The 72089-nt window shown below is 41.1% G+C and overlaps 1 protein-coding gene across 1 annotated transcript; it reads left to right on the forward strand.

Annotated features, from left to right (window-relative positions):
* The first annotated feature begins 4505 nt into the window (after positions 1-4505).
* LOC139016745 (zinc finger protein 217-like) lies at positions 4506-55737 on the forward strand. The gene is given in 6 exon segments (XM_070424970.1): positions 4506-4535; positions 10132-10197; positions 11031-11201; positions 52192-52349; positions 52609-55606; positions 55609-55737. Coding segments are annotated over 6 exon segments (3552 nt in total).
* The last annotated feature ends 16352 nt before the right edge of the window (positions 55738-72089 follow it).

Genomic DNA, 72089 nt, shown 5'->3' on the forward strand with positions numbered 1-72089 from the left:
TGAAACCACTCCTGCACAATACGAGCACCATGGCATGGCTCATTGTCTGTGAAGCTCCTTATTTACCCTTCTATTTTGAATGATAGCCTTGCTGGATAGAGTATTCTTGGATTCAGTCCTTTGCTTTGCATTACTTTATAAATTTCCTTCCATTCTTTTCTGGCCCAATGTGTTTCTGTTGAGAAATCATTGGTAATCTAATGGGAGATCCCTTGTATGTAACTTTCTGTTTCTCTCTTGCAGCCTTTAAGATTCTCTCTTTGTCTCTCTTTGTCCTGAACATTTGCCATCGTAATTATGATGTGTTTTGGTGTGGGCCTTTTCGGGTTCATCTTGTTCGGGACTTTCTGTGCTTGTGTGACTTTTTTCTTCCCCACCTCATGGAAGTTTTCTGACATTATTTCTTCAAATAGGTTTTCTAATCCTTGTTCCTCCTCCTGTTGCTCTGGTACCCCTATTATTCATATGTGGGATATAAAACTGGAACTTGTGAACACAAACAGTGGTGCTTGCCAGAGGGAAAGGGTTTGGGGAAGATGGGGGTCCTAATATAAGGTGACAGGAGAAGATTTGACTTGAGGTGGTAGACACATGGTGCAATATATAGATCTTGTAACATAGAAACCCACACCTGAAACCTATATGTTTATGTTAACGAATGTCACTCCAATCAATTTAATATAAAATATGAAAAAAAACCCTCAGCAAGAGAAAAAAGTAGTTAGTTACATACAAGGAGCTCCCACAACTGCCAGCCGATTTTTCACCAGAAACTTCAGGCCAGAAAGGATTGGCACAATATATTCAAAGTGATGAAATGCAAAAACATACAAACAAGATTACCCAGCAAAGCTATCATTTAAAATTGGTTGAGAGTTAATTTCCAGACAAGAAAAAGCTGAAGGAGTTCATCACCACCAAACCAATATTACAAGAAATATTCAAGAGACTTCTTTAAGAAGAAAAAGAAAACATATGCATAAGAAAATATGGAAAAGAATAAATTCTCACTGACACAAGCAAGCACATAATGAAAACAAAGGATCAACCCACACTAAAATTAGTACAAAAGTTAAAAGACAAAAGTAAAATGTAAAATGACAACAGTTAATTAAGGGACACACACACACACACACACACACACACACAAGAAGTTGAAAAATGACAAAAACATAAATGTAGAGAGTAAAATGGTAGTGATGTAGTTATAGAATGTGTTCAAACTTAAGCTACCATCAACTTAAAATAGGCTACTATAAATATAGCCTGGTATATATGAAACACATGGTATCCACAAACCAAAAATCTACAAAGAATATGCAAAAAATAAAAAGAAAGGAATCCAAACACAAAACTACAGATAGTCATCAATACACAAGAGAAGAGAGCAAGAGAATAAGAAAGAAGCAGAGAACTACCAAAACAATAAAAAACAATTCATGAAATGGCAATAACTATATACCTTTCAATAATTACTTTAAATTTAATGGATTAGCCCTAACCGGTTTGGCTCAGTGGATAGAGCATCGGCCTGCGGACTGAAGGGTTCCAGGTTCTATTCCTGTCAAGGGCATGTACCTTGGTTGCAGGCACATCCCCAGTAGGGGGTGTGCAGGAGGCAGCTGGGGGCCAGCAGAAGGGGCTGGGTGGGGGCGCTAAGGATGGACCGAGATCCACCCCTGTGCCCACCACAGCCTCGTAGCCCACAGTTCCTTTCAAGGTGCACAAATTCATGCCCTGGGCCCCTAGTAGTCAATAATAATGTAATAACTATGGATGGTGTCAGGTGGGTACAAGTCTTAACAGGGGAATCTCTTTGTAAGTTATATATTAGTAAATGTCTAATCACTATGCTATATACCTGAGACTAATATAATATTGAATGTCAACTGCAATTAAAAAAATAAAAGTTTTAAAAAGGCTATTTTATATTAATACAAAATCTGGACACTTTCTATATTTACTTGGATGGTAAAATGATTGAAGTATTATAGGACATCTATAAACTGGAATATGATACAGGATATACAAAACTATAAATAGTGCTTCTCTGAGGTGGGGCTACAGAGAATAGAGAAGGATCCTGCCATGCTGGATCTGCTCTTTCACTTCTGTGATGCAGAATCCTGAGAATAGAGAGTGTGCCTGAGGTAATCACAGGAGTTATTACTGTGTTCTTTGTGGTATTTAAGAAATGAAGGTTAAGAGCTTGAGTTGTCTTGAAATTGCTTTTTGCTCAACTCTCTTTTATTGGGATAACTTTTTTCAACTGCACTATGTGTGTACATTTATCAGAGTTACATGAAATTCAAGTTGCTGACAGGAAATGAGAAAAAAACGGAGATGCACATCCTTATTGTAAATATAAGACATTTTAGGCCCAAGGCTTTCAGAGATTTGATCAAATTTAAGAGCAGAGTTGGGAGTAGAAACCAAACTCTTGTACCCTTCCTCACCACCATTATCATTGTCCACTGCAAGCTCTGTGGAGAATTAGCCAAACCCTGAAATTTAGAGATTCTGTATCTTACAAAGGACTGTAACTTTCAAATTAACATAATATATTTTTATTGTTAAGATATAAAAGTAAAAGTAAAGCATTTATCTATCTCCTTATCAATTTAAACACAACAGAAGGTGATCATATTGTCTAGAAGGTGAGCATATCAAAAATTAGAAAGTTAGTATTTAGATCAATTGATCAGAAAATACTGTTTGCATAGGAAACTAAACATTAAAAAACTAAAAATAAAAAATGGAAAAATATAGTTCATGCACTACCCAGAAATATTGTTTAAATATTTTGCTTATGGCCACAGATCTTCAACTTTTAGATTCTTAAAAGTTTTGAGGAAACCAGCCCCGGCTGGGTAGCTCAGTTGGTTAGAGCACTATCATAATATAGCAAGGTTTCATGTTCAATCCCCCATCAGGGCAAGAATCAACCAATGAATGCAAAAATAAGTGGAAAAACAAGTTGATGTTTCTCTCTCTGTGTCTCTCTTCTTCTTCCTCTCTCTAAAATATTAATAAGAAAAAAAGTTTTGAGGACACCAAACAGCTTCTGTTTATGTGGGTAATATTCAATAGGTTTTACCATAAAATAAATGAAAAGGATGTATCTTTTTATTTTTTGGTATTTATATTTTTTTATTTTTGTGTGTGTTTTTATCTTTAAAAGTTTTATTTTTCAATTAGAGTTGACAGTATTATGTTATATTTGCTTCAGGTGTACAACATAGTGGTTAGACAGTTATATAATTTACAAAGTGATCCTCCTGGTAATTTAAGTACCCATTTGGCACCATACAGTTATTACAATATTATTGACTATATTCTCAATGTGGTACTTCATATCTTCTTGACTATTTTGTAACTACCAATTGGTACTTCTTAATAAAACCAGGTACATTTTATTATGAGTTTAGTTAAAAATAATAATTTTACTTCATGTATACAATATTAACATTTTCTATGAAAAAAATCTGCATTGAGAAATTTAGTGAGAATAGCTAAATTCAATGAGATTTTTTTGTAATTCTTTTTTTTATGGCTATCTAAATAAAAAACATTCTCATATATGCTTCTGCATTGAAACTGTTGCAATAAATTGCACTGTTTGAATCAAATGAAGAAAATTCAGCTTTTCACAGCTTTGTAATTAAAAAAGAGTATTTTGTTAAACTTTTCAGAAGATAATTGTGAATATTCTTCTTTGACACTGCACTAAAACTAGACAAGTGACAGTTTCTTAAAGAAATTAGATAATAGTTGCAATGTGTCACCTGAAAAAATGTCAATGAAATTTTCAGAGTCTGCCACATTGAAATACACTAGTTTATTTTATATTTCAATTGGGTCTTTTACCTATATATAATTTTGTGACATCCTATGCTGGTCATTTGGAAAATGTTGATTCACTGAGTTATATAGAACTTCCAAACGCTGATACTCCTCATTGCATGAGAGATTTGAAAAAATCACATCATCAGTGACAATTCGTGATGAGAAATCTCTTCAGAAAAAAAATTAAATATTGGGAAACTGTCAAGTTTACAGTAGTAAATGCAAACTTTCCAAAATTCTAATTTTTACTTGAAATGTATCATTGGCAACAGATACTGTCAGATGTTTTCCTTACAGTGAAAGCTTCATTTTGGGTATTTTTGATAAAATACTTGCCAATATCCACATCTCAATAACCATACTCAGTCTGACAGTTGTTCTTGTAAGTAAAAATGTTCCATAAAAAGGTAGCTAGTTAGGCTCACAAGTCACGTTGTTTGATATTCACATGGTACCTCAGTATACAGCGAAAGTTCCTTATGTGAATTTCCCATTTCATCACACATAATATTAAAAAGCCATGTATTCAAAGTATCATTTTATAAAGTTAATCATTTAACTTAATAAGGATTTAATTAAGTTGATGATAGTTACCACTTCATCAAGGTTCTTCTTCAGTGAAACTGTCTTTTGTTTGTGTGATTTCCTGGGAGCCCACGATGGTAAAGAACACGGTGGTTATTGGTATGGTATGGCGCCACTACCTTGATCTGCGCTAATGCGCCGGCAGTTTTACTCATCATCAGTACTTTGGCACCATCAGTGCAAATGTCAGCACAGTGAAAAAGGCCAAAAAAAGAAAATTAGTATTATTATAGAAATAGTTTTGACCTTGCCTTTGAAACCCTGAACGATTCTCAAGAAGGGATCCCAGGCTGCAATTTGAGAATCACAGGTTTATGGTAATAGTGAGTGCTGAAGGTGAGAAAGTGATAAGAAGTCCTATTTTAATAAAATGGTGGTAAGAGAAAGGTCATTACTCAAATGCAAAAGCTGGAATTAACCAAAGTCTACATTTGCTCAATGGTGTTTAACTCAGAGCCGTACAAAAGTTCCCTTTACATTTGAAACCATATACTTTACAACATGATATTTTACTTCTTTTGAAATTGTTTTCATATACTTTAACTTTTGATAAGTCAAGATTCCTTCACATGCAATTATTACTGCAGCGTGTGCACACATGTTGGCGTCATCACTAATAACTGTTGGCGTCATCAGCGTTCCTGCATCGACCATCACCTCATTCTCCTGTGACGATGAAGCAAATAGTCCCCCCATTAGAGATCAGTGTGAAGTCTGAAGTAAGTGGTACCCCCATCAATATCAAGCCTGAATCTCATCATTGCCCCACATTCTTAGTTATTTCTCTCTTACTGTAATTGTCTTCTTCTTGCAGCATCAATCTTCCTACACGCGGACATTCCCACCAACATATAAACATTCTTTTCTATCTTCTAGCTTAAAAAACAACAACAATAATAATATAAAAAACCCTCTACCTTCTCATTATTTTCTCAGCAAATCAAATTCCTCATTCTCGAGACTCTATTCGATGCTCTCTAATGTGGTACTCATCCTGGCATGCTACTGAAACCACTCTTGTCAAGGACATCAGAGGCTTCCATGCTGCCAGAGCCAATGCACACCTTCCTGTCTTCATTCTTCTTGAGCTCTAAGAATCACTCAACATACGAAACAACATCTTCTTCGTGTTTCCTTTCTGGAACTTATCAGCCTTACTCTCTAGTGGCTTTACTCCTCATTCACGGGGGGAGGGGGAGAGGTGGGGGGGAGGGGGCAGGGGCGGCTTTCCAATCAACCTCTAAATATGGGTTCTTTGAGGCCTGGTACATTTTTTCTCTCTGTCCTCTCTCCTTAGATGATCTACTTCAACTCCTTGCTGATAACCACTATATTTATATTTATATCCCAGTTTTTCCCTCTGACTACCATTCTCATCTTTTTCTTAATCCTCAGCCAAGAATATTTCTTCACTGATCTTTAGCGATAGAGGAAAGATGAGATAGAGAGAGAGAGAGAGAGAGAGAGAGAAACATCAATGTGGGAGAGAATCATCGATCGGTTGCCTCCCACACATGCCCTGACAGAAGATGGAACCTGCAACCTAAGTATGTGCCCTGACCTGACCAGAATTGAAACCATGACCGTCCGGTGAACGGGATGATGCTCCAACCAACTGAGCCCCTGTGCCAGGGCCGCTATTCTCATGGTCTCAAAAGCCTTCATGACATCACTATTTGAACCTGAGTGACTTTTAGGTGTCTCAAAATAGTATGTCCAAAATGTGATTTTTTATTTCTTCACCCCCAAACCCATGCCCTCCTCCCACCTTCTTCATTCCAAGTGAATGACAACCTTTTCTACATGTTGTTCCAACCAGACATGTAGGCATCATCCTACATTCTTCACGTCCCTTAGGTCCAGACCTTCAATATTTTTACATTTTGCACATTCAGTTACTATCTAGTTAAGAATGTCAAGTTTTGTACTACATGTGCCCTGTGGTATAAACCATCTTTACATATTCTTTGTATGTTTATTTACTAGGCCCTTGGGACTGTGAGAGTTTAAAAATGCAGACTTTAGATCATAATTCACAGAACTAGTGCTGCAGATACAAGTCTTGCTTTACAAAGGGACCACCTTCCAGAGCTCTGCTTCCTAAAACGAACTGATTGTGCTATTACACTTATTTTTATAAGAAACAAAATGGAATGATGTGATGCTTTTTCAATATTCTGGTGATTTTTAAAATTTCTTACATACACAAGTGAGAATATTAGAAAATAATGTTACATAGTAATCTTCATAGTCAATGCTTCAAAACTCCTACTTATCTCAGACAAACCACTTTTATAACAAATTGCTACACTCTCTATTAAGCATAGTGAAAGCTGTGAAACATCGGGTAACCTTCTAGAACTAATAAATGATACCATTTGTGCCTCTTCTCTCTTGCACTGCACTGCCCTTGGTCTTTAAACAATTGACACTCTTTATTCTTCTCACAATAGCTAATGTTCCCCTCTAAAGTTTTGTTTCAACATTGATATTCCCACAGTTTGTCTTAGAGTACAAAGCTGCAGATGATATAAATAACCTCACATGGATTTTTTGGATCAATCTCAAAAAAAAAAAAATCTTCCAAAACTTTTAAAGTGCTGACTTCTTTTATTTGGTCTTCAGATGCTAATAGATGAATCATAAATTTATTAAAAAATACTTTTTTAGCCCTAGCTTGTTTGGCTCAGAGGACAGAGCATCAGCCTGCAGACTGAAGGGTCCCAGGTTCGATTCCGGTCAAGGGCACATGCCTGGGTTGTGGGCTCAATCCCCAGTGTAGGGCATGCAGGAGGCAGCCGATCAATGATTCTCTCAATCATTGATGCTTCTATCTTGCTCTCAGTTTCCCTTTCTCCCTAAATCAATAAAAATATATTTTAAAAAATACTTTTTTAGCTTTCATATATAATCATTGATAGTAAAATAAGTTAAGTTATATTCACAGTGAGTATAGAAAACAAGAGAGGGCTAAATATAGGTTGGCATATCTCTGTTTCTGGGTATATTAATCATTGTTGGTACATACTTTCTTCTAACAATGTTTTTTACTCTCTGAGTCTGAACTGCTTATTCAGTCTTCCACCGCAAAGCCAAAGATAATTTACTCTTGCTACTTCTAAACAAATAAACATTTAAAATTTTGGTGAAGCCATAAGAATACTGATTAAAAAATTCCCTCTGTGAATCAGAAGCAGTTTTTAAAAAAATACAACTACCATTATAATTAGAGGATACAAATAATATCTTATAATGATGATTAACAGATGTGTGACTTCATATGGCATCTGTATCAAATAAAATACCTTCTTTATTTTTCAAAATGTGATTTTAAAAGCCTACAAAGTACATTGGAAAACGATGACAATAAGACTACTGTAGCTAGATACTTTGGAATTGCTTGGTTGAACTTCATGGGAATCTTGAATCATAATCATTAATTAAACAATTTTCCCCTAATATTTGTAGTATGCCAGATGAGTAAAAAAAAAAAAATTAGCTCATCTAAATTGATTTCAAAAGCAGCTATCAGTCAAAACCAAGTAGCCTAATCAGCTCAGAGGTTTGTTTTCTATCATTCCAGGTCAGTCACAATAGAAAACTCGGTAACTGCGTATGCATAGACTTTTAATTACACAGTACATTCTTACCTATAGACAGAAAACAAGCTAAAGGGATGTTTCAGGATGCATATCATGTGGCCCAATAGTGAGACAAGTCTTAAACACCCATACACCAAATTATGGAATTTCTATTATGCTTTGGTGTGTTTATGTGTGGAGGACAGATTGGGCAGATGGTCAGCTAGTAATTCAGCGAAAATTACTGTCTAAGTAGCTGGACACTGAGGAAAAAAATGTGGATGAAAATTATGGTCAGTCACCCTGGTGCAATCCACCAGCCAGATCTCATCAGCTCATTTAGATATATAGGCCCCTAAAGCAAAGCTTCCGCAAGCAATATGGTATTTTATTTATCTTGAAACACGAAGGTCTCTCACTGCTCTATGAGGGAAACTCCTCACACGCTGATGAAAAGGCGCCGGACTCAGCATGCCCAGTGTTCCCAGGCAGAGAGGCCGCCAAAAGCAATATAAAATAGAATCCCTCCTTGCTTCTTTTTATCTCCCTTTTGTGTCGTCTATTTGACTTTGCTATCGGCGTGGCTTACAATGTTCTGAGTGCAGTGAACAATAATTCTGTGAATCTGTGCTCAGTATCTAAAGGGAGCGCCAAACCAACAAATATAAAGGCTATGTCCCCCCTCTCCTGTTGTAATTGTCTGGGAGATATGCGTAGACTGTGTAGAATGACTGTAAGAAGGGATGTGTGTAAAGAAACATCCCGGTCCAGTGCTCTGCACTTGGCTATTTGCCTACGGCAATGGACAGCCCAGAGAACAAGGGGGAGGAAGCCTAAAATGCATCAATCCCAGAAATCTCTTGTAAGTAGTAACCAAGGGCAGAAGAGCAGGCAGCCAGCTGATAAACACGCGGGCTGCCTTGCAAGTGTAGGGTCTAATTCTCTTCACGCATCTCTAGCGAGAAACCAAACAATTTTTTATTCACAAGCTTCTGGTGGCAGAGCCTGTTGAAAACTTATTATTTTCAAATAGGATTACATTCTGTTAATATGAGAACATGCATATTACCATATCTGGTAAAAATCAAAAGTTCCAATTTGCTCACTACATGTAAATCCAATTCAAAATATTTCCATAACATATATCTGCTGGGTGTTACACTGTTTGTGTGTCACTCTGCAATGGATTAACTGCATGACAGGCGAGGCTCAGTTTTTCTCCACTTGGTGTTTTTAAACAGTTTATGTTTGTTATCATATCAAAGACAGGCTTGCCGTTTTCAAAAGGAGGGAGAGAACACAGCGCCCAAGGCTTCTCCAGCATTACATTTCTTATTCCATTTTATCTTTCATGGTTTTGACTAATGTCAGTAACAGCTACTGGTAATAAACTGCTTGGTACAGCCTGCTGCTGCCTGGAAGCCCCGCTTTGATACATTGTCAGCCAATCGGAAGCATTTCCTGATTACATTTCCAAATTGCTTGTTTATTGATCGAGAGTTAATAAAGCAAAAGACAACTTCAGGAGTTAAATTAAATGAAAGTTTCCTTTGATGTTTAAATTATCCAATTAACCAACATGTAGTGAAATGTAAGCATTTGGAAGTTTTATCTGAAAGGGAAAAAAATATGTATGAGATAAATGGATCTTTGCATAGACATGGTGGCTAACTGCTAATGAAAAATAAGTGCAACTTAGCATACTGTGATTCCATTTATTTCTCAGGCAAAGGAAATGATGTTGCTATTCAATCCACCCCACCTCCCAAAACTGGACAAGAAAAAACTATTCTAGGAAGTGCATCACTTTGTTCACAATAATTTCTTAAAATTGTAACCATCTATAATCATAAAAGCATAATATGCTAATTAGACTGGATGTCCTTCTGGACGAACTTCCGGATGAAGCCGGGGCTGTGAGGGAAGTCCGGGTCCCAGGTGCCAGAGGGAAGCCGGGGCTGGCAGCTGGGGGAAGGAGGGCCTACTCTTGCACAAATTTCGTGCATCCGGCCTCTAGTTTTATTAAGTAAATGAAGTGTATGTAACTTTATGGATTTATTAAAGTTCTAATAGTTGAAGGTGGTAATACAATTTACGTGATCTCTTTGGAATATTACAGTGTAGCTCTTTGGATGACATATATGGTCAGCTCAACTGTGTAAAAGAAATCGGCTTCTTTGAAATTGTGAGTAGCTTTTGACATCCACTTCCCAAGGAGAAAGCAACCTCTTGTAGGCATAAGGGGGGGATCAAACATTTCTGTCCATGATGGAAATAAAGAAATATTCAAATGGCTTGCCAGTGTCAGTACTCACTTCAGCATATGCAATCTAGAATATTTGGTTAGAGAGACAAAATAGGGTTTCCTGGCATTTTGGAGAAATTCATAGAAAGACAGATTTTATTTCCAATGATTGTGCTGTAGCATTAAGTGAAAAGAGAAGTAAATAAATTGTATAAATAGTACTAGAGGCCTGCTGCCCCTCCGCATGGTCTGTGGTGATCGGGCTGAAACCGATAGTCCAATGACTCCTGCTGCTCCTGCCGCTCCCGCTCATCCTGGCCCTGCTGCAACTGCCACGGGCTCAAACCCAGTCAGTCCCGATCAGGAGAGGCTCACACCACCGTGGGCCGGGCGTCTGCTGCCTGTTGGTCAGCTGAACGGCGCTCCTACTGTGGGAGCACACTGACCACCAGGGGGCAGCTCCTGCATTGAGTGTCTGCCCCTGGGTGGTCAGTGTGTGTCAGAGTGACTGGTCGACTGGTCATTTGGTCATTAGGTCGCTTAGGATTTTATATCTATAGACTAGGGGCCCAATGCATGGCTCCGTGCACCTTGAAAGGAACTGTGGGCCGCGAGGCTGCAGGGAGCACAGGGGTGGGTCTTGGCCCATCCTCCAAACCCCTGCTGGGCCCTTCCCACTGAGGCCTCCAGTACCCTGTCTGCCAGCAGCTCCACTCCCACCGCCGCCGCTCCTATGTGCTGACGGTGCCGGCCCCGCTTGCACCCACTGACAGCGCAAGCATTTGGGGCTGGTGCCAGCAGCGGATGAGAGCGGGGCCAACACTGTCAGCAGGTGCGAGCAGCGGGAAGTGGAGAAGCCCTCAGGAGAGATCGGGACCAGCAGCAGCCACTCACACCTGCTGATAGTGCCAAGAAATCAGGACCGGCGCCTGCTCCAGCAGCAGGTGCGAGGGGGCCCATCGCCAACAGCAGGTGCAAGTGGTGGCTGCCAGCACCAATCGCCCCTCAGGAGCAGGGGGAGGTAGAGAAGCCCTGAGGGGCAATTGGGGCTGGCAGCCGCCTCTCACAGCTGCTGATGGCACTGAGCAATTGGGGCCAGCACCCGGCACTGGCAGCAGGTGTGAGCGGGGCCAGCGCCAGCAGTGGGTGTAAGTGCCAGTCGGGACCATGGCACGCGGGAGCAAAGAATTTTTAGTAACTACCAGAGGCTCGCCCTGATGACAGCGCCCACGCCCCACCTTGGTCTGGTGCCCCCACTTGCCTGCTCCACCATCCTGCTGCAGCAGAAGTCCACCATGTTCCACGTGCCCCCTGGTGGTCAGTGCACATCATAGCAACTGGTTGTTCCGTTGTTCCACTGTTCAGTCTATTTGAATATTAGGGTTTTATATATATACACTAGAGGCCCGGTGCACAAAATTCGTGCACTGGGGGTTGGGGTTCCCTCAGCCCAACCTGCCCTTCTCACAGTCCGGCAGCAGAGGCTCAGAGCAGGCATCCTGTGTGTGTGTGTGTGTGTGTGTGTGTGTATGTATGTGTCCGATGGGGACCTGTTCCCAGCCGCATTGGAGGCTCAGAGCAGGCGGTGTGTGTGTGTGAGTGTGTGTGTCTGCTGGGGGCCTGCCACCAGCCACACCATGGAGGCTTGGAGCAGGCGCCCCTCTGTGTTGATCTCTCAGGCTCCTGGCCTCTACTGCGTGTTTTTCTCTTCCTTGAGCTGTGGCCAGGGTGGGGTGCTGCCTGCAGGCTGTGCTTTCCGGCTCATGGATCGCCTGATCACTGCAGAGACCGGGGGCAGGCCCTGCTGGGTGCTGCCTGTGGGGAACTTTCCTGCTCTGGGATCACCATGGCGATCCCAGCAGCAGGTTTACCTGGGGGCCCGCTGCCCTCCGCACTTACCTGCTCTGGGATTGCCATGGGGTCCCGGCTGGCAGCGGGGCTTAGGCGGCACACGGGGGTCCCGGCTGGGGCAGGGCTTAGGTGATGCGATCATGCCACCTGCCGCACCCTGCCCAGATGGCATCTGGTGCTGGCCAGCCCTGCCTGCAGTATGCAAATTAGCCGCCATCTTGGATGGCAGTTAATTTGCATATGGCGTTGATTAGCCAATGGAAAGTGTAGCGGAGGTACGGTTAATTACCCTTTTTGTCTTTTATTAGATAGGATGATAAAAAGAAGGAAGGAGGAGGATGAAAAAGAAAGCTTAGTAAAAAGTGTGCCAGAAAATATAATAAAATATTAACAGAGGCTACTTTGGAGAAACACTAAAAGCATTTTTTTTCTATTTACTTTCTTCATTTCCTAAATTTTAAAATAATAAACATGCATTACACTTACACTGGGAAAGAAGACATTAATTTAAAATGAAAGTTTAAGAGGAGATCGAAGATGGCGGCATAAGTAAACACCGGAGATTGCCGCCATAAACAACCACTTCAAAAATACAACTAAAAGTCGGAACGGACATCAACCAGAACCACAGGAAGGCTGGCTGAGGAGAGACTCTTCAACTAGAAGCAAAAACAACAGCATTCCGACGCTCAGAGGAGGCGTAGTGTGGAAAATTTAAAGGTACGGTGGTGCGGTGGTGAGGTGGCGCGTGCGCAAAACGGGCTGGCGGCTGAGGGCGCGGTTGTCGTTTTCAATCAGGAGTGAGTCTCAGACTCTGGGCTACAGATCCGGGCGAGTCTCTAGGGACCCAGACTCAAACGGGAGAAGCGGGACTGTCTGGCTACGGCCCCTCCGAGGTTTGCAGCGGTTGCTGGGACAGAGAGGCAGAACCCCTGGGGACGGACTGAGAGCGGCCATAGCGGCTCCCTCCCCCCGCCCTGTTGATCCCGCCCGCCCAAGCCCTGCGCAGAGCCATTTGCCAGTCGCCTCAGGCAAAGGCTGGATTAGCGCCTCCCCAGAAGACAGACGTTTTCCCACACAGCTGATTCCTACAGCCAGTCGGCCTGGTGGTCAAATCCCTCTAGTGTTAACTACAACAATTAAGGCTTGGCTAGAACAAGACTGCGCACAGAGACCACAAGGGGGTGCACCAAGAAAGCATAAAAGATGCGGAGACAAAAAAACATGACAGAAATGGAGGATATGGAGCTAAGAATCGCAATTTTGAGGGCTTGCCATAAATTTGTGCAGAGCCTCACGAAAACTAATGAGACCCTCGATGCTACGATAAAGAAATTAGAAAGTAAGCATACACGGACTGAAATAAAGAATATTATACCCAATAGCAGACCAGAGGAGCTCAAGAATCAAACCAAAGATCCGACAAAAAACACCCAATTGGAAAAGCAAAATGAAAAAAGAATCCGAAAGTGTGAAGATAGTGTAAGGAGCCTCTGGGACAGCTTTAAGCGGTCTAATATCAGAATTATTGGAGTGCCAGAAGATGAGAGACAGCAAGATATTGAAAACCTATTTCAAGAAATAATGGCAGAAAACTTCCCCCACCTGGAGAAAGAAATGGACTTACAGGTTCAAGAAGCGCAGAGAACCCCAAACAAAAGGAATCCAAAGAGGACCACACCAAGACACATCATCATTAAAATGCCAAGAGCAAAAGACAAAGAGAAAATCTTAAAAGCAGCAAGAGAAAGAGGCTCAATTACCTACAAGGGAATACCCATACGACTGTCAGCTGATTTCTCAACAGAAATTTTGCAGGCCAGAAGGGAATGGCAAGAAATATTCAAAGTGCTGAATACCAAGAACCTACAACCAAGATTACTTTATCCAGCAAAGCTATCATTCAGAATTGAAGGTCAGATAAAGAGCTTCACAGATAAGGAAAAGCTAAAGGAGTTCATCACCGCCAAACCAGTATTATATGAAATGCTGAAAGGTATCCTTTAAGAAGAGGAAGAAGAAGAAAAAGGTAAAGATACAAATTATGAACAACAAATATGCATCTATCAACAAATGAATCTAAGAATCAAGTGAATAAATAACCTGATGTACAGAATGAACTGGTGATTATAATAGAATCAGGGACATAGAAAGGGAATAGAATGACTATTCTTGGGGGGGAAAGGGGTGTGGGAGATGCGGGAAGTGACTGGACAAAAATCATGCACCTATGGATGAACACAGTGGGTGGGGAGTGAGGGTGGAGGGTGGGGTGGGAGCTGGAAGGAGGGGAGTTATGGGGGGAAAAAAGAGGAACAAATGTAATAATCTGAACAATAAAGATTTAAAAAATAAATAAATAAATAAATAAATAAAAAAAAAAAATAAAATGAAAGTTTAAAAAATAGCTGTTTCTTTGACAATAAAATTATGAAAAGTTTATTCTGGGATTAGAGATGGTGGGAAGCCTCACATACATTACTGGATTTCTGAAATTACAAGCCAAATATTTGACCTTCTACTCTTATTTTCCCCCCCTTCAAAGCTCTCCAAAGACAATTATTCAGCCTCTGTTAGGTTTCTAGATCTGGTAATTAGTTTCAAAGAGACCGTGATTCAGGTGTCAGCCGTTAGCTGGTTTCTCTCCTCCAGCGGGTCTTTTCCCACCAGTAGGCAGGCTTCTCTCTTCAAGGTGCACGCTCCTCATGCCCGCCTGCTTTACACCCTGCCGAGGTCTCTGACAACAAGTCCTGCCTTCCTGCATGCAGCCCACCACTCAGCGGCATCCCAGGTGCCGACTGGCCCCTCTGCTCCAGCAGCCAGGCTTCTTTGAGGTCTTCTCATCACATGAACTGACTTCCGCCAAGTCCGCACCTTCAGCACTTCACTCAAGAATGTCTCCCTCAGGGACGCCCGCCCTGACTTTCTGTCCACATCGGGGTCCATTGTCATCTGCTGTCATCGAGCCTTTTGCTTCCTTAGCAGGGACACTATGTGACTCACATATCTGCTTAACACAATGCCTGGTACAAAGAAAGCACTAAATAAATATGTGTTAAAGGAGTAAATGCAAAATAAACAAGAGAACAGATTAACTATTTGTTAACCAGTCACCCTATATTCCTCTAGATAGTTTTTTTTATTTGATTTTGGGAGAGAGAAGGAGAGAGAGATTTGTTGTTCCACTTATTTACACATTCACTGGTTGATTCTTGTCTGTGCCCTGACAGAACGTGGCACATCGGAACAACGCTCTACCCAACTGAGCTACCCAGCCAGGGATAGGTGATTTTCTTAAATATCTAGGCTAATTCACATAAAAGTCTCATTCAGTTTTTATTCATTCATTCATCCAGTATTTTCTTGAGCATTTACTGTGCACATTTAAGCACTGCCAGAGATGAAAGCTTGAATTTGATGGACTTTGTTCTGAGTTCACAGTGTTAGTCAGCATTTCTCTTTGTAGAGGTTGGCTGCTCCTTGATCAAAGCATGAATAGACACTTGAAAGTGGAACTGTGCTTACAGTTCAATAATTATATCTATATTACTATGCACCAGTTTCAGGCCAAGTCCACGAGTTATTCCTTATTTTTCTCTAGCCCTCAATCCCACCTCCCCTCTTCCCCCTCAGAAAACCTTTAGCAAACCCTGGCCACTTACCTCCAGCATGTATTTGAATCCATCTTATCTCCTCTGCTTTCCTGCAACCACTGGGTCTAAGCAACTGCCCTCTCTGTGTCCCTCCTCGTCTCCCCGCTTCCGTTTTGCTCTCCTATGTTCTCTTTGCCACAAAAGAGCCTTAGTGATCTCTCTACAATATGATTATCCCGAAGGCATTGGCCTCTTTATTGTCTACATAGCTCCCCCTTGCTCTTGCAATCAAATGCAGACTCTTTCCCTGAGCTACAGTGCCCTATCTTACTCACCTTGCCGAAAGCCATGGCTAAATGTCACCCTACTTCTTGATCATTACTGCCAGCCACAGACCAAGTTTGCCCCTGCACCAGGGCCCTGCCTTCACTAGTCCGCTTGCTCTAAACGCTTCCAAGATCCTATCATGGGTGGCTGCTTCTTTTCATTCAGGTGAGAACTCACAGGCCAGCTCTTCAGGAAGCTGCTGGGGAACCACCTTCCAGCCGCTCACCAGTGCATTACCCTTTTGTATTTCCTTCAGAGCACTCAGCACTGTCTGCAAACATCCAGTTTATTTGTTGTTGTTGTTATTTTTACTTTTTAAATTATGCTCCCCCCACTCTCCTACCGCCACTGGAAGGTAAGCCTCATGGGGATAAGACCTGGGCAGCCTGGTTGCTGGTGTGACTCAGCGCCTAAGCAGTGCCTGGTAATGTCACTAGACAGGTGCCTGCCGAGAGCGCGTCTGCCTCGGGCCGGGCTGGAGTGTGTGCGCTCTTCAATTCCTGCAGGAAAGATTTCACAGCTCAAGCCCAGATGGACTGGAGAGTACGTTTATCAAAGCTGGGGACAGAGAAACAAAGGAAGGCCCTAGGGTGGAAGAAACAACGGGGGAGAGCCCAGGCGGTGCTGTGCTGAGGCTCTAGAAACGTTACAGCAAAGAAGTGAGCCAGGGCCGGGCTGCTGTGAGCTCCTGGGAAGTCAGAAAGACAGGGGCCTTGGAGACAGGATCAGGTGTGAGCCTGGGTTGAGCTGCCGCTGCTGCCCACTGCACCCCTTTGCAAGTCTCTTGGGGACCCTTAGAGTTTAGGAAGAAATAAAAAATATCTTGCCCAGGGAGGGGAATGGGTGTACGCTAGTCTAGAGCGAGCCCACATTTAATCTTTGTTCTGAGGGCTTTGTGTCTATCTCCCCATTCCCCCTTTTTTTTTCTGCGGGTGAGAATCTTAGGGGTGGGTTTCAGTAGGATATTCATCAGCTTTCCAGGTGTGTTTTTAATGTGCTGATTCATCCAAATGAACGTATAGGCGAGTTTTGGATGATTCTTTGGTCTGTTTTACTGTTCTCTTAGGTCTGTCTGGCTTTAATGGGGTTTTTGTTATTTGTAACACAACTCCATCTGTCTTTGGGTTTAGCTGGCACAAATTGGGTCTTCGTGCTCTCTTTCCCAGGCCAGGGTGATTAAGCTATGCATTCTCTGGTTAGGGAGGTTAGGCAGAAACCGTTTGCTCTCAGGTGCCCTTGGTTAGGAAAGATAAGGTCCTGCAATTCACCTGCTGGCTGCAAGCTGCCCAAAGTGTTTGGCCTTGGGGTTTTTTTGTCTTGTTTTTTGTCTCAGCTTCCCCATCCCACTTGCCCAGGAATTTTCCCTGTTTCTCACTATCCTGCCACATTATGGGTCATGTGTTCTATAGATATTTGTTGAGTGAGTGAGACAGTGCATTAATGAATGAAGAGCTTTCACATCTGTTGAAATGGTGAGTTCTCAGCAGGTGTCTCCTGGCTGGTATTTGATCTTCAGCTGTCACTCGGCTCCACTTCTTACAGAATCCCACTCTACCATCAAGTCACACTGCAAATCCACCGGTTCTGTGAAACCGTTGCTAGCAGCCTCGTCCATAGACATCATCCCTTTTTCTGATGGGTTGTCCATAATTCATTGTCCAGCCCTGGGTATATCTGAGAGTGAAAGGAGGCACCATTTATACTGATGCCGGGGCCTCAGGCATGCCCTGGGACTGTCCTGGTAGAACTGCATGGTCCCCGTCATGGGTGTGCCACCTTTTCCCTTATTAGCACATGCATACTTAGTTAATTTCATTAAGCTTAGCATACCACTGGTCCTAGGAGGTACTAATGAAATCTTTATTGTGACTGTGTTCAGTCAGTAGCAACAAACCCCTCCTTTTCTCTGTTGCTATTATGTAATTGACTTATTTTCTGGAAGTTGCTTTAAAAGAGATCATTTTATGCATCATACTGGGTCTGATGTCTAAGAGAGTACTTTCTAGTTCTTATAAATTCAGTAAGAACCTCTAGGCTGCGACTCTCCTATAAAATTTCATGCACAGATCTCACTGCACTCCCAACACTATGCTCCGTGGACCTGGAGCACCGTCCTCCTCACTCCCTCCCTCCCCATCTTTTTCCAACTAGACTCACTGCTGCACAATCTACAGACCTCAGGCCCTCCTCCCCAAGATGTGAAGTGTTGCTTAAGCTCCCCAGCTCCCCACAGTATTGACCCCACTGGGCCATATCACACTCTTGATAATATGGAAACTCTTTCTTTCTGTCTCCACATGGAGCTGAGGTAATTGCCATATCTCTTTTTTTAATTTTGTATTTATTTATATATTTTTCTTTTTTATTAAGGCATTACATATGTGTCCTTATTCCCCCATTAGCCCCCCTACCCCCCCACCCAGCTCGTGCCCTCACCCCCCTGTTGTCTGTGTCCATTGGTTAGGCCTATATGCATGCATACAAGTCTCTCCCTCTCCCCCCGACCCTCCCCTACCTTCCCTCTGAGGTTTGACGGTCTGATTGATGCTTCTCTGTCTCTGGATCTGTTTTTGTTCATCAGTTTATGTTGCTCATTATATTCCACAAATGAGTGAGATCATGTGATATTTATCTTTCTCTGACTGACTTATTTCGCTTAGCGTAATGCTCTCCAGCTCCATCATGCTATTTGCCTTATCTCTTTAAGTCACTTTTCTGTCCTGTGGGCTTCGTACAGTGCCTGTCTCCGAGTACACCCTCAAAAGATACTTGTTGAATAAGTGAATGCATGAAGGGGTTTGCCTCTCTTAGTCTTCTGGTGTAAGAAGCGAAAAATGTATCTATTATCAGACAATTTCAGAGAGCAGAAGATTATTCTTTTGAATAATATCTTAGTCCACGCCTTGGAATAAATCAGTCAGTTTGGCAGCTATACTCTAATCAATTGACTTTGTGCACATGGGCAAGACATTTTTAGTTAATTGGGTGCTAAGAGTTAATGTATTATTTTTTAAATTTGCATTGTTTTGGATATGAAAGAAGTCTCCATTGTGATCATTTAACTACCAAAGTTATAAATGTTAATAATTTTCTAGCGGCAGAGTTGCAAATAAAGTAGACGCATGGGAATGTATTTGTGAAAGTGTATATTTAGTGTTATAGCAGGGAGTGGTAACAGTTGTGGCATTGGATACCCCATAAACCATTATTAGAAGATGAATCTGGAAATAAGTTCACTCACTCTTGCTTCTTAATCATGCATAAAGAAATGCAGCAATAAAAATTTACTTAGAAGTACTTTGAAAACAATCAATTATTTTTAAATGAAAAGATTTCTGAAGGTCTTGTTAATACTTTCAAAAAGCAAAATCTCATAGGAAATATAAGTTAATGTGTTAGAACTTGTATATATATATATATCCTCTGATGACTTTGAAACCCTTTAAAGGCATTTCTTAATAAAAGAATAGTTCTAGTTATTAGTTGGTATGTTTGAATGATTTTAACTTCCATTGCCTCTGTTTCTATAGAGAATCAGAAAAGCTGACATCAGGATTATGAAAATTCAGGCACCTCCCATGTTAATGTCATATCATTCAGTCTTTATAGAGTCAATACAATAACAAATATAATTATAGCAAATGCTATTAAGAACTAACACTTCCATTACACAATCTTTTGATTGATTATTGTAAGCCACAAAGAACTACCTGAGGTAAGTAATATTATTATCACCAGACAAGGATACCAGATCACAGAAAATTTAAATAACATTGTCAAAGTAAATTGTGCAAGTGGGAATAATATCCAGGAAGTCTGGCTCTAGAATCCATTCTCAAATACTGCCCAGGAATACAGAACCTGACTGTGTGTATATTACACTTTTGTGTGAAAACTTCACCCCTGAGTGTATCTTTTCTAAACTAGACTCTTTTTTTTTTTAAATATATTTTATTGATTTTTTACAGAGAGGAAGGGAGAGAGATAGAGAGTTAGAAACATCGATGAGAGAGAAACATCGATCAGCTGCCTCCTGCACATCTCCTACTGGGGATGTGCCCGCAACCCAGGTACATGCCCTTCACCGGAATCGAACCCGGGACCCTTCAGTCCGCAGGCCGATGCTCTATCCACTGAGCCAAACTGGTTTCGGAGTAAACTAGACTCTTATTTTCCCTGTGCTCTGATGTCTTCACTAAGAAGAGGGAGGAAGAGAAGAAGGAAGAGGAGGAGGAGGGCATGTTTGATTGTACTATGAAGTATCATGTTATATTATTCAGGGATCAAGACAACATAAAATATGTAAATACTTGAGTGAATAGGATACAAGAATTCATCATTTTAAGAACCAGTTCCTACCCGGCCAGCATGGCTCAGTGGTTGAGTGTTGATCTATGAACCAGGAGTTTACATGCCTGGACTGTGTGCTTGGTCCTCAGTGTGGGGCATGCAGGAGGCAGCCAGTCAATTATTCTCTCCTATCAAAGATGTTTCTATCTCTCCCTCTCCCTTCCTCTCTGAAATCAATAAAAATATATTTTAGAAAAAGAACAGATTCCTCTATTGAGTCTGGTTTACACAGCGATGCATAAAAAAATTGCTAAACAAATGACATTGTGAAGAGGGTGGAGACAGAAATGGGTGGGACTGGTCAGTATATTTGAAGGGAAATTGAGAGGTTTTGGTTAGATCAACTGAATTTTTTTTCCAGACAAAATAGACACTTAAAAATATGTTTTTATTTATTGATTTTTTTTAGAGAGAGAGGGACGGAGAGGGAGAGAGAGAGAGAGGCAGAGAGAAACATCAATGTGAGAGATAAATATCGATTGGCTGCCTCCTGCATGCCCCCTACTGCGGTTTGAGCCTGCAAATTCAGGAATCAAACGCAACCCTTTGTGCATGGGGTAATGCTCAGCCAGTGATCCACACCGGCCAGGGCTAGACTTACTTTATTTTTATTGTTGACATTATTACAGATGTCCCCATTTCCCCCACTTTGTCTACCTGCACCCCTCTACCTGTGCATATATGTTCTTTGGCTAATCCCTTCACCTCTTGTCATCCATTGTCCGCCTCTCCTCTCCTCTCTGGCAGCTGTCGGTCTGTTGCTTATATCCATGCCCCTGTTTCTGTTTTGTTCTCCAGTTTACTTTGTTCACTAGATTCTACTTATAAGTGAGATCATACGGTATTTGTCTTTCTCTGACTTGCTCATTTCTCCAGGTCCATCCATGCTGTTGCAAATGTAAGATTTCCTTATTTTTATGGCCACGTTGTATTCCATTGAGTAAATGTACCACAGCTTTTTTTTTTTTTATCCACTTGGGCTGTTTCCAGATCTTGATATTATAAATAATGCTGCTATGAACATAAGGGTGCATATATTCTATTGAATTGGTGTATCAGGATTATTAGGATATATTCCTAGAAATGGGACCACTGAGTCAGAAGGCATCATTTTAGTTTTGGGGGAAACTCCTCACTGTTTTTTCACAGTGACTGCAACAGTATGCATTCTCATCAGAAATTTTCTCCACATTCTCACCAGCACTTGTTTGTTGATTTTTTTGCATGTACTTGCCCATTTTTCCAGCACCATTTAGTGAACAGAATATCTTTACTCCATTGTATGCTCTTTCCTCCTTTGTCAAATATTAATTGAGCACATATGTGTGGGTTAATTTCTGGGCTCTCTGTAATGTTCCATTGATTTATAGGCCTGTTCTTATGCTAGAAATTGGTGGCATTTTTATACACCGATAATTAACTATCGGAAAGAGGAACTAAGAAAACAATCCCATATACTATTGCAACAACAAAAAGTAAGGTACATAGAAATACATTTAAGAAATAATGTAAAGGAACTGTACTCCGAAAATGATAGGATATTGAAGAAAGAAATTGAGGAAGATACAAATGAATGGAAGCATATACTGTTTTCATGGACTGGAAGAATTAACATCATTAAAATGTACAGATTCAACATAATTCCTATTCATATACCAGTGGCATATTTCACAGTTCTAGAACAAATATTCCAAAATTTTATATGGAACAAAAACTGACCTAAAATAGCCTCAGTAATCTTGAGAAAGAAGAACAAAGTTGGAGGTATCATAATACATATCGAACAATACTACAAGGCCATTGTAATCAAAACAGCCTGGTACTTACATAAGAACAGGCATATAGATCAATGGAACAGAACAGTGACCCCATAAATCAACCCAAACCATTACACTCAATTAATATTTGACAAAGGAGGCAAGACAGTCTCTTCAATAAATGGTGTTGGAAAAATTGGATAGGTATATGCAAATAAATAAAACTAGGTCAGAGAATTATACCATACACAAGAATAAACTCAAAATGAATAAAAAGACTTACATGTAAATCTCAAAACCATAAAAATCTTAGAAGAGTATATAGGTAGTAAAATCTCAGACATCATAACAATATTTTTGCTGATACATTCCCTAGGGCAGTGGTGGGCAAAGTGCAGCTCGAGAGCCACATGCGGCTCTTTGGCCCCTTGAGTGTGGCTCTTCCACAAAATACCACGTGCGGGCGCACATGTACAGTGCGATTGAAATTTCATGGCCCATGCGCAGAAGTCGGTATTTTGTGGAAGAGCCACACTCAAGGGGCCAAAGAGCCGCATGTGGCTCGGGAGCTGCAGTTTGCCAACCACTCCCCTAGGGCAAGGGAAAGAACAGAAAAAAAAAAAATAAACAAATGGAACTACATCAAACTAAAAACTTCTGCACAGCAAAAGAAACCATCAACAAAATAAAAATGGAACCCACTGTATAGGAGAACATAATAGCCAAAGGTATATCTGATAAGGGGGTTAATATCGCAAATATATGAAAAAATTATACAACTCAACACCAAGAAGACAAACAACCCAAATAAAAAATGGGCCAAAGACCTTAATAGACACCTCTCCAAAGAGGACATACAGATGGCCAATAGACATATGAATAAATGTTCAACATCACTAATTATCAGAAAGATGCGAATTAAAGCCATAATGAGATATCACCTCATATCTGCCAGATCACTGAATTTTAAAAACTGTAACTTGATGGAAGAGGAGAGAATCAACTAGACCCTAAGGCAGTGGTTCTCAACCTTCCTAATGCCGCGACCCTTTAATACAGTTCCTCATGTTGTGGTGACCCCCAACCATAAAATTATTTTCGTTGCTACTTCATAACTGTAATTTTGCTACTGTTATGAATCCTAATGTAAATATCTGATATGCAGGATGTATTTTCGTTGTTACAAATTGAACATAATTAAAGCATAGTGATTAATCATGTGTTTTCCGATGGTCTTAGGCGACCCCTGTGAAAGCGTTGTTCAACCCACAAAGGGGTCTCGACCCACAGGTTGAGAACCGCTGCCCTAAGGTATGCAGAGTAAGCCTCTCCCTTCTCTGGCCTCTGGCAGGATGTGTGATTTATATATTTGTGCAAATTAGGGGACTTGAAGATTGGTACCACCCCCATAACCTCAAGAGGTATCACCTCAAGAATCCTCTTCAACTTTCTAAGATATATTGTTCATCGGTCACTTTCAAAATGTGTAACTGAACTAAGTCTTGTACTTTACATCTCAACTCCATGACTGTGGGTCCCTGGGATACCTGTTAGAAAATCACCACTCACACAGGAAAGGCACTTTCTGCTTTGGTTATTTATTGGTCTTAAAAATTAGTCCTCCCTAGCTACTCCTTTGGTCCCCTAATTATCTTTCATCTGTGACCATGAAAAAAAATTGTATGAAAACAACCACATCATGCTTGATCTTATTCTGAATCCATAGCTTCATTTCCTTTCCATTGTGTTTGCTTTAAATATCTGTGCAAAAAGAATCTATTTCTATCACTTTAATTAATACATTTATTGGGTAAGTTAGAGGCTATTGGGACTCCTGCAATACTTGTCAATCATGGCTACAGCATGACCAGTGTTGTTCAATTGGCTGGGCTTCATCCCATGTACCGAAAGGTTTTGGGTTGAATCCCTGGTCGGTTCGCATGCCTGGGTTTTGAACTCAATCCCTGGTAAGGTGTGTGTGGGGTGGGTGGGGGGTGGGAGATGGGGTGGGGCAGCCTATCAGTGTTTCACTCTCACATTGACATTCTTCTCTCTCTCTAAAAATCAACTTTAAAAAAATCTAAAAAGTAAATAGCTACAAATATTTCCAACCTCAAAAGAATCTATTTGCATTCAGAAATGGCTATAAGTTTCACTCTCCTGTGTTTTACTTGGCTACTGATTTGAGGTTTGAGAAGAAAGACGAAGAGTAAAACAGGGAAGGAAAGAGGTGAGCTTGAGAAAAGGCTTTGGTAGTATTCACATCTGCTCAAAATGAAGGACCCCAATCCATCAAGGAAAGCCCCATTCTCTTGCTTTCTGCTCTATCCATTCACACATTTGAAGTGGCGGCAGTCATCTAAGTCAGTGAGTCACCTATAGGTCCTGGGCAGCCATATTGTCCTCTCTCTGAGCTGTCCCTTTCCGCCATTCATCAACTGCCACCAAGCCCGGTGCTCTTTCCTAGTGCAGTATCCTGCACTTTATTATTTATCAGGCCCGGTTGATATTCCTTTGGGCGCGTACTGTCTGTGGACCCTGAAGCAAGCTCTTCCTCTGAGCTTTGATTTTCTAAACTATAGAAAAGAGAGAATATTTACCAGCCTCTTGGATTCAGTTATAATGAAAATGTGTACCAGGCCTACCTACTCGCACCTAACCTAGCACATAGCACTGGACACGTAGGTGGTGGCCAGATTCCCGTGGGAGTGGCCTAAAGTTTGGAAAGACATCCTCCAAACTCAGAGCAGCTGGTGAGCTCTTAGCACAAGCACCTGTAAGAAATCAGTAGGTGCAATCACATGAGGACAGTAAAATCACTAGACTTCCATGGCATTAATTGCTCTAGAATGAAATTTGGCATAGAATAGATCTGTTTAATACTATAATATAGGTCTCTGAGTCATGGAAAAAGAGGTAATAATCATGATGAAGAGGAGGAAAAGGGTAGTAAACCCTTTAAAGCATTTTTAATGTATAATATAGTGTTCTAAGCATCTCATATATCTTAAGTGATTTCATGCTTAATAATCCTCTGATGCCCTGACTGGTTTGGCTCAGTGGATAGAGCATTGGCCTATGGACTGAAAGGTCCCAGGTTCGAGTCCAGTCAAGGGCACATACCTTGGTTGTGGGCACATCCCCAGTAGGGGTTGTGCAGGAGGCAGCTGATTGATGTTTCTCTCTCATTGATGTTTCTTACTCTCTATCCCTCTCCCTTCCTCTCTGTAAAAAAAAAACAAACAATAAAATATATTTTTTAAAAATAATCTTCTGAGATAGGGTCTATTGCTATCCCTATTTTTCAGATGAGGAAAGAGGCTCAGAAAGACTAAGGTAGTTGTTCAAGGTCATACAATTACTAAGTAGTAGAATTTGGATTCGATTTTATGTTTGTCAGGCTCCAAGTTTCAAGTGATTTCTATTCTATCACATTTATTCCCAAATAAGTTTAGTGACTGAAATTGTTTATTAAAAATCAACGGCACCTAGACAGTGATATTACCACATGGATCCAGAGAAGGAGGACAGAGTGAGAGCCTTGGAGACTGGCTAATCACTCAGCCACTCGATTTGGAAAGTCTTCATGTCACAATATATCAATTGCGGTGGCTCTGGCTGCAGTTAATAGACTACTTAACAGTAAGTGAGATAATAGAGACATTTTATTTATTATTGTCACATAACAAGATGGTGGTAATGGTGGTACAGCAGCTCCACGATGCTGAAGTGCAGGGTAAGCTGTACTCTTATTACCTTTCTCCTCATACTACTAATGGTTGCAGTAGCGCCAAGAAAGTAACCTCACATGAGAGCAATGAGAAGAAAATGGGTTTCTTTTCAGGATCTCTCTATTTCTATAAGAGAAGAAAATTTTCCTCAGAAGCATTCTAGAGATTTCTCCTCTATAACTAATTGCATAGAACAGTGTCACTAGGATATGTTGAGCTGCAAGGGAGGCTAGGTAAGTGAGTACCTGGGCAGAGGAATGAGATTAGCTTGCTAGACTCTGACCAATCAAGGCCACAATGCTATCTGAAGGAAACTGGGTGTTCTTTAAACAAGGCAGGTGACCAACTATTTGTATGTCATCTTTCATACAAAAGATGACCAGTACAGTGGGAATGCAAAGCAGAAGTCATTTTAGAAATGATTTAAACAAAAGTTGTGACTTGCCCAAATTTGTCTGGACAGGCTTAGGATGAGAGTTCAACCCAGAATCCTTTGGCTATACTTATGGTTTTCAAACTGAGCGCTTCGGGGTGTCTACATACATTTCATTACAAGATTATTTTAAAGGTCTTTTAAATACATGCATGTGTATTTTCTTGTATATCTGAAATTGACACAGTGCAATCCTTACTAAACAAGCCTTGTGAAGTCCATGCTGTCATTTAACTCAGTTTTTATTGCTGTTGTTTTCAAACTTGGACTAAAGCACCTCCTGCCATCTCCATTTAATTATAAAGTTTCCTAGAATTGTTAGGCAAGCTATTAAAAACCATTTGTCCATGTTAATCTGGATTTTTTTTTTCCCAATACTGGACAACCACTATAAAATAATCAATAGGGTGTTGACAGTGATATAAGACTGCAGCAGCTCTAAGCAAATTTGAAATAACTCATAATTTGAAATTTTCATGGGTATCAGCACAGCTGCGCTCTTCTCGCCAACTGACTTAATACCTCTCTGGCCCCCACTTACCTCTACAGCCACTCTCCCCTGACTCGCCCTGCTCAACAAGCATCTGTTTCAATGCTGGGAACATTTTCTTGCCTCAGGGCTTTTGCATATGCTATTTTCTCTAGCAAGCATTCCTCATCTAGTTATATTCAGCTCATTTTTGCTGTCCCACTTAACTGGTACTTCTTTTTCTGACCTCCCAAATTAGGCTAGTACCCTGGGTTTCACAATCCCTTTGGTACACTCATTATTTTATAAGTATTTAGTCCACAGCTGTCTTTCCTTCTAAGCTGGGAGCTGTTCGAGGGCAGCAATCATGGATAACCCGTTCACTGCTAGGTCTTCAACTCCTGACATGGTATACAGCTTCCATGGAAGTAATCAATTATTTTTGAAGGAATACAGGTAACATGAATAAATAAATTTGAATTTAGGTGTCATATTGATAAAAAAGAGGAATACTGAAAAGTTTTCTGTTTATTAAAGAAAAGCTTATTAAATTGAAAGATGACATACAAATAGTGAAATATACAAATATAATTTTAAGTATACAACTAGATACATATTTCCATAAGTATACATTAGGTTAACCTTCATCCACATAAATATAAAATACTTTTAGTACCTCATATCTTTCCTTCATGATCATACCCAATCCCTACTTTTCCACTCCCAGAGATAACAAATGTTCTGACTTTTATCACCATAAATTAGTCTTTGCCCATTCTAAAATTTTATATAAATAAAAGGTATCTAGTATGTATTCTTTTGTGCCTGGTTTCTTCTACTCAACATCATATCTATGAGATTCAGCTATGTTATATGTTCCTTTTTATTGTTTAATTGCATTTCATTTCATGAATATACCATGATGTAGTTATTTATTTTCTTATTGATGGATATTTTCCCCCAAATTTGGAGCTATAATGGGAATAAATGCAATGATCACTCTGCTACAGGTATTTCTATGGTCATATGTTATTAAAAGAGCTTTATTCCCCTCCCCCCATTCATTAAACAAAACAAAAAAAATTCAATCAGTGTATGCTCTTAAAATGTTCAGAAAAAACTTTTCAATGCTTAAAAAACAAAAGAAATCAGAATAACATTAGATGTTACTAAAGAAATAGATGAGAATTCTAATTGACTACTGGGCCAGAAGTTAGCACTGTGTCAGAGACAGAAAAAGTTGAAAATCTAATGAAATAGAAAACATTTAATATTTTAATATCTAACAAAAAATGTATTCACAAAAAGTGTTCATAGCAGCTTTATTCATTATAGCCCCAAACTGGGAAAATATCAAAAATACTTAAAATATTCTGCACATTTCATTTACTTGAGGTGACATATGAGGATTCTGCTATCATGATAGTGTACCTACAATTCCATGATTGTCCTAGATTCTAATAATGTGCTACATGTAAATAGAACTTTAAAATTAAAAATTTTACATACATCACATAGCTAATAAGAGACAGAACAGGAACTCAAATGCAGGACTTCTGATGCTAACTTGGTGTGTTTGCCCATCACATACTGATTACACCTCATCAGGAAAAGCAGCACTCAACATGATTACTTACGACAACGTGTATTTAATTTTTAACATTTTAAAAGTTATGTCTTACTCTTTGGAGTGTTTTTCTAATTAGAAATAATTAATTGCATATGTATTCTGATCTATCCTTATCAGTGGGTCTCAGCCTTTCCTGTAGCACGCCTTACTAAACAACTTATCAAAGAGCTTGTACCCTATTCACGCGCACATTCCATTCCACCAAGAATGACATTTCTTCTTGTTTGTCAATAGGCATTCTGTTATATAGTTTTCATTCATGGTAAATTCAGCAAAGTAAAAGTATTTTTTTTTTTTTTTTTGCTATATCTCTTCACTTTTTTCACCCAGGCCCACCCCCCACCCCCACCCCACCCCTCTGATGGCTGCTCTGCATAGTAAAAGTTAATAAACATGATCAGATCATTATTGCCATCAACATTATGTAAAGAATGCAATAAAAAAACTGGTCCAGTTATATACTAGGCAGTTTGTAGGCAGAGGAAATAAAGAGTAAACATTTGAAAAGATGTTAATTCCCACTTATAGAAATAACAATACCATTTGTCATATATCCAATTGGCAATAAAGTCTGACGATTTCAGAAAATAAGAATTTTCATTTACTGTTGGTGTGAGTGTAAATGGATGCAATTACTTCATAGTATCCAAAAAAATTGAAATCTAATACTTTGCAATTCATCAATTCCAATTTAAGGCATATGTTTACAAAATACAAACAAACAAACAAACAAAAAACCTCACACATAAGAACAAGGAGATATGTGTAAGGATATTGTTATAGCACAAATATTTTTAAAGAAAACTATGAAATGTTTATGTATTTAAAAACATTCTCAAAACGTGTATGTAGACTATGTTTAAAAATATACTCTTCAAAAAAAAGGTAGGTACTATGCAAATGTCAATTTATTGTCAAAAAGAGTAAGAAATACCTTTTCATTATAAATTAATAAAGGACATTGATACATCCCCTATTCAGTAAACTCCTCAAGGTACAAATCATCCATTATTTGTCATTTTACCTCTCAGCCCCCAGCACAGTGCTTGGTGTGTAGCAGGTGTTCAACAAATTTACATTAAAATAACCTGTACTACAATTGATCTGAGACATAAAAAATTCACTTTCATTAATTATTAAATAAATAAAATAATACAAAGTATTTAAAAAAAAAACAATTAGGTATCATTTAAATGTTAGGGGAAAATAGTAAAAAATGATAAGACCCAATGTTGATGGAGATGTGGAAAACTACAAAACTCAAAAATTGCTAGTGACAATTTAAAATAGAAAGCATTTTTGCAATGTATTTATTGAGACAAAAATGCTATTCAGTCCATTAATATCCTACGCTTGGAAATGTAACCTAAGGAAAAATTTAAAGATGAAAAGGTCTATATGTATATACTAGAGGCCCGGTGCACGAAATTCGTGCAAGAGTAGTTCTTCCTTCCACTGGCTGCTGGCACCGGCTTCCCTCTGGCACCCAGGACCCAGGTGGCTTGCCTCAGCCCTGACAGCTCCAGCTTTGTCTGGTCTAATTAGCATATTATACTTTTATTATTATAGATGTTTACTGAAAGGTTACTAAGGTAGAAAATGGAAATCAGTGCAAATGTCCACTAATCACAAAATGACTAATTAAATTATGGTATAAAATATGTTAGAATATTATGCACTCATTAAGACAATAATTATGAGGGGATGAAGATCATCTGGATAAAACATTTGATATTCAATTTTTGCTAGAATTAATTCATCTGGTAATTATGAGTATATGGAGTAAAATTTATGAAATTATGCCAGTGAAAAAAGAAAGAAAAAGAGTGTGATTCCTGATTTAAACTGTGCTAAAATCATGTTTGCATATAAGCAAGTTGAGAAAGAAAAAAATGAGGAAAAATGTATTTTTTAATAGTTAAGATCTATTTTACAGTGTTTTTCATAAAGAAAAAAAAGAGAAAACTTCTGTTGTTGAGAGGAATTTCAAAGTGTCTACATACCTACTATCATGAAACCAAATCATGACAAAATAAAGATGCTTTTTTTATCAGCATCTAATATGGAAATTAAAATGGGTAAAATAGTTCCTGGTTGTTATATTCACCTTGAAAAAATATAAAACAAATCTTAAAAACCAAAAATGTATCCAAGTCCTCTCACATTGATGAGGGCTTCAAATTGTGATAGGTGATAATGTCAGGTGGGCAATTTTAGTTGTTAATTATGTTAATTACGCACTTAGAAATCAGCACCCCAAATTCTTTGGAAGTTTTGTGGAAAATTTTCTACCTGGAACATTCCCAATCATTTAATGTGTTTACTGAGTTACACTGAATAAAGATTATGTCTCCTCAACAGAAACTATGCAAGCCAGAAGGGAGTGGCAAGAAATATTCAAAGTGATGAATAGCAAGAACCTACAACCAAGATTACTTTACCCAGCAAAGCTATCATTCAGAATTGAAGATCAGATAAAGAGCTTCACAGATAAGAAAAAGCTAAAGAAGTTGATCACCACCAAACCAGTATTATATGAAATGCTGAAAGGTATCCTTTAAGAAGAGAAAGAAGAAGAAGAAAAAGGTAAAGATACAAATTATGAACAACAAATACACATCTATCAACAAGTGAATCTAAAAATAAAGTGAATAAATAATCTGATGAACAGAATAAACTGGTGAATATAATAGAATCAGGGGCATAGAAAGGGAGTGGACTGACTATTCTGACGGGGGGGGGAAGGGGTGTGGGAGGTGCAGGAAGAGACTGGACAAAAATCGTACACTTATGGATGAGGACAGTGGGGAGGGGGTAAGGGCAGAGGGTGGGGTGGGAACCGGGTGGAGGGGAGCTATGGGGGGAAAAAAGAGGAACAACTGTAATAATCTGAACAATAAAGATTTAATTTAAAAACAAAACAAAACAAAACAAAACAAAATCTTTTTTTCAAGGGGGTTGGAGGTAGTAGAGGAGAGTATAGGGGGATAAATGGTGATGGAAGGAGACTTGACTTGGTGTGGAGAACACACAATACAATATATATATGATGTATTATAGAATTGTACACCTGAAACCTATATAATTTTATTAACCAATGTCACCCTAATAAATTAAAAAGTAAAAAAATTAAAACAATTAAAAAAGATTATGTGTCACAAATAAAATAATAAAATACCAAAAATTTTTGGCACATTGGCCCATGGAACCAGAAAAAGACATGATTCTTTTCAGCATAAATATGATACATCTGAAAATGACATTAAATTACACGGAGATCATACCCCTATTTATGTATTGTGTAAGAACACTGGAGAAAGAACCAAAGGAGAGAAATAAGAGAGAAAATGTATGCTTTGTACTTTAAATCTGAAACAGAGAGAAACTGATTAAGATTTTCAGAGAAAGTCACCTCTGGTTGCTGCCTCTCATTTACATATTACCTGGGAGAGTGTCGTGTGGCCGCATAATATCACATTCTGAATGTGTTCTGCTCATTTTCCAATGAGGAGGATGGTTTTAATGCTCTCAGCAGAGTGTACTTTTTTTACTTCTGCTGTTTCTACTTACCTGTCTTCTTGCTTATTTATTGTTTGCATTTGGCTTGTCCTGCAAGTGGTGCTGAGAATTGTAGGGCAAATGAACAGGCCATGAACTTTACAAATAAATCTCTCTCCGGTTTTGTGCTGCGTCTGTGTGGGAACGCCTACCTTTCTTTTCCTTAACTTGATGAAATTTTCTAAAGGACCATGAGTATTTAAACAAAAAGTCAAGAATGTGGGTCCTCCCCCTCCCCCCCCCCCCCCCGATTTATGAAACTTGCCCTAGACCACCAAATTCTTCCAAAGAAGTTAAATTCTAATGAGTAATCTGTCCTACACATTTGAAACAAACTTTTTTTTTTTTACTTATGTAACAGATAATGTTAATTCCAAGGACGTGGGCAAGTCATTAAACCTCTTTTTAAATTCGTCTTTAAAATAAAATAATTGGAAAATATGAGCCCTATAGTTTAATGAAAGTTCAATGATTCAAAAGCCTTTTACTTCACAATCTTTGCAAATAATAGCTGCACAGATAGATTAAACTCTCGGGGGGATAGTGCCCGGTGAATAAATACTTAGCAAACAATTGGCAGCAGACATGGAAAACAATTGCCACAAAACATATTAATGATTTTGGAAAATGCTAATTTATTCGGTTAATATTTAATAGTATAGTATTTCAATAAATAAATTAGTGTTTACACAGTAAAGAATACAAATGTTTTGTGCACACATTCTTGACCCACTTCCACAGTTTTTCTTGGACATTTCCCAAAAAGTTATTTTTAAAAATGATGATCAAAATATTTCTGTTTATAGCAATTTATTATTGGTGCTTGAATCTATGAAATAATCCAATGGTTTTTTCTTTCTTAGCCTAAGAATTTTTAATCATTGTTCATATTTGCTTTACCTTAGCACTGCCAAATGTAAATTTGTATGAAGTATCCCAAATCATAAAAGATTTATAATTTTAAATGTATTTGGGTTATTCTTTAGTTAATCAGTTGGATAAAAATTAGGAGAACTGTAACTAGAACAATTAATTGAGTTGAGCTGCATGTTATATAAAAAAAAAAAATCATGGTGTGCTTTGGCTACAAAAATGAAACTAAGAGCCTGTTTGCAGTCCCAGAATTGGTGTGATAAGTAAGAGGACATTTATGTGTCCTTTTCAGGAGCCCGGGTTAATAACCAAAACATGTATCAGACGAAAAGGGGTCAGAAGCAGTACATCCTTGCAGTTAAGACTATTGGCCCTTTATGGGCTTGTTAGGTTAATGAACTCTGGAAAGACTCAGTCACCACTGCTGAAAAGTGTGATGAGAGTAATCACTTGTCATTCAATTCCACAAGTAGGCATAAACGCTGATTCTAGCGGTGTAACAAGGCCTACCTACTGGGGGAGGCGACAGGCTGAGGAGGGGGTAGGGTAAGGCAAAGCAGCACAAAGAGAGAGGTGCTCCCAGGGAGGGACACACTTACCAACTGGTCGGGAAGGACAGTAGGCCAGGTGGGTGGTGCACGTAACCCCCTCCCCAGCCTTTGTAAGAGGAGCCTCATTTGTTCAGCTGTCCTCATCCATCCTCACGGCCATGTTTTCAGGGGCGTCCTGAAGAATCCCTCTTCCCTGGAGCCTGCCCTCTGCCCTTGGTTTACTGAGGCAGGGGATTCAATGCAATTTGGGTCAAGGAGGTAAAAGGCCAAGTTAGTTTGAGGATGAGGTGAGATGGGGATGGGACTGGTGTTTCTGAGAAAGGGTTTCCTCAATCTTAAAGAAACACAAAAAAGAGAAAGTTTCTTTACTTCCTATACTACTTGTGGGGATGTAGTCCCTGCTTCAGGCATCTTTCATCCAAGCCAAATGGAGATCAGAAATGTAACTTACAGTGGACCTAGGACAGTGATGGCGAACCTTTTGAGCTCAGCGTGTCAGCATTTTGAAAAACCCTAACTTAACTCTGGTGCCGTGTCACATACAGAAATTTTTTGATATTTGCAACCATAGTAAAACAAAGATTTATATTTTTGATATTTATTTTATATATTTAAATGCCATTTAACAAAGAAAAATCAACCAAAAAAATGAGTTTGCGTGTCACCTCTGACACGCATGTCATAGGTTCGCCATCACTGACCTAGGAGGAAGGATGAATTTGCACAAACAGCAAACTAGCAAAGAAGTAAGAATATTTCAAGCCAGGGTAAGAGTTTAGATAGGAAAAAAAGAAAGAAAGAAAAAAAGGAGAGGGGGTAGGCCTAGGGCTGTCTTGTTGATTGAGTAACGCCAAGACCACTAAGGTTAGAACCAAAGAAGTCATGTGAGGAAGCATTTTGATAAATGAAGAAAATTCACTAGTTCTTTCCCCAACCAGTTCTCCAGCCTGGAAGTGCCGTGCAGCATGCCTGGGCTTCCTGCGTGTCCTAAGTCACATGCGAATCTTTAGGCTTCTTTCTTCAGATAAAGAATACAGAAAGGCAGAAGGCTGAAAGGAACCTTGTGACTTCTACAGTTTGTAAACTTAAACCAGTTGTGCAAGAGAATCACCCTGCTTAATTTTATTTTGACATGGTCTTATTTGATTGGTTTTTGTGAGGTTATGGATTTTCTCTTCTTTACCTTATGGTGGAGTACATGTTGATCTAGTCACCATGTAAAAAGAGAGACAATGGCCTAGCCAGTGTAGCTCAGTGGTTGAGCATCGACCTATGAGCCAGGAGGTCTATTCCCAGTCAGAGCACATGCCTGGGTTGGGGGAGTGGATCCCCAATAGGGGGTGTGCAGGAGGCAGCTGATCAACGATTCTCTCTCATTGATGTTTCTCTCTCCCTTTCCCTTCCTCTCTGAAATCAATAAAACTATTTTTAATAAGAGAAACTGACTTCCTAAAAAAGTAAAAATAATCTGATATTTATATATTTTAAATTATTTTATTTTTTGAATCTCAAAGTGTGAAATGCACTTTATAGCAAAACCAGAGCACATAGAAAAATATAATTATTTAAACTTAGAATTGAGCCTCACTGAGATGAAAGAAAGCTCACTATGCTTCAATATTTTGTGACTGTTTGTTCCACAACAACTCTGACTCCAAAGATCTGAGTGCCTGTAAGACATAAGTGATCTACAATCCTTCATGAAGGAGAATAAACTCTCAAAGGTATTAGATGCCACTGAAACCATATAAATGCTAAGTTGTTATTAAACTCACAAAACAGTACCAAGATAATTTTGTTGCTCACATACACATCATATTTAATAAAATCTAGAAAGCTATTGATTATTAAAGATAGCATCCTTATTTTTAAAGTAGCCATTTTTATTTCTGTACAATATTCATATTTAAATATACCAACATTTATTTAACCATTTTAATATTAATGTCCAATTAGATTACTTACAATTTTTTGCTACTAATAACAGTATTACCCTGAAATATACATTTCTGTTGGGTGTTTGGAGTGAAATTGAAGTTCAAGTTAAAGTAGAAACTGCTAAACAATTTTCCAAAATGATTGAACTCTCCAACCAGCAAGATAGAAGGTTTCTATTTGTTTTTTATATTTTTTGCTGAATATTGATATCACATGTAACTTCCTATACTTTGTGGCTTGCACTCTTTTCTTCCAAAAGTTTCTTTTGATAAATAAAATTGTTAATTTTAATATGGTCTTGTTTATAACTTACTTTTTCTTTATGTCTAGTGATTTTTGAGGGTGGAGTTTAAGAAACTCTTGCCTCTCCAAACTCTTACGTTGTCTTCTAGAAATTTTATTGTTTTACTTTTTAAGTTTAGAGCTAGAAAATTCACCTCTAATTTATTCTTGGCTATGATATGAGCTAGGAAGGAATCAAAATTCATTTTTTTCTCCCTATGGAATCCAAATGACCCAGGATAACTTATTGAAAATACTGTTCTTTCACTGCACTGCAGTATGTGAATCAGTGACTATATTTAGACCGATCTATTGCTGGACTCTATAAATTGTCTGCACTGTACCTGTATCATACTGCTGTTATTATTACAGCTTAGCAAGTCTTGATTTTTGGTATAATGAGGTCTTTAATTTTATTATTATTTTTGTTGTTCATAATTGTGTTGATTATATTAGGCCCATTCCATTTCCACAAAAAATTTAAAACCATCTAGTTGACACACAAAAAATTGCTAAAATTTTCATTGGGGTTAAGTTGAATTTGTATATCAGTTTTTGGAAAATTAAAATGTTTATAATAGTAACTCTTCTAACATGAAAATTCATATCCTTTCATTAATTTAGATTTTCTTTAATTTTACTCAGTAATGTTCTGTGGTTTTCTCTGTAGAGGTATGGACATTTTTGTTAGATTTACTCCTAGAAATGTCCTGCTTTTGTTTATTTCAAATGGCTTAATTTTAAAACTTTATGATTTATTTATTATTGCTTATGAAAATATGAAGATATAATTTTAAAAGGCATAAAGAAATATACTCTATTTTTATATAATGATAGTTTTATTTCTTTCCTGGGGAAAGAAAATGCTATATATGCACTCTCTATGAAGCCGGTATAATATTGATCTTTCTCTCATTCCCAACCTCAGAAGGAAAGCTTTATAATAACTTATGATGTTCGCAATAGGTGTTTTTATAGACAGTCTTTATAAGTTGAAGGAAGTTTTTTCCTATTACCAGCTTTTAAAGTTTTTAAAAGTAGATCTGTTTTTAATTATGAATGGGTATTTAATTTTATTGAAAGCTTAATTTTCTATAATTTGGGTATTTTCTTAGTTATATTTTTGTTATATATTTTGGAATCCCAGTGTAATTCCATTGTGGTCAGAAAAGGTCTCTGAATAAATTAAATTGATCTGATTTGTTTGAAATTTTAAAATCATACAACATATTTTTAATTTGAGCTACATACTACATTTATACTTGAAAAAAGATATCAATTCTGTCATTGTTGAGTGCATTGTTCTATATATACCAATTTCATCAAGCTGGTTTGTTAGTTAATTGTTATTCAAATCTTCTATAATTTACACTATTCTTTTTTACCTACTTGATTTTTTAGTTGGTAAGTGGACTCAAACTCTGCTGAAAGTTTTCTAGCAAATGTAGCTATAGAATAGAAAAGCTAACTAGGAAGCTCAATTAAGTCTCCTAAATGAATCCCAGGCCATCGTTTGCCAGAGCCTTGCATTGAGTTCTTATTTATTGAAGTGGTAATGGTTCCCATTGGCTAACATTCCTGTGTACAAGCTCCTTTGGATAAAACTCTGAAAGGGGGAAGGGATTAGTGGGAAGATTCAGGATTCTAACCCCAATCTGAGTCCTAACATATTTACAAGAAACATTTCTCAATTGTCCAAAATATGTCACCCTGGTTGTATATTTATTAGTAGAGTTCTCATTAAAAGAAACTTGAAAAAAAAAAAAAGACATCTGGTGGGATGAGGAACAGGTGAAATGGGTGAAGGTAGTCAAAAGGTACAAACTTCCAGTTATAAAATAAGTAAGTCTTAGGGATATAATGTACAGCATGTGACTATAATTTATAGTACTGTTTTATTGCTAAGAGAGTACTAGTAGATATTAAAAGTTCTCAAAACAATGCCGAAGCCGGTTTGGCTCAGTGGATAGAGCGTCGGCCTGCGGACTGGAAGGTCCCGGGTTCAATTCCAGTCAAGGGCATGTACCTGGGTTGCAGGAGGCAGCTGGTCGATGTTTCTCTCTCATCGATGTTTCTAACTCTCTATCTCTCTCCCTTCCTCTCTGTAAAAAATCAATAAAATATATTTTTTTTAAAAAAGTTCTCAAAACAAGAAAAAAATTGTAGCTGTGTGTGGAGATAGACATTAACTAGACTTCCTGTGGTAGTTATTTTGCAAAAAATACAAATATTAAATCATATGTACACCTGAAACTAATATAATTTATATGTCAATTGTATCTCAATTTTAAAAACTTCATGACAGAAAAAAGATGAACAATTTGTAAAATATTCATAATTATTAATGGAAAGTGTGGATTACCAATATGCTATATATTAAACTTATTAAATATTATGTACATTTTTGCAGGTGCATAAATCATTCAAATTTTCAACAGGATTAACAAAATGAGCTTTTGAAAATTTTGTGTATGACCACAAGTTAACGGAAAGATCAACAGGCTAATAGAATGTCATTCCAAGCTCATACATTCATCAGCATCTTTGTATGGTTCTCGGAAGGTTAAGGGAGCACAAGATATTCTATTAACATCAAATGGTATCACTTCAAAGAAGTGGCATTCCTGGCTGTTTCAGCTTGTATACTACTTCTCTCTCCAAGAGTTAAAAACTCCAGGACCTGGTTCTCAGCTCTGCTTGTTTGGTGGCAACGGTAATACTTGCAAATAAATCTCTACAACACAGCAGCTGACCAAGTTCAATATTTCAAATGGCAGTTCTTCGAATGTCTTTGAGGATTTTATTCACACAAGAAGTTTTCAGAACAAAGCACCTGAAAAGGTGGTAGGGAACTCCAAGATAGGTGTCACAGTTGATGTATTGTGTATGGGCAGTGAGTGTGCATCAAAACTGAAATCTGTCAGATTCTCGATGCTGCCAACCTGGTAAGATGCTAGGTTTTGAATATCAGAAAAATGAAATGGGAAGATTCAAGTTCAACAAATTTGGGATTTAAAAAAATAACAGAAAACTGGATAAAAATATCTTTAAAAAGGAGTGGTTGTTACTGAAGGAACACAGAAAGATAAACTGAACTCAGAATCTCTCATTATGGTTAGATACCTCAATTATACAAATATTATCAGATGGCAAAGGACAGTGACTTTATTTTTTTCTTTTCTTTGTAAACAGCATTCAATGTTTTGAGGTCATTCTCATCTTGACTAAAATAGGTTATGTTGATTGTAGAAAATCTGGAAAAGGAAGAAATCTACAATGACAATAAATTTACCATGATCCCTAGAGATAACAAACACAGAGTTTGTAATACATATTCTCAGTCCTTTATACACACACACACACACACACACACACACATCTTTAAGAAGCCAATTTAATCACACGATACACAAATCTACCAACTAGAAGTCAATTTATTTATCCTAAGTGTTCTGACCCATGGCTTGAGCCCTCCACTCTACTTTGCCCCCAGTTTGAGTAGCAGGAAAAGAAAAAAATGAAAAAACAAAACAAACCTAAAGCATTCTGTCTCTAAGATTTCCCATTCCCTTGCTCAGCACCTTCCCTTCTCATTTTATTTAAAATTATATATCTCCCCAATATACTTCTCCTATTCTCCTTTATTTTTTTATCACTATTTATATTTTGCTTATAAATTTTTCTACCTTTTTCTTCCTCAACTAGAATATAATTCCCAGAAGGGAAGAGATTTTGTAATTTTTGTCACTCTTGTGTTCCCAGTACCAAGATCAGTGGCTCTTATAGAACAGACCCTCAATCCAAATGTCTTGAATAAATGAATACGAATGAAGGACTATGTGGGTGAGGCTTACACAAGACAAAACAGGCTTCAACTCTGCCCTGGAACCTATGCCACCTTTTCTGCTGAAGTGAGCCTGCTCTTGTCAGCCCGTGACCATCACTATCTGTCCTGACCTTGAAACCACAACCCTAAGTGCTCTCTTGTTTCTGGCCCAGACTTTTTGACTCCTCTTCAAGTCTCGATATGTTTGTATTTGGTCACTGAGGCAGGCAAACTTCTAAATCTTTTAGAAGCCACTTGGCAGACCCCAGTGGAAATGGCAGGAGGGGCCATAGTATGGCCTCAGTCTCATTTTATTCTCTCCCGCCTTTGGCAACCTTTACACTTCCAATTCTGTGGCAGTGTCTTTGGAGTGCCATTTCTACCAGCAATATTGATAGATTCAGGTGTTGAGGGTGTAGGGTAGTGAAGAATCGGAATCCCTCTTGTGAGTGGTGGAGGGAGAAGTTCACAGGTATAGGTTGAAACTTTTTTCTTGGTAATTGTGATATTTACTTATATCTTCCTGTCAGAGAGTCATACTCCTATCCTCCAGTCACACTACATTTTAAAGAGAAAAATGCAGATTACAAAAATTCGATTAAATAAAAAGTGAAATACCTATGTAACAATGAGAGTACTTCTTGCAATATTGTAAGAATAGCAATTAATCAAATTGATCACACAGGCCCTTTCAAATTTGTTTTTCTGGATATTTGCACAAGGAATCTTTAGATTGACCTTTAGTGGTCAGTCAGCCTTCAGGGCAGAGAAGCCAAGTCACAGTGGCCATCAGGCTTTGCCTGGAACACCTGTAGGCTTGGGTCAAGTCCTCAAGCTCTTAAAGTCCCCCGATGGTGTCTTGAGTTTCTTTTCTTGCCATATTTTAGGTAAGCAACCATTGTTCCTTCCCTGGAAGACTGCCATAACCATGTGATCAAGCAAGGTATTAGGCCATTTTTTCAAGTGCCTTTTGATTGGTTTTGATTAGCTTTCAGAGCCAATCTCAATTTCTAAAGGATGTTTAGTAACATCCAGAGTCCAGGAATGTCTCTCTTAGACATGGCATTCCAAAGTCTTGGTTAATAAGACTACTTAGTTAGGAACTGATCTTATTGGATTTATGCAAAAAAAAATATATTGCCACGACTCCCTGATTAAGAATTGCCAAGTTCTGGAGGGATCAGGTAGGGAGAAAATGCTAAAAGTGAGCAAATTAGCTTTTCCAAGATTGGCAAACACATTCCATAACTTTTATAAACATAGGCTTCTTTACTGGCAAACACACTGACACTTTAAGAGACATACTTTCATGGAGACAGGTATTTAGTAAAGTTCACGGATTTAGCAAACCACAGGTGAACTGAATTAAAGTGATTGGCTTAGATACCTTAGGCTCAGATAAGATCTATTTCTCAGAATCTGCATTCCAACAGATGGCTCAGATAAGAGTTCATGAAGACCAAGTATTAGTATTTAAGAGACAGATAGTCCTTTCTTTGAAAAACCCAGAATAAAGTTTCTTGCTAGAGTAGGAATCAAAATCATATTACTATTGATTTTGGGGAGAAGAACCTAAAAACCTTTCATCTTATTTTATTTTCTTAAAAGAGGGAGATTCAATAGCTGAGGGAGGCATGTATGTCATCTATGTACCTTAGCTTCCTGTCATAGACCAGACTCCAAGGGAACTATGATGCCTTAACCACCATGGCGTCCCACAGCCACTGACTGAGGAATTATATTCACCCACAGCCCAAAGCCGCCTCCATGCCTGGGACAGAGGCCCTCCCTGAAATCATAATGCAACTGTCCAGATGTGGGGCCTTTAACTCCACATGGAAGATTCTGAAGGCCTCTGACTTTATGAGAGGCTTTTCTCCTTTACTGTCTTGGGTAGAAAAAGTCTGGCCTTTTTAATTTGCCTCTAATAGTTGAGCTAGAAACCTGTTGTTGCCTCTTATATTTCTAACAGCCTCAGTCCCTTAAGAAGCTTGGCAGTATAAGACGGCTTCCCGTAAGAAAGGGGCAAGCCTTTTCGGTTAATCTGGCTGAATAGAATTTAAGACCCCAGGCCTTGGTTTTAAATTCTGTTTCCAGTCCGTTTCCAAGATTAGCTAACAAAAAACCTTTCCTTTTCTGAGCATCTGTATATTTGAGGCATTTTTTGTCTATTAGCTATACTTGTGGAAGAAGCATAAATGACAAGCAATAACATTTGTAGGAATTAAAACATAGCAGTTGCGTTTGCAAAAGAAACAGAGTGTTAGTACCAAGCATCAGGTCAAACAGATCTGCAGCAGTGTTTTCCTTTGTTTTGCTTTTTGTTTCTTCCCCTGTACTTCCTTTGTGTCCTGGCTTTCTGTGCAACCTCCTCACCTCCTGGGTCCAACCACAAGGGTGCACAGAGGCAGGTGCTCCCTCTGCTAGGGAAGCAATAGTCTGAGAGCACAGGTGACCCAGAGGCAGTGGGGCATGCAGCTGTGGGCATGGAGAGGTGGATGAGGTGGTGAGGTCCATGCCACAGGCTTCTCAGCTGTGAGTCACTCCCTGAGCCTGCGGTGCTGTGGGAGAAGGGGACAATTCCTAGGCAGCATTTTGGGCAGGGGAATCTGAATGAGGTCACCTCCAGGAGAGAAGGCAGGGACCGAGCTGTGCCCCTCTTGGACACCACGGGGATGGGAATGCAGCAGCTGACACCTTGACCGGGGAACTCTCAGGTGCCAGGGACCAGGAGGCAGAATTCTGTGCCATCGGCAGGAGCCTCAGCTGGCACCCATCCCCATGCCCCCTTCCCCTCCTGGGGCCAGGGCTTAGCACCTCCACTATGTGGGCTGTGGCTCCAGAGTCATTGCAAACAAGCTTTCAGAGTGGAGGCCAGGTGCCAGCAAAGCAGGCTGTGTGCCTGGGCGCTTCCCGAGGAGCCCATGAAATTGGCCTCAGTGTGTGCACACCTTCCCTGCGCCCTGCAGGGCCCCGGACCTGTGTTGTGGCAACGGTGCTGAGGGAGCGCAGGTCCTGGTGCTGCCATTTGCTGGGACCCAGGCAGCCTCAGCGGTTGTGCCTAGGTGCTCCACACCCACAAAACCGGTTCTGGGTCTGGGTCTGAAACAGCAGCAGCAGCAGCAGCAGGGTAAGAGGTGGTGAAAGGCAGAAAAAAGGAAGCGAATTGCACATACAGGAATTAGTGTCTCTAGTGTCAGCATAAAACCATGAAAGGGTTCAGAGCAATCATTCAGACATGATGATATTGCACATAGGGCATTAGAAGACTGTCATGAATGTGACTAGACCAAAGTGGGAGAACTTTCACAGCTTCACTCTTTTATTTATTAAAAAAAATATGTTTTTATTGATTTCAGAGAGGAAGGGAGAGGGAGAAAGAGATATAATTATCAATGATGAGAGAGAATCATTAATTGGCTGCCTTCTGCATACCCCACACTGGGGATCAAGCCCACAACCCAGGCCTGTGCCCTGACTGAGAACCAAACCTTGACCTCCTTGTTCATAGGTCAACACTCAGTCACTGAGCCACATCAGCCTGGGCAATGTGGCTGAGTGTTGATCTATGAACAAGGAGGTCAAGGCTTCCTCATTTTCATTGGCACAATTCTGTAGGTGCCAAAGGGAATCTTGACTGCCTGCCATCCTGGACAAATGGTGCTGAAAATACAGGAAACAGACTGGAAAGCCTTATTTGTATTTCTCCTTTATGCTTGTCATTAGCATCTGCTCCTACCCCTTCCTCATTCTCCTCCTCCTCTTCCTCCTCCTCCTCCTCCTCCTCCTCCTCCTCCTCCTCCTCCTCCCCATCATCCTTATATGAAGCAGGGATCCCATCTTGAGTTCAGGGTGCTCCTACTCCTGCTTTACCTTCTTCTAACTCATGTCACCATTCAGAGCAGCTGTCTTCTCTGTGATGCAGCAATAATGGCAACCTGGCTCCTCCCAGTTGTATTACTCTTACCCCATAACATTACTCCCACTTAGGTTTCATAGGTCCTAGAATACCCTTGAAATATAAGGACAAAAGTTCTCTTTAGAAATTTGGCCTCACATAATCCTATTATACAATTTTACTAGTGTCATTTCATAGATAACACTATGTGCCCACAGTAACATCTACACTAATAATAGCCTAGGTGATCATCACGCCCTCACATCATCACAAGATGGCCATCACAAGGTGGCCATGCACACAGTGGAGGTGGGGCCAGGTGGAGAAGGTGGGTCATGGCAGGGGAGGGCAGTTGTGGGTGATCAGGCCAGCAGAGGAGCAGTTAGGTGTCAATCAGGCCAGCAGGGGAGCAGTTAGGGAGCAATCAGGCTGGCAGGTGAAAGCAGTTAGGGGCAATCTGGCAGGCAGGCAGGCAGGTGAGTGGTTAGGAGCCAGTGGTCCCAGATTGTGAGAGGGATGTCTGTAGGGATCGGGCCTAAACCAGCAGTCGGACATCAAACCAGCAGTTGGACATCCCCCGAGGGGTCCCAGATTGTGAAAGGGTGCAGGCAAGGCTGAGGGGAAGCCCCCAATCCCATGCATGAATTTCATGCACCAGGTCTCTAATCTATATATAAAAACCTAAGCGACCAGAACAACCGAAACGACCAGAACAACTGGAATGGCTGGTCACTATGATGCACACTGACCACCAGGGGGCAGACACTCAATGCAGGAGCTGCCCCCTGGTGGTCATTGCGCTCTCACAGGCAACCTCCTTTGGTCGGCCAACCTTCTGTGGTCCCTACCCCTGGCCCCTGGGCTGGGATGGGAAATGGGGGTGGGTGATGGTGGACATAGCCCCTTTCCCAGGGGGGCCAAGGGCCAGTTCCCTCCTCAGGACCGGCAGCCAACCTCCTGTGCCCCATCCCACCCCCAGGCCAGCAGGCCCAGATCAGCCCGCTGCCCACCCACTGCAGTGGCAGTGCAGCAGTGAGGGAAGGAGGAGTGGGGGAGGCGGGGAACCGCTTGGTATTAGGGCGCTGATGATGACAGAATCCAGGTTCGGCATCCATTCCTTCTGCGCCCGGCCCAGAGACTGTCGCCTCCTCTCCAGCCCAGCCCTAATCAGCCTGGCCCCGATCGGCCCTGATTGCTGGCCAGGCCTAGGGATCCCACCCATGCACAAATTTCATGCACCGGGCCTTTAGTATCATATATTGCTGAAATACAACAAACTTAAGGCAGGCATATTAGGCTACATTGCTGCACCCTTCCTTATAACGGAACATAGGGTTGAAGGCTCTTTGGGGAAGTCCTTTACATTCTTCCCTTCCTTGTTTAGTTGAGTAGTTATTTCTAGATTTATCAGCCATCCTCCTATTCATTGCCTCCTCTGTCAGTAAAGAGCAAGAATCCAACACTCTCTTATCTGCTCTTCTTGAATAACTTTCAACCCTTCTTTCATTGTCACTATCCAAAATGTTAAACTACTAAAACACAGGTCTTCTGATTCATAGCTGGATGTCTTAACCCATCCTAGGAGCCTGTGCTTTGTGCTTTTAAATTATTTAGCCCTGCCAGAGAAGTCTGAATCTGTTTCATCTTCACCTTGTCTTTTATAATATTAATTTTTTATCTTACAGTGTTTCCATTAGTCCTCATGGGCATACTTATGGGCTAATATAGCCCTAGAAATCACCTTCTGGCATTGAAAATTCTGCCTTGGGGCTTCTAAAGCACTGGAAAGTCTGCAGGGACCCCTCTCCTCCAGGCCAGTTGAGTCGATTCCCTGGATCTTTAGAAGAATCAGAAACCCACCCTGACATTAATTCCCTCCACTGGGTACACTGGTGCTGTAGTCTGGCAAGTGAATGTTACATGTGGATTTTAGTTTATATTATTTAAAACATACACTTCTATACTATCAGAATGTCCTTTCTTTCACTGTTAGTGCAAAGGTGGTAGGTGTGAAGTTAAAAGTGACCTGTGTTATAGCAATAAAATGACACATACATTTCAGTAGGAGGCTGCTGGGACAGAAGCATTGCGGTGTGGTGCCAACACGCTGGCAAGGGTGCCAAAAGCCCTATCACTCAGTTCTCCGATCTCGTGCCTTGCTGGGTGATACAAAAACTTAAATTCCTCCTATTGTTAGCATACCCACTTAAGATATTCTTCTTTGAGAAAGCAGAAATTTTCTCAGCATTTTATGTTAGTTTTTTCCCCAACTTCCAATGTGGCTTGATATAAAATTTCTGATCTTATAGAAACACAGAAACCATCTTTAGGAAGAACACACTTGCCTGTGGCTTTATCATAATATTTTTTATCAAAATACGTTGCTCAAGTATAAAACATGACCACGTCCCTCCTGCCGGAGCCACACAGGGGCCTCTGGGAATGATCTGGCGTGTAGACAAGAGCTCTTGTCGCCCATCACACGAGTGTCCTAGCAAAGCCAGGATCGCTCAAACAGGACGATCTGCAGACATTGGAAGAACTGCTGCCTTTGCTTGTGTGCATGAGTGACACAGACCTCTGCCAGAACTTTCTACAATATATCAGAACCCAATAAAATAAGTTAACTGGGCATCACATATGAAAATGATGACCAAGCAGTTGAGAATTTGCCATAATATACTGCTAAGTAGGAAAGAAGGGTTACAAAACGGTGTGTATTACATAATTCCATTTTTATTTAAAAAGTACACATGGAATAAAAGACTACAAGTAGATACAGCAAAAGTTTCAGAGCTTTGGCTGGTGTCATTATAAGGATACAAAAGCTGTCATTATAGCCTTACAGTGTTTCTTTAGAAAAGTAAATGCAAATATGATATTCTTTTTAACCCCAACTTTTAAACAAAAGCTATAAGCTTGCTATCTTTTAACTAGATTATTATGTCTAAAGAGAGACAAACCCTAAACCTCAAGAGCTTTCAGGACACACTTCTTTCTCACTCACTCAGTATGCGGGCTGCTCTTCTCCAGCTGCAGCTCTGCTCCGGCCTGTAGGCGGGCTTCTTACGTCTCCTTCTCCTGGGAATGAGGCCAAAGGAGTGGCTGCTGCCTGGGACATGCTTTCCTTATGGGACAGGGCAGGAGCAGGAGAGCTGGTGTCCATCCGCCCTGCCTCCGGAAGCCCAGACACGACACGCATCACATGATTCCGCTGGCTGCAACATGTCACATGGCCAAGCCCAATGCATGATCTTTTTATTGTAGAGCAATGCTTTGCACACTATGTTTCACTCGTTTGAATATACATAGAGCTTGTTTACTTTTTAAATACGTACGTGGTACTTGAGCTTGTGGCTATGCCATAGTGCACATAATGAGTCTCTATTGATGGAAATATGGGCAGCTTCTTTTGGTTTTTAATTCTTTGTTGTTGAAAGTATTACATATGTCCCCTTTTCCCCCCATTGTTCTCTCCCAGCCCTCCCCCGCTCCCCAGTCCAGGCCTTCACCCCCCAATCGCCTGTGTCCATTGGTTATGCTTCCATGCACAAAAGTTCTTTGGTTGATTTCTTACATCCCCATCCCCGAGCAACCTCCCCTGCCTTCCCTCTAAGGTTTGACGGTCTGTTCAATGCTTCTGTGTCTCTGGATCTATTTTTGTTCATCAGTTTATGTTGTTCATTATAGTCAATAGCAGTTTCACATCTTTTACAAAGTCAACTGATGTTGAAATGAATACCTTTGTCCCTATGTCAATTCATGTGTCAGCAGGTGTATAGTAAAATGAAGGCTAAGGTACCCTAAGAAAAAGACAGCGTAGCCACTGGCTTCAGGTTATTTCCTTCATGCACCTTTCCTAAGGCTGGGGTGAACGAAGTCCAGTTTGGCGGTAGTGTGTTCCTTATGATCATTAGAGGTATTTTAGTATGTCATGGCTGCTGTAACAAACTGCCACAGACTGGGTGATTTAACAATAAATATTTCCACAGTTCTGGAGGCTGGGAAGTCCAAGTTCAAGGCATAGGTCTGGGGAGAGCCAGCTTCCTGGCTCATAGACCACTGTCTTCATGCTCTGTCCTTAAATGGCAGAGGAGGGTGACGGAGGTCTCTGGATCCCCTGTATAAGGGCACTAATCCCATTCATGAGGGCCCCACCTTCATGACTTAATCACCTCCCCAAAGTCCCACCTCCTAATATTATCATATTGCGCATTAGGATGTCAACATGTCACTTTTAAGGGGACACAAAGCATCCACAACAAGAGGCCGGGTTTTCTCCATCTCACTTTTTTCATGTCCCTCAAGATCTTAGTCTGCATTGTTGAAGCTAGATCATGGGCATATTCATAGTTCAGGTCATAGGAAGGAAAAAGGAGCTCTTAGAAAAGTCCATGCCCAACATTAAGGACCCAGACCAAGAAACAGCAAACATCTCATCCAGTCATGTTCCACTGCAAAGATTTACTGACATAGCTACCACTAGCTGCAAAGAATGATGGGAAATGCAGTGTCTAACTGGGCCACCCCATGCCAGCCCCAATTGTTTCATAGTGGTAGAAGGCAAGAACAGCATATCTGTAAGATGAATTCCTCGAAACAGAGTAATTGGGTCAAAAGATAACACATTTGTAATTTCAGAAGATGATACTAAGCTGCATTCTATAGGAGTTGAATTATTTAATACTTCCACCAGCAATGTGTGAGAATGTGTCTCTTGTCATCCCAGACAGGACAAGAGGCTGTATTGTCAAACTTGAAGATTTTTATCAATTTGAAAGTATAACAGGTATCTCAGTTTAGTTTTGACTGGAACATCCGCTCATATGTTTAAGGGCTATTATATTTCTTTCTCTAAGAGTTCTCCGTTCTGGTCCCTTGCCTATTTTTCTATTGGATTGTTAGTCATTTGCCTGTGATATGAGTTGTGAGTATCCCCTCCCCCAGCTTGTCATTTTCCCTTTCACGTTGCATATCATGTGTGTGTTGTCTTTTTATCATACTCAGAATGCCCCATTCTATTCCTCTACTCTAGTGTCTAAAGATATTTTTGAATCACTAGACAGGCAGGACTTCTAGGTGTCTGCTGGGTAGAAGCTAGGGATGCTCCTAAACATCCTACAAAGCACAGGAAATAACCCTACTATAAGGCGTTATTAAGCCCAAGCATCAGGTACTGAGGTGGAGAAATCGTGGTTTAAAGGAATCAGCTTATGTTTTGTTTTGTTTTTTTCAAATAAATGAGAATATTTTATATTTAAATTTTGATCCATTTAGAACGTATCCTAATCAACAGTTTAAAATATGGATTCAAGTTTATCTCACTCCAGATGACCACCCATTGCAACATCGATTAATACACTACGTATTCTTTCTCTATTGCTGTATAATAATACGCTGCAAAACTCAGCAGCTTGAAACACAAACATTTATTATGTCACATCATTTCTGAGGGTCAGAAAAGTGAGAGTGACTTACCTTGGTGATTCTGGCTCAGGGTTGCTCATAAAGTTACAGTTAAGCTAATGGCCGGAAATGCAGGCAGGAGGTCACAGATCCGCTTCCAAGGTTACCCCAGGGCTGCTGGCCTGCTGTCCTTTCTCACTGGCTGTTGGCGGGAGGTGTGCCTGTGCCTCACAGTGTGGGCCTCTTCCCAGGGTACTTGCGTGTCCCCCTGTTACGGTGTCTAACTTCCCTCAGAGAGCGTGACCTAAGACAGAAAGACAGCCCCCATGGTTGTTTGTTTGTTTTTTAATAGGGTAACCCTGGAAGTAACATGTGACCACATCTGCAATATTAGATTCATAAGAAGTAAGTCACGAAGTCTAGTCCTTACACAAGGGCAGAAGAATTAAGCTCCTTATGTTGAATTGAGGAATATAAAAAAAAAAAAATGTGTGGACATGTTTTTAAAACTACCATATTCTGCTTACTTGAGAGTCCTCCTTTATCATATACTTATTTCTCATGTGGATTGGGCTAATTTTTAACATTAATATACATTGCTTCTGACTTTTTAAAAAACCATGCTTTGTCTGTGCTTTGTATTAAAGGACTTGTTCATATTCACAAACTAATATGTGCTTCTACTAGCCTGGTGGATCAAATGAGAGTAGAGATATGCAAGTACTTTGCAAACACTGAATAAATAAACTACTACAGGTTTTATTACTACTATTATGTAAACATGAAGCTAAAAATTCCATAACACATTTCCTATTTGATAAGCTAAAATTGGTCCTTGGATACAGTTGTTGGAATGTAAGTTGTGGGTCAGTTATGGAACTTTCCATCATAATATTTCCTGTGGCTACTAAAATCCAAATCAGGACTCAAAAATAAAATATGTCAACCAGTTTATATTCACTGAGTCTTATCTGCCACTTCTGGGAGTGTCAATTTATCCTTTATGTTGTCTTTTGGGCAATCGCAGTTATTGGAAGTATGTATAAATGTGCGTGTCTGTGTTTGGATAGGAAAAGAGGAATGTGTGGCCTTCACGGGAGAAAATGCCAGCAGAGTTGCTAGATATACATTGTGTGATGTGAGATGTGCTGCACTGAGCTACTTTGCCTAAAGTCCTTTGATTCTTGTGGTACTTTTTCTTTTTAATTGCAGAGGTCTCTTTAGATAGAAATAATCCTGGGGCTGGTAATACTTCAATCCTATTGGTCATTTAAAGCCTAGTTGTGGAGAAGAGAAAGGACTAAAGAAAAGATAAGGCTTAGACATGGGCCAGGAATGAGGAAAGGAGGAAACAGAAATTGGGAAATACAGACAAACTTTGTTTGTAATAGGGATTCAGTAAGTACCGTTAGTAATGTGCTTTGGGATCCCCACCTGGCAATTTATATTGCTGGATCCAACCCACATATACGATGTGTCAGCCCAAATACATATTAAAAAGTTTGTTAAAAATTGCTGGCTTTTCTTGAAAAAAAAAAAAAAAAAGAGTATCTTGCAGTATTGGGCCTCTGTGGCAGCAACCAAGCAAAGCTGTGGTGCCTGTGACTTTAGATGGGATAAGGCCAGGGGGAAGGTCAAGGGGGGAAAAAAAGGAGACATATGTATTACTTTTTGTAATACTTTAAGCAATAAAACAGAATTAAAAAAAAAAAAGAACTTCCCAATTCACCACAGTCTTCCTCAGCAGCCTCCTCGGCAGCCAGTAGCCTGCACAGCCTCTCCTGAGAATGCTCCCCATGCCACCCCTTGCTGCCAGCAGGAAGACGTGTGCAGGAGGTTGCATTCAATTGCAGTGACAATTCTCACCACAGGAAGTGCATTCTTCCTTGGTCCATTGCAGCTGACGTATCAAAGGATGCTGCCCTTGGAACACAGGTAAAAAGTGTTTCATGTGCTATTCTTGGCAACAGATAACTACAGGGGCCACATCCATTTCAGATGCCGTCACTAACGCCTTTATGTCCATCTCTTTGCAGGTTACCTAGCCCTGTTCAAGCTTTTTATTCAATACTAGAGGCCCAGTGCATGAAATTCATTCACAGGGGAGGGAACATGTCCTTCAGCCCAGCCTGCACCCTCTCTAATCTGGGACCCCTCAAGAGACTTCCAACTGCTCATTTAGGCCTGATTCTGGTGGGATCTGGCCTAAACGGGCAGTCGGACATCCCTCTCACAATCCAGGACTGCTGGCTCTCAACCACTCGCCTGCCTGCCTGCCTGCCTGATTGCCGCTAACCACTTCCATGCCAGCGTGATCAACGCCTAACTGTTCCCCATGCTGGCCTGATCAGCCCTAACTGCCCTCCCCTGCAGGCCTGGTCCCCCCCAACTGCCCTCCCCTGCCAGCCGTCTTGTGGTGGCCATCTTGTGTCCACATGAGGGCGGCCATCTTGTGTGCTGGGGTGATGGTCAATTTGCATATTACTCTTTTATTAGATAGGATTCTTGGGTAACACGAGTAAGGAAACTGTGTTTTTAAGAACTTCCTCAGCAGAGCACATCCAGGAGGGCACTTACAGCATGCACCCCCCCCCCCAAAGGACCCAGAGAGAGTTCCCCCCACTCTAGTCTTGGTCAACTTTGTGTCCCTCCATAGCATTACAGAGTGATTAACGAGGGAGAGCAAAGCAATCCCAGTTGCATTATATGTGAAGCAGTATGTTTACTTCTTCAGGCTCATCTCCCTATCTGCCCAGAATTTGCTTCACCACTCCTGGGTTTTGACCAGTCAAGAATTGTATGTATGCTCAGTTTCTCAACTAAAGCACATTGTGTTCTTTATTTTGTACTTTTAGTAGAAGATAAAGATCAGAACAACAATGACCAAAAAAACTAACCAAACTAAAAAATAATAATAATAATGATAATAACATTAAGTGAGCAATTAAAATATTTCTAAAAATTATTTGAATTACAGAGACTCTAGAGATAGTTTCACTGTGAACACATAGATTGCCAGAAGCCGGTCCATCCTTGCTGCTTGACACAGTCGCTGCAGGGAAGAAACATCTGCACAGCATATGTTTCAAGGGACCTGGCGTATATGGCATACTGTTCTTAATATGTTTGCTCCCCTTCTTGGCACTATATGTTTTAACCAAGGTCACCTCTCCGAGAAAGGTTGTTTCCCCAGGTAGGGATTTTTCCCTGAAGTTAGGGAGGGAATAAAACCCCTTAACTGATTGCCAGGCGGGTAGTTAATCACTTTAACTAAGACCAATCATGCTTAAGCTACATAATCTTTACTCCCTGGAATAGAGATAAGAAACGCCCTAACCTTTGGAATAGAAATTGACAGGATTAAAATTAACTGGTATAAATACAGATGTAACAAGACAGTAAGACACAGAACTTGGCCTTTTTGTTTTACGAGTAAAATCCAGCAATCACTTCTCTTCCAGGATTGTTCCGAGCCAGGTGGACTGGCAGGCTCAGAGAGCAAGAGTCGCCAGGTTCCAGACAATGCCTCCACTTCTGAAAGTTTTGGAAATCTTGCTTCCAGATTGCTGGAATTGACTTGCTCAACTGACTCATTTGCTTTCAGTGGAGACAAAGAGAAGTAATGCTTTGTGCTGACTCATATTTGAATCAAAGCATCGCGGAAAGAACCAGTGATACTCTGTCATTGAGCTTCCCAAGACTTCTGAAGGTAAGAAGTTAGAGGAACATACATTTTCTTTTGAACTTTTATAACAAATATTTGCTCTAGTTTTGAAGCCCAGGACTGCTGGGGGTGTGAGTGACAAGTATTACAAGTGGCCTTATTCCAAATCCAGAAATTCCTCAGCCAGATTCTTATTTTATACACAGTCCTAAAGTAACAGGAAACAATCCCTCTTAGTGTATATGGATGGACCGGAAGTTATTGGCAATTCTCTTGGCAGCCAGATGGAGCTAGATGATGCCATGTCAGTAAAAGGGACCACCACTGTTCCTTTCAGAGCCACGCAAGAGAAGAGCATCATCCAAATCGAAGGCTACACGCCCTTGGACTGCATGTTCTGCAGTCAGACCTTCACCCACTCTGAAGACCTCAATAAGCACGTGCTGCTGCAGCACCGGCCCATCCTCTGTGAGCCCGCAGTTCTGCGTGTGGAAGCAGAGTATCTCAGCCCTCTAGATAAAGGCCAGGTGCGAACAGAACCCCCGAAGGACAAGAGTGGCAAAGAGAATGAAGACCTGAGCTGTGAAGTGTGTGGGCAGACGTTCAGAGTTGCGTTTGACGTGGAGATCCACATGAAGAAACACAAGGACTCTTTCACCTACGGGTGTCACGTGTGTGGACGGAGGTTCAAGGAGCCCTGGTTTCTGAAGAACCACATGCGAACACACAACGGCAAGTCGGGGGCCAAGAGCAAGCTGCAGCAGGGCTTGGAAAGCCCGGTCACCATCAATGAGGTTGTCCAGGAGCAGGCTGTGGAGAGCATCTCCTCTCCTTTCAAGATGTGCATGGTTTGTGGCTTCCTATTTCCAAATATAGAAAGTCTAATTGATCACAGGAAGATACACACCAAAGACACGGCTTCCGGTGACAGCAGTCCCCAGGCAGAGTCTCAGCAGACAGGGATGCCAGCCTCTAGAGACGAGTTCCTGCAGTTCTTAAACCTCAGACCCAACGCTCACCCTGAAACCGTGAAGCAGCCCACCAGATGGATACCTCAACTCGACCCATTCACCACCTGCCAGGCCTGGCAGCTGGCCACCAAGGGCAAAGTCGCCGTCTGCCGGGAGGTGAAGGAGCAGCCCAGGCAGGAAGGGAGCACGGACAACAATGATTCAGACAAAGAAGAGCTTGGAGAAATCTGGAACGGGAGTAAAAGCCATCCTGAAGGTTCTGGAAAGTCCAGATCCAATAAGAGCGGTTGTACAGGCCTAGCACAAGATAAGGAGAAGCCTAGACATGCCAACAGTGAAGTGCCTTCTGGGGACGCGGACCCCAAGTTGTCCAGTAAGAGTGAGAAGCCCAGGCAATGCTCTGAGTGTGGCAAAGTGTTCAGAACCTACCACCAGCTGGCCCTGCACTCGAGAGTCCACAAGAAGGACCGGAGGACAGATGCTGAGTCGCCCACCATGTCTGTGGACGGCCGGCAGCTGAGGACGTGTTCTCCAGAGCTAGCCGGCACCCTGGATGAAAACGGAGCCACAGATCGAGAAGGAGGCTCTGAAGATGGATCCGAGGACGGACTTCCCGAAGGCCTCCATCTGGATCAAAATGATGATGGAGGCAAAAGAAAGCAGCTGACATCCTCAAGAGAATGTAGTTACTGTGGAAAGTTTTTCTGTTCAAATTACCTCAATATTCATCTCAGAACGCATACAGGAGAAAAACCATATAAATGTGAATTTTGTGACTATGCTGCAGCCCAGAAGACCTCTCTACAGTATCACTTGGAGAGACACCACAAAGACAAGCAGGTCGGTGTGGCTGCTGAGGTCCAGAGCGAAGGGAAAAACCAGGAAACGAAAGATGTACTACTCATCGCCGACAGTGCGCAAACCAAAAATTTGAAAAGATTGTTCGATGGTGCCAAAGATGTGAAAGGCAGCCCACCTGCCAAGCAACCTAAGGGGGTGGCCCCTGCCTTTCAGAATGTTCTGGGCAGCACTGCCCTCTCGCCAGTACACAAAGATACTCAAGATTTCAATAAAAATGCAACTGAAGGTAGTGCTGATCAGCTAGGCAGACACCCTGCCCCTGCTTATTTGGACGTGTTAAAGAAGAGACCAGCGCCCGAAGCTCAGGCCATCAACCTCGCTCGCAGAGCCGAAGTGGCTGCTCCGCCTCATCCTCACCCCGACGCCACTGCCGCCCACAAGGCCGAGGTTGGCCTCACAGAGAAGGCAGAGGTGGCAGCAGACAGCAGAGTGAAGCCCAGCATGGACTGTCAAGAGAAACCTTTAAATTTATCCCTCGGGGCGCTTCACAGTTGCCCGGCAATTTCTTTGAGCAAGAGTTTAATCCCAAGTATCACCTGCCCATGTTGTACTTTCAAGACCTTTTATCCAGAAGTTTTAATGATGCATCAGAGACTGGAGCATAAATACAATCCCGACGGTCACAAAAACTTTAGAAACAGACGCACTGGCTGTCCACCAGCTCTACTGGGAAAAGACGTGCCTCCCTTGTCCAGTTTGCCCAAGCCCAAGCCCGCCTCCCCAGCCCAGTCCAAGACCCTGCCGTCCGAGAAGGGGAAGCCGGGCCCCGCAGGGCCAGGCCAGGCCCCTCTGGCCTCAGGGACTGACTCTAGCACTTTAGCCCCCAGTAACCTGAAGTCGCACTGGCCACAGCCCAGCATCGGGGCGCAGGGGGCTTCAGCCGCCAGGCAGCAGCCCTCGGAGATGTTTTCTAAAAGCGGAGTTTCTCCTGCGCCGCCGGAGAAGACCAAAAGGCCAGAGACGAAGTTCAAAGCCCCGGTGGTCTCCGTGTCCCAGCCCTCGAGCAGCAGCACCGTCCAGGGCTCGGCCGACTTCTCGGCCAACCACGAGGGCCTGTGGGCGCCCCCGGGAAGAGGCTACTTCTGTGGCCGCAGCGCGGGTGCTGCCAGCCCGGAGCTCGGAGAGCCGCTTCCCAAGCGGCCGAAAGCCGGGCCCGTGGTCCCGGATGCGGAGCAGCCTGGGCCCCACGACCGAAGGGTCCTGGACCTGCCCCAGTACCTGGTGGGCCCCGGAACCACGAGGCTGCTGCCCCAGGAGTACGCGTGGCCGCCGTCTACGGTGCTGCCCTCCAAGCCGCGGTTCCTGGCCTCAGGCGAGATGGGCTCCACCAATGTGCTGACCTTACACCAGCCCTAGGGCGCCCGGGCCGCTCTGCACGTGCGCCCCGCGCGGCGCTGGAAGGAAAAAGGCCTGCGTCTTATCGACACTGATCTAGCAGCGTGCTTCAGAAGAGAAACTAGGAGAATTTTATTGGGAATGCACATTCTCGGCCAAAGGACAAGAAAACTTGATTTCCTATTTTGGGGAAGAAAGGTCTTGATGGATGTGTGCTCCAGGAAATTGACTCAGTTCATCCTTCGAGAAAGCGAGCGGTGAAAGCTACTGAAATAAGCTGCGACTGTGCTGTACATACGCGCAAGGAACACTTGCCGCAAAGAGGTTCTGTTAACTTTTGTACCAATTAGCAATACAAACTATAGTTGGAACAGTTGAGTTGTATACAAATGGAGACGGGAAATCTCTATTTTGTCTCTGAATTTTATATATATATATATATTTAGAATTGACCAAATAAGCAGCGTTTTTGCAAACTTGAGCGCTGCTGAAAAGAATCATTTGGGCTGGGGGTGGGTGGGGAGAAAGTAGATAATGCATGCACCTCAGGCAAAATCTGTACATATATAAGTTGTACCTGCTGGTTTCAATACCCTGTGCATCCTTTTCCTCATGTAGCTCCTCACTCTGAGCAGTTCCTGCTATTTTGCTCTTTCATTTAAGATGTATGTACGTTTTAAAATTGTTTTTGATGATTTGTATTACGTTAAATTGTGGGAGCGTACCTGTAGATGCCGCAGCAAACTGCTGGTTCCGGGTGCGTGGCCACTGTGACCTCTGAATGTCCCTCTCAGGTATGTTGGCAGTTGCTGGGGAAATGGAGCTAACTATGGTCGAGGGTAGTCTGGGAAACGGGCAAGTTTATAATAGTCTAGGAAACGGGGCAAGTTGATATTAATAGCTAGGGCAACGGGGCAAGTTTATATTAATAGCTAGAACAACGGGGCAAAGTTGATTAATAAGTACCTTGGTAACGGGGCATTATTGATTAATTATGGTTTTATGTAATTCACTCATGTTTTAGTAACCGCACTTAGCAACAATGATTGATTGTATAACTTTAAAGGAAATAAATAGGCTAGAACGGCGACCGAAAGGCACTGCTGGCTGGCCATTCACCTGCATGTTGTGTTGGTGTCTTATTTTCCTTTCCACATTAAATTGTCCGCAGTCTGCGGTCTTAAAATTTGTTAATGGCAGTATTGACCCTCTGTGAATATTGCTGCGTATGTCGAGGTCAGCTACTCTGATTTGATGCCCTTTTATCACAGATGTCACGGTGTGGCCGAGGAGGAGCCGCTCCACGGTCCCCTCTGGGGAGTGGGTGTCTGCAGGGCAGCGCTTCCTCTCCGAGCAGCCAGCTGCCAGCACACGCAAAGTGTATGTGGAGCTACTCAAATTAGTCTCCTCTCAAATGAATCATTTTTGTTGGAAAATTCAGTTTTTTTAGGTGTTTGCTTAAATTAGTAGATAAAAAATTAAACGCTAAATTATACATGATACAGATATTGGAAGTAATTTTCAAGGAAATTAAAGTTTGGAGGAAATTTTTAGGTTTGTATTGGAAGGCAGTGCATCTGCATTGGGGTCAACAGTGGGCATATTCAGACACGTTGGTTCTGAATAAGAACTTCTGGCCCGAGACTTCTGGTAACCGGGGAAGAAGTGGCCTGCTTCTAGACTTCGGTTGTCTTTCCATTTTTGATTTTAAAGCAACAGCGTTTTCTCAGTACACATGCAATTTGGGTTTTAGAGAGAATAGAGCCACCAGTTGGCCGACTGGATGTTTTAAATTCCCGCCCCTTAATTTGCAGTTTGTAGCTGAGTTCTCCAGCGGCCCCTGGGTTTAACATTTTACTCAGAAAACTGTTTGAAAAATAATTTTGCACTGTTAATGTTTCTTGTCTTAAGGGTAAAGTCCTAAAAGAATCTTGATTTTTTTTTTTTGCCGGGGGGGGGGGGGGGTTGTTTTGTTTTCATTATGCAACGTGAAGGAGAAGTCTTAACTCCCATGTGACAGGGAGACCGGCCTGAGATCAGTCTGCTGGCCTTGCAGAGAAGTGCTTCTTATCAGGAAAGCGTACACTATTAACCCCTTTTCCTGTTCACAAGCTGAGCCATATGTACATAATCTAGATTTTTGTTTCCATAGTTTTGCACTTTTATGGCCTATTTTTGAAGATTAACACATTTGCGAAGATGATTGACTTGATCATTGCTAATCTGATGTTACAGAAAGCTTGCTCTGACTATAACCGTAAATCTTAAAGGGGATACATCATAGTAGAGGGCTGAAACTTATAAGTTTATTTTAAAAAATCACCAAATCCATGTGAAAACAAGTCAGTTCGTGTTATGCTGAAATTATGGGGGTTTTCATATTTCTCCTTCCTAACCACATTTCTAAAAGTATGAAAATATCAGTGTTTTTTTTTTTTCTTTTTCACAGCCTTTGTATTCCAAAATATGTTGTTATTATTTTTGTCCATCAGTATTAACTATTGGGATACTACTGGTTTTGTATGTGTTTTTCCTTTGGGACAACAGTACATACAATAGAGGTACAATCTGTTGGATTTTTGTTTATGTATTTATTTCATTCCAGTTTGATTTATTTTAATTGCTGATACTTAAGTTGTCAAACAGTAGATGCTACTTGTTTTACTTATGATATATTTCAGCTTAAAGTTATGTTACTATATGTGGATGTAAATACAGATTTGGTGTTTTGCAAAAAAAAAAAAAAAAAAGACAGAACTTGGCTGGAGAACCTGGCGGGAGAACCTCGCTATGCTGATCAACTGAACGCTGTCTCCGTGTCATTCCTTCTTCTCCAACTCTGTCCACACCTTTGGGAACCCCTGGACCTGCTGGGGCAGGACCCCAACAGATGGCCTGGACACCAACACCACCATCAAGCACGGCCCTGATGGACCCCTTTATACAACTGTTCAACTCGCTGACGCTTCGGGAAGCCTGCTAGCCAGATCAACAAGAACAACCAAACCACCGACTTGAGGACAGCTGAAATCCCTTGACTGAAGAGGCCAGCAACCTTCTACAGGAATAAGGCTCCTTGTGCACTCCATCCACTATGTTTATAGCTATGCTCCCTATCATTGCTTGTCAGTCTTCTTCTGAGTCTTAAACAACCCAATCCAAGAGGTGGCCGCTGATTTACATGCGCTATCATTTAAAAAATAAAAAAGGGGGAATTTGCCAGAAGCCGGTCCATCCATGCTGCTTGACACAGTCGCTGCAGGGAAGAAACATCTGCACAGCGTATGTTTCAAGGGACCTAGAGTAGAGGGCATACTGTTCTTAATATGTTTGCTTCCCTTCTTGGTGCTATTTGTTTTGACCAAGGTCACCTCTCCGAGAAAGGTTGTTTCCCCAGGTAGGGATTTTTCTCTGAAGTTAGGGAGGGAATAAAACCCCTTAACTGATTGCCAGGTGGGTAGTTAATCACTTTAACTAAGACCAATCATGCTTAAGCTACATAATCTTTACTCCTTGGAATGAAGATAAGAAACACCCTAACCTTTGGAATAGAAATTGATAGGATTAAAATCAACTGGTATAAATACAGATGTAACATGACAATAAACACAGAACTTGGCTGGAGATCCTGGAGGGAGAACCTCGCTATGCTGATCAACTGAATGCTGCCTCCGTGTCATTCCTTCTTCACCGACTCTGTCCCCACCTATGGGAACCCCTGGACCTGCTGGAGTTGTACCCCAACAATAGATGTGTGTCCATGTAATAGAAACCCCAAACATTGGCTTAATCAAATAGAGATTACATTGGCTTAATCAAATAGGTCAATCTTTACCCTAACTGGGCATCTAAGATAACACACTTGTGAAGTGTCAGGGTAGCTTGTAACTTCCCTTTTTCCAGACCCCTCAGGGCAAAACCAAATGAGCCTGAGCTCCAGTGGGGACAGAGACCACAAATTCCCTCATTGGTATTGTTATTATGTTAATTGTTGACTGTTAATTATCCTGTACTCACCTAAGTAAAAGAAGTATGTGTCATTTTACTTTTTATCCAATTCCAGAGGTTGCTCTTCCTCTCTCCTGCACCCCTCTTTGCTTTCTGCTGCCTCCCTAATCTATCACCAATGGATTTCATGGAGCCCACTTACTTCTCTTCTTTGGATTGTAATGTATAAAACAAGATGAAAAACTGCCATTCTCCAGAGCATTATCCCAATAATTTGAGATTCTGCTTCCCAGCAATTGTCGACAGTTTGGCTCAAATAAACTCACGAAAATTCATTACAGGTTTGAATGTTTTTACATCAACATTAATAAATGAACAACCCTGTCTTCATGAGAATGTGGAGAAAAGGGAGCCCTATTGCACTGGTGATGGGATTACAAAATGGTGCAGCCACTAGGGAAAACAGTTCTTCAAAAAATTAAAAATACAACTACCATATGACCCAGAAATTCCACAGATAGGAATTTATTTGAAGAACACGAAAACACAAATTTGAAAAGATATATGCATCCCTATGTTCATTGTAGAATTATTTTCAATAGCCAAGGGATAAAAACAACCTAAGTGCCCATTGGTAGATGAACGGATAAAGAAGAAGAGATACCTAGAAACAATGGAATATTACTAGTCATAAAAGAGGTTGAAGTCTTGCCATGCATGGTGATATAGATGAGCTTTGAGAGTATTGTGCTAAGTGAAATCAGTCAGACAGGAAAGACAAATACCATACGATTATATAAATGTCTAATCACTGTGTTGTACACCTGAAACTTATATACTATTGTATGTCAACTGTAATTGGAAAGTAAATTAATAAAAATAATAAATTAAAAAATAAATAGAATTAAAGACAAAAAAAGATATTGTATATAGGAAGGTGGATGCTTGAGAAGGCAGATTAAGGGGACTCACAGGTGTCCGATACCCACATTCCATTTAACCTCACGTATAGATGTCTCCCCATTTATAGCTGAGGTTTGGAAATGGTGGTTTTTTATGCTCATGTGGACATCTTCTTTCACAATGGGGACACTGGGAGCTTTTACCGCTGGGTTGGTTAAGCATCTTTGAATTCGAATGCCTAGCACCAAGTAGCAAGTACACACTAAAATTATGTTGAAGAAATGAATAAGTGAGAAGGGAAGTAAACTTTTTGAATTATATTTGACCTGACTAATGACTATGGAAATACATCCAAGATCTGTACAGGATTGAATGAAATGAGTATAGAAGATGAGATGTTTTCTCAATAAGTAAGGTAATAATTACAGGAGATGGAGAAGCACTATAAAGAAAGAAATCTTGCCTGACCTTGGGCAAGTTACTTACCTTCCTAAGCTTCCCATAGTACATACCTCACAGAACTATTTCAAGGGCCAAATAAAATAATATCTTAAAAGCATCCAATACTGTACCTGGCGCCTTGTAACTTGTTACTAAGTCTCAGATGTTACAAGTTTGTTTTGATTCCTCTGGGGCAAGGGTCCTCAAACTTTTTAAACAGGGGGCCAGTTCACTGTCCCTCAGACCGCTGGAGGGCTGGACTATAGTTTTAAAAAAAACTAGTCGGCTGCTAAGCAACAGGCAGCTGCGGCAAAAACACCTGGCGGGCCGGATAAATGTTTTGGCGGGGTGCATGTGGCTCGAGGGCCTTAGTTTGAGGACCCCTGCTCTGGGGACTTTCAAAGACATTCTGGACCAAGGATCAAGTTGAGGAGTATTGAGATATCAGTGAGTCTTGTTCTAGAACAATGAAAAGCTAGGGAAATTCTGGGACAAGTAGGATAGGGAAACTGAGGCAGGAAAATTAAACACAATCAAAAAGATTTGCAGGATGCTTATATCGGACCTTATCTTGAGAACAAAGGGTTAAAACCTCTTCTCACAAAAGAATGCAGGAGAGGAGGGGGAAGGGAAGGGCAGTCTATCTCATAGACTGTTTAAACAGTGAATCTAGCAGTCTTGGGGTTGTCAAAATAAAGTTGCCAGGTGCTTCTTATAAATTGTGGAAAAGCCCTAACAAAGAAAAGGGGGTGGATCTTTAGAGTTAATTTATACTAGGATATCTAGCAGAGGAATTAAAAAAAACAAAAACAAAAAAAACAACAACTTATAGACAGGAGGGTATATAAGGCAGAAGCCCTTCATCCCACTTGCTCTTTATATTACCCGACAGCCCCTCTATGCTTCCTAAACCAGATATATAGATTTGCTTGCTTTGTTTCTTTAATAAATGTGCACGCTTTAATTGTTTAATAAATTCACTTGCTTTAATGTTTTAATAAATTCACTTTATCACACAATCAAGGTCTCTCATATGAGAAAACAAGAATGGAGATTGGGCAAGGTCCTCTCCCATTGGCTCAGGGGGCTGTCCCATAATACCTCTCCACAGTCACATTGTGACTTGCAGGGGCTGCAATTTCTCAAATATGGGTCCATCATCTGTCTTGGAATTTCCAGGGGGGAGAACTTTAGTTGGGAATCCAGGCAGACCAATGACCACTCTTGTGAAGTGGGATTTTTTGGACTGGAACACGCGGTGTTCCCCGAGGCAGGATGGTTCCCTGGCTTCTTTGTCCAATGGAGTCGAAAAATGAATCCACAGATGGAAGGTGGAACAGCAAAGGTGGAAATTTTATTGAAGAACAAGTACAGGTTCTCACATGGGGAAGGGGAAAGAATCTCACAGCACAGACTTCCACATGGGGAGGGGGAAAGATTCCCACCAGACTGGTTACTATGGTAACTCCTGAGCTCAAAGGTCAAACCTCACAGAACATGTGAGGCTCTCCCCCCTCCTTCCTTATTGTTCTCCTCTTCCCTTTGGGCTTTCTTCTTCTCCTTCTGGATCAAGGGCTTCCTCCCCTTTATTCTGCAAATATAGACCTTCTGCTGTTCCCAGCTCCCTTATTCTATGCAAATGTACCTGTCACAGCTTTTCAGCTCCCCTATTCTATGGAAATATACCTTCTGCTGCTCTGTAGCCCTGCCTTTCCTCCATGGTCCCCTTCCCTTAATTTCTAAAATTTCCTAAATCTGTCTTTCTCACCCCCAGAAATTCCTGTTTCACTTGTGAGATAGAGATACTTAATTAAAACTTTACAACTAGGGAGTTTGGAAAGGAGAATTGTTTGGGGCAAGAAATCTTTTATTTAAAACAAACAAACAAACAAACAAAAAGCCCAGGAGAGGGAAGAAGAGAGTGTGAGGAATTGATCTCAGAGGATGAGATGTGGATTCAGTCTGTGAAGAAAAGAAGACCTTTCCTTTTCCAGATGGAGGTGTGTTCAGGAAAGATCTTGGCTTCTTGGGTGAAGAGAGCTCCCGTTCTAAGATTTGGAGGTAAGGGGTAGGCTGTGGTCCACACTACAGGGTACCTTTGCTGAGTGAAGTGGAATATTCCAGGAGCTTGAATTTGGCAGAAAAGATCTCCTTCCAGAGTATACAGGGATTGTTATTAAGGTTTTCTGAGGGCCCTTATCAATCCCCCCATTACCTCCGGTCCATTTTATCTACATTCTTTAAAGCCTCATCCCCCAGCTACTTAGCTCAGTGGGAAGCATAGAGGGGCTGTTGGGTAATATGAAGAGCAAGTGGGATGAAGGGCTTCTGCCTTATATACCCTCCTGTCTATATTCTAGTAGCTAATGCATGCTTTCTTTTCTGCTCATACCAGGATTCTGGTCTCTGCTTCAAATTCATCTTCCCCATATAAGCCAGAATGTTTCTAAAAAAAAAAAAAAAAAAAAAAAAAAAAGGCCTGAAGATCTTATTTCCTTGTTAAAATTCCAATCCTTGGCTTTCCAATGCTTTCAGGAAGCAGTTTTTCCTCTCTCTTCCTACCTGCTTAATTCCACTCGCCTTTCAGTAATTCCACTTTCAGTAATTCCTCCTGCTGTCTCCAACCTCTTTCCCCCTCATCCAAGACCTGGGTTAGATGCTCCTCCTCCGTTTACCTAGGCCCCTTGCCCATCTCTTATTACCAAACTTTCCCCTTTGTCCCATTATCATTTCAGTTTCTTATCACTCAGTAATCTGTATATACCTCAGGGATTTTTTTTTTAATTTTTATTTTTTATTAAATATTTATTGTTCAGATTATTACATTTGTTCCTCTTTTTCCCCCCATAGCTCCCCTCCACCCAGTTCCAGCCCCACCCTCCGCCCTCACTCCCCACCCACTGTCCTCATCCATAGGTAGGTGCACGATTTTTGTCCAGTCTCTTCCCGCATCCCCCACACCCCTTTCCCCCCCAAGAATAGTCAGTCCACAGCCTTTCTATGCCCCTGATTCTATTATAATCACCAATTCATTCTGTTCATCAGATTATTCACTTGATTTTCAGATTCACTTGTTGATAGATGTGTATTTGTTGTTCAAAATTTGTATCTTTACCTTTTTCTTCTTCCTCTTCTTAAAGGATACCTTTCAGCATTTCATATAATACGGTTTGGTGGTGATGAACTCCTTTAGCTTTTTCTTATCTGTGAAGCTCTTTATCTGACCTTCAATTCTGAATGATAGCTTTGCTGGATAAAGTAATCTTGGTTGTAGGTTCTTGGCATTCATCACTTTGAATATTTCTTGCCACTCCCTTCTGGCCTGCAAAGTTTCTGTTGAGAAATTAGCTGACAGTCGTATGGGTATTCCCTTGTAGTGTTATGGGTTGGCTCAATAGATAGACCACCGACTCAGAATTTAAATTTGAAAGCCTTTTATTAAGCTGGCCAGCTGACCACAGCACCCATCTCCCCCTCTGGGAGATTCGGAGCATGTGGCAAAGAGCAAGTGTGCATTATGATTTTTATAGCAAAACAGTGTTACCTTAGAAGTTCACAGAAAGTTCATAAGCACAAAGGGGGGGTAAACAGAGTCACACCTGACTGGTCTAAGACAATCTAGCAATTTTTCTTCCATGGTTCCTAACCCTGCAACCCCCCTCCATACATCAGTCCCTCCTCCCAGCACATACACAATCCTCATATCCTGGCAACACAATTCTTCCTCATACATCCCCCTCCCTCCGAGCACATTCAATTTCTCATGTCTTATTTCCTCCCCTTAGCACATTCTGTAACATTCGGTAACCCTTCCATGCCGCAGTCCCTCACCCTAGCACAGTAGGTAACTGACCTTCTCTTGCTGCTTTTAAGATTCTCTCTTTGTCTTTTGCCCTTGGCATTTTAATTATGATGTGTCTTGGTGTGGTCCTCTTTGGATTCCTTTTGTTTGGGGTTCTCTGCACTTCCTGGACTTGTAAGTCTATTTCTTTCACCAGGTAGGGGGAGTTTTCTGTCATTATTTCTTCAAATAGGTTTTCAATATCTTGCTCTCTCTCTTCTTCTGGCACCCCTAAAATTCGGATGTTGGTATGCTTGAAGCTGTCCCAGAGGCTCCTTACACTATCTTCGTATTTTTGGATTCTTTTTTCATTTTGCTTTTCCAGTTGGGTGTTTTTTGCTTCTTCATATTTAAAATCGTTGACTTGATTCTTGCAATCCTCTAGTCTGCTGTTGGGAGTCTGTATAATATTCTTTATTTCAGTCAGTGTATGCTTAATTTCTAGTTGGTCCTTTATCACAACATCGAGGGTCTCATTAGATTTCTTATAGATCTCATTAAGTTTATCGACAGTTTCTAAAAAATTATTGAAAGACCTTAAAAGTGTGGTTTTGAACTCTATATCCAGTAGTTTGCTTTCCTCCATTTCTGTCACTGGGAGGAATTGGCCTCCAGGCCAATTGGCTGTGAGAATCAGCTGTGTCTGCAGTGGGAGAACTTCTGTGTTGGAGACACCCCTCTGGGGCAAGACTTGCTTCAATGGGGCTTTGGTGCTCACTGAGTCTGTCCCCTGAGTGTGTCCTTTATGTTTCCATGGAGCTGCAAACTGGATGGTCCCACTCTGACCTCTGGGCTTCCTGGCTCCTGGATCTCTAGGGAGGTGCTAATCTAGCCTTTGCCTGAGGCTATCCAGCAAAAGCCTCCCTGCAGGGCTTGGGAGGGGCAGGTCCCACGGGATCAACAGGGCGGGGCTAGCAGTTATGGCTGCTCTCAGTCTTGCCTTCAGAGGCTTTGCTTCTCAATGTCCCGGTAATCGCTTCAAGCCCCTTGGAAAGAAAGCTGCCCTCGAGTTTCGACAGCTGCCAGACAGTCCTGCTTCTCCTGTATGAGTCTGGGTCCCTAGAGTCTCCTCTGGAACTGGAGCTCAGAGCCTGAGACTCCCTCCCAATTGAAAATGACAACCGCGCCCTCAGCCGCCAGCCCGCTCCACATGTACCTCAGCACCTTAGTATTTTACTTCCGCACTGCGCCTCCTCTGAGTCTTGGTATGCTTTTCTTTTTCCTTCTAGTTGTAGAATTTCCACTCAGCCAGCCTTCATGTGGTTCTGGCTGATGTCCGTTCCATCTTTTAGTTGTATTTTTGAAGTGGTTGTGAGAGGCAGCAATCTCCATTGTTTACCTATGCCGCCATCTTGGTTTCTCTTCTACCTCAGGGATTTTATATGGATAGTATCCAATATTTGATAAATGTTGGAGATGTTTTCTACAACAAAATGACAGAAGGCTTTAACTAGAATACGTATTGAGCAATAAGCTTTCTATTTAAGATTGGTTTTCTATGGTATCAAAGGTGTTTCTTGGGCCTGACCTTCACAACTTCACTTGTTGGCCTCCCCATATGTATCTTTTTCTAATTATTTACAGAAGCAAGGCTTTTCAGTGACTTTAGATTTTCTAAATGCATCCTTACTTCCATCCTTAGCATATTTATTGGGTAGACAAAGGGGAAAGGAAATTTTTATGTAGGTCATGACTTCACCTGAATAAGAATTCTTAATGGCAATGGACTCAGCCTCCTTCTAGAGATTCAAAGTCTTAAATGTGGAAAGTTGTTTAATAAGATGTGAACATTCATATGTTGTCTTGCTGACTTTTGAAGGTAATTAAAGCTGAAAATGAGCTAACAGTGAAGGTTCCTCATTGATAGGAATGCTTGTTGTTCAGAAACATTCTGGAAGGTAATTATTTAGAGAAGAAACTGTTCTGAATCTCCCAAGCAAGTATCCTGACACAGCTAGGCAGTAAGCTCATAAGTCAAACTTATCTCAGATAGTCATCATACTCAGTGAAGTTTTGAAGGTTGAACACTTCAGTTCTTAATTTGGTTTTATTATCTTAAATCATATTATGTGTTGATTTTGGTTTAAGGATTATATATATATTACTAAATTAACATAGCATTTTCAACTCTGTTATAAAAATAAAATATTTAGTATATAAGAATTCTTAGAGGATATATTTGTTTACACCATTGTTATTGGTATCAACAACAAGCCGAAAATATAGAATTTCAAAATGTATTGGTCTTAAGAGACAGTGATAAAAGACTATTTGTTTCTTTGCTACTATCTTTTGAATAATGTATTTTATACTGCTGCCCCATTCACAGCTCAAGTATTAAATCATAACTGATAAATTGTTTCTAAATTCTAATATATATATATATATATATATGTATATATATATATTTTTTTTTTAAGTAATGTTGATTACTTCCCTTCTGCTCCTCCTCCTGTCCCTTCCCCTCATGATCTTCTCTCTTTATATCTCTGTCCAGAATTACACCCTAAAATGGAGAAGTGAAGCAAATATTTTGGAATAATTAAGCAGTCTGTCTTATTAATTGCACCAATTTATTTTTACTAGAATTTTCCTGACATTTCCCTCTCAATTGAGTGCTTCCCACTGTTAATATTAGCAAAAGCTGAAAATATTGAAAGGATCTTAACACATTTGGCTGCTATCTTCTGAGAATGTAAAATCTACCATGCCTTTTCAAGTATTCTGCTTTCAGTATTATTCATTTACTTTTTAATTATTGGCATTTATACTTTTTCTATCTTTACACGTTATTTAAATGTTCAAATAAAAGACTCCCTCACTGCCAATCTGAAGAGCTCCTTTTGAAGACAGGAGGCCAGAGCACACTGAATTAAATCAATCCAAATAGTTGGCAGCTGGCTGCTCTCCAAAGAAGTTTTAAATCATACTGATAGGAAATTTTTGGACTGGAACCTGAATTCTTTGTTCCCTGAAGTCGAAGAATGAATCCTCAGACAGAGGGTAGTATAGCAAAGGTGGAGATTCATTGAAGAACAAGTACAGACTCCTACATAGGGAAAAGGAAAGAGTCCCACCGACTTCCTATCTTCGTGATTTAAAAGGCTGTAGTTCCTGTGTCCTGATATCCCCTCTGAATGGTCAATATTCCCTTTTGAATTGGTTACTATAGTCACTCCTGAGGCCCTCCTCCCTCATTGTCTTCCTATTCCTCCCTGGCTTTCTTCCTTCTTTATTTTGTAAACTAGAGGCCCGGTGCACAAAAATTTGTGCACTCGGGAGGGTCCCTCAGCCCGGCCTGTGCCCTCTTGCAGTCTGGGACCCCTCGGGGAATGACCACCTGCTGGCTTAGGCCCGCTCCCTGGGGGATTGGGCCTAAGCTGGCAGTCAGACATCCCTTTGGCAGCCCAGGAGCCCTCGGGGATGTCCACTTGCCAGCAGGGAGCAGACCTAAGCTGCAGTCAGACATCATTAGCGCTACTGAGGAGGCGGGAGAGGCTCCCACCACTACCATTGTACTGGCAGCCATAAGCCTGGCTTGTGGCTGAGCAGAGCTCCCCCTATGGGAGAGCACTGACCACCAGGGGGCAGCTCCTGCATTGAGTGTCTGCCCCCTGGTGGTCAGTGTGTGTTATAGTGACCAGTGATAGCCAGTCACTCTGCTGTTAGGGTCATTTTGCATATTACCCTTTTATAATATAGGATAGAGGCCTGGTGAATGGGTGAGGGACGGCTGGTTTGCCCTGAAGGGTGTCCCGAATCAAGGTGGAGGTCCTGCTGGGGTGCCTGGCCAGCCTGGGTGAGGGGCTGAGGGCTGTTTGCAGGCTGGCCAAGCCCCCCAGCGGGGACCCTTACCCCATGAAGGTGTGGCCAGCCTGGGTGAAGGGCTGAGGCTGTTTGCAGGCTGGCCACACCCCATTCAGTGTGGAGGGTCCTGCTGAGGTCACTGGCCTTTATGGGTGAGGGGTCATGGCTGTTTGAAGGCTGGCCACAGCCCCCAGCCACCCAAGCTCCCAGTGGAGCTTGGCTGGAAGCAGGTATCTGGGTTTTATTTAGCTTCTATAATTGAAACTTTGTTGCCTTTTGTGGAGGCCACAGCCAGCCAGGGCAGGTGGGAAGCTTGGCTTCCTCCATCGCCAGAGAAACCAAGCCTCCAGCTTGCTCCAGCTCCGTGGCTGCCGGCCGCCATCTTGGTTGGGTTAATTTGCATATAGTCACTCTGATTGGCTGGTGGGCTTGGCTTGGGTGTAGCGAAGGTACAGTCAATTAGCATATTTATCTTTTATTAGTGTAGATATACTAGTAGACCTTTTTTGGCTACTTCCAGTTCCCTTGTCTTATGGAAATATAACTGCACCTGGCTTCCTTATGTTATGGAAATGTACCTTCTCCTTGTCTGTAGCCCTATTTTTTTTCCCATGGACCCCAATTCTAAAAATTCCCTAAACCTGCCTATGTTCCCCTAAAATTCCTGTTTCAATACTATATTTGCTTTCCAAAGCTAGTGAAACATGTATTCTTAACTCTTTCTCAAAACAATACTCTTTTGAGTCTAATTTATCACTGTGTCAGTTTTTTTTTTCAATGTATCTTAAATGTTTTCTTATAGTAAATTTTGAGGCTTGTATATATAGATTAACTGGAGACTGAGAAATACTTCACAAAGTGGGAAGCACATAGATGGTGCTGAACGCTTTGGACAAGAATTCTCATGAATTCATCACCTCAGGTCATATTAATTCCCTGTGGACTTATGACCTTAAAATCCAAATGTTTGTATTTACCAGAAACTAACTCGAATACCTTTGTGGCTTTCTCTTTAATTTTGAATTTATTAAATTATCATAGTTCTTCAGCACTTTTACCTTCCTTTTAAATTACACATCAGCATAGGAGAGATATATATACATATTCACAGACACAAATTTACTTTAAAGTATCACAGACTGTGTTGAAACACCCAAATCTTCATTGTCACAGTCTTTTTATTTTCTTTTTTTTAAAATATATTTTATTGGGGAGAAACCAAGATGGTGGCATAGGTAAACACCGGAGTTTGCTGCCTCGAATAACCACTTCAAAAATACAACTAAAAGATGGAACGGACATCAGCCAGAACCACAGGAAAACTGGCTGAGTGGAAGTTCTACAACTAGGAGTAAAGAAAAAAGCATACCGAGGCTCAGAGGAGGCGCAGTGCGGAAGTAAAATACTAAGGTTCGGAGTGCATGCGGAGCGGGCTGGCTGCTGAGGGCGCGGTTGTCATTTTCAATCAGGAGGGAGTCTCAGGCTCTGAGCTCCAGTTGCGGGCAAGTCTCTAGGGACCCAGACTCATACGGGAGAAGTGGGACTGTCTGGCATCGCTCAGAACCCTAGGGCAGCTTTCTCTCTGTGGGGCTGGCAGCAATTACTGGGACACTGAGAAGCAAAGCCTCTGAGGGCAAGACTGAGAGCAGCCATAATTGCTAACCCAGCCCTGTTGATCCCGTGGGACCCGCCCCTCCCAAGCCCTGCAGGGAGACTTTTGCTGGATAGCCTCAGGCAAAGGCTAGATTAGCACCTCCCTAGAGATCCAGGAGCCAGGAAGCCCAGAGGTCAGAGTGGGACCATCCAGTTTGCAGCTCCGTGGAACCATAAAAGACACACTCAGGGGGTAGACTCAGTGAGCACCAAAGCCCCATTGAAGCAAGTCTAGCCCCAGAGGGGTGTCTCCAGCACAGAAGTTCTCCCACTGCAGACACAGCTCATTCTCACAGCCAATTGGCCTGGAGGTCAATTCCTCACAGTGATAACTACAACAATCAAGGCTTAACTACAACAAGACTGTGCACAAAGCCCACAAGGGGGTGCACCAAGAGTGTCTACCTCAGGTAATTGGGACACTTAGCACAGAAAGGCACTCTATTGACACAGTGAAGCATAAAAAATGCCAAGACAAAGAAACAGGACACAAACGACAGAATTGGAGGAAAGCAAACTGTTGGATATAGAGTTCAAAACCACACTTTTAAGGTCTTTAAAGAACTGTCTAGAAGCCGCCGATAAATTTAATAAGGCCCTCGAAAAGACTGGTGAGACTGCCGATAAATGTAGTGAGATCTTCAAGAAGACTGGTGAGACTGCCGATAAATGTAGTGAGATCCTCAAGAAATCTAATGAGACCCTCGATGTTGTGATAAAGGACCAACTAGAAATTAAGCATACACTGACTGAAATAAAGAACATTATACAGACTCCCAACAGCAGACCAGAGGATCGCAAGAATCAAGTCAAAGATTTGAAATATGAAGAAGCAAAAAACACCCAACTGGAAAAGCAAAATGAAAAAAGAATCCAAAAATACAAAGATAGTGTAAGGAGCCTCTGGGACAGCTTCAAGCGTACCAACATCCGAATTATAGGGGTGCCAGAAGAAGAGAGAGAGCAAGATATTGAAAACCTATTTGAAGAAATAATGGCAGAAAACTTCCCCTACCTGGTGAAAGGAATAGACTTCCAAGTCCAGGAAGTGCAGAGAACCCCAAACAAAAGGAACCCAAAGAGGACCACACCAAGACACATCATAATATTTTATTGATTTTTTACAGAGAGGAAGGAAGAGGGATAGAGAGTTAGAAACATCAACTAGAGAGAAGCATCAATCAGCTGCCTCCTGCACACCCCCTACTGGGGATGTGCCCACAACCAAGGCACATGCCCTTGACCAGAATTGAACCTGGGACCCTTCAGTCTGCAGGCCGATGCTCTATCCACTGAGCCAAACCGGCTACGGCAGTCTTTTTATTTTCTTCGTAATTTTTATTTAGGCTCAGAACTTTCCTTTCTAATAATCATGTTGGGACCCAATTTTATTATATTTCTAAATTAACATTTCTAATGTATCTGATTTGAAGAATAATATTAACCACTAGAATGCTTTATTAGAAATGGATAGAAGTACAAGTAGATTTTTCCAAGTTAATGTGCTTTAGAGTAGGCACATAGTCTCAAAAAATTGATCATAGATGTCCATTGCAATTAGAGTTTGATTTCTGTTAGAATGACCAAAATTTGCAATCTTCTAGTAACTAATGATAAGGTCATATTGAAAGAGTAGATCATCCTGGTGATTTTTCTAAGAGACAATTCAACCACCAAAAGGCCTTTAAAAAAAAACCCATATATATATATATATATATATATATATATATATATATATATATACCTAAAAGATTCAGGATTAAATATGGGTTTTTACTGTTGTGAAGAACATCAAGTCTATGGCTCTAAGGTCAATGTGTTTATTTAAAATACAATATGTGTCATTCCCTAACCGGTTTGGCTCAGTGGATAGAGCATTGGCCTGCGGACTCAAGGGTCCCAGGTTCAATTCCGGTCAGGGCATGTACCTTGCTT

This window comes from Myotis yumanensis, unplaced genomic scaffold, assembly GCF_028538775.1.
Source record: "Myotis yumanensis isolate MYYU_CA2020_CCGP unplaced genomic scaffold, mMyoYum1.0.hap1 SCAF_9, whole genome shotgun sequence".
NCBI lineage: Eukaryota > Metazoa > Chordata > Mammalia > Chiroptera > Vespertilionidae > Myotis > Myotis yumanensis.